This window comes from Stomoxys calcitrans, chromosome 4, assembly GCF_963082655.1.
Source record: "Stomoxys calcitrans chromosome 4, idStoCalc2.1, whole genome shotgun sequence".
Classification (NCBI taxonomy): domain Eukaryota; kingdom Metazoa; phylum Arthropoda; class Insecta; order Diptera; family Muscidae; genus Stomoxys; species Stomoxys calcitrans.
This window is the reverse complement of record NC_081555.1, coordinates 105269093-105341181: the sequence shown is the minus strand read 5'-3', so window position 1 is coordinate 105341181 and position 72089 is coordinate 105269093. Positions and strand designations below refer to the sequence as shown.

Genomic DNA, 72089 nt, shown 5'->3' with positions numbered 1-72089 from the left:
AAAGCGTTTAAAGCATTATTTTTTATCAGCTTTATCGATAACGTGTATTGACCATCTGTAAAAAGGGGAAACACTATTCCCCAGTGATAAGACGACAGCTTAGCATTGGGCATATTGAAAAGTACAAAAAAAATTATTAAATGCGAAATTTATCCATTACCCTTAGAATTGGGTCTGGGTGTATATATTGGGTGTATATATAGGCCCTCCGTCGTTACGCACTGAAGAGTAAGTAGTAGCCATTACTGGCTGACAAGCTTGAAGTTGCTTGTTGAAGCCGCTTTTGCAGGGAAAAAGATTCTCATTGTAGTATGTGATACTAATGCACATCACCAGACATGGGGAAGTTCAGATATCAACGAAATAATATAGGCTTATCGAATATATACGAGGGCTGCCTTTTATATTTCAGGATTAGAGAACACAAAAACAAGTATTAATCATCGATAATCGCTTTAATGTTTTTCAAATTATTCCCCATTAAGATCTATACACTTTTGCATGCGTTTGAACCAATTGTCGAAGCACTTTTGCCACTCTGATTGAGTTATCTCCAAAACATGCAATCTGAACGCATCAACCGCATCTTCTGGTATCGAAAATCGTTTAACTTTCATTTTATTTTTTACGTACGGGAATAAAAAGAAGTCATTTGGTGCCATATCAGGACTATAGAGTGAATGACTCTTCAAAAAGATGTTTTGAGTGTTAAACAAGTAAGAGCGTGCTAAGTTCGGCTGGGTCGAATCTTATATACCCTCCACCAAGGATCGCATTTGTCGAGTTCTTTGCGCGGTGTCACTTTTTAGGCAAACAAAGCATAATAGATATGAATTTTTATGCTATTTATCATGGCATAGTCTGATTCGGGCCATTAATGAGTTGAATGTTAAAGACTGTAGTAGAAGTCATTGGGTAATATTTCAGTCCATTCGTATAAGAATTGCGCCTTGTAGGGACTCAAGAAGCATAATCGGTTTATATGGGAGCTGTATCAAGCTATAGATCGATTCAGACCATATTGGACATGTATTTGGAAGGTCATGGGAGAAGCCGTTGTACAAAATTTCTGCCAAATCAGATAAGAATTGCGCCCTCTAGAGGCTCAAGAAGTCAAAATACCAGATCGGTTTATATGGCAGCTATATCAGGTTATGTACCGATTTGCATCATACTCAGCACAGTTATTGGAAGTCATAACATCTCATGCAAAATTTCAGTCAAAACGGATGAGAATTGCTCCCTCCAGAGGCTCAAGAAGTCAAGATCGAAGATCGGTTTATATGGCAGCTATACCAGGTTAATCATCAGGTCTGAATCATACTTAGCATAGTTGATGGAAATGATACCAAAACACCACGTGAAAAATTACAGCCAAATCGGATAAGAATTGCGCCCTCTAAAAGCTGAAGAAGTCAAGATCCCAGATCGGTTTATATGGCAGCTATATCAGATTATGAACCGATTTAAACCATACTTAGCACAGTTGTTGGAAGTAATACCAAAATACCAGGTGCAAAATTTCGCCCTCTAGAGGCTGAAGAAGTCAAGATCGAAGATCGGTTTATATGGCAGCTATATCAAAACATGGACCGATTTTGACCATTTACAATCCCAACCTACCTACACTAATGAAAGGTATTTGTGCCAAATTTCAAGCGCCTAGCTTTACTCCTTCGAAAGTGAGCGAGCTTCAACAGACTGCCGGACGGACATGGCTAGATCGACTTAAAATGTCATGACGATCAATAATATATACTTTATGGGGTCTTAGACGCTTATTTCGAAGTGTTACAAGCAGAATGACGAAATTAGTGTACCCCGGTGGGTGCACTAATTTCGTTGGTGAGTGCCGAACTTAGCACGCTTTTACTTGTTTAGCGCATGCTTTGATTCATAAAAATAACTGATGATTTCCTAACATCTGCGAGTCTGCCTTGCTCTAGCTAATCCATTTCATTAAGTTTTTCCACTTCGTCTTTGTTGGAATGTGGATAAATTGTTTGGGACCACTGTCTCTAAATGACTTTGACCATGCTCGTATGTCCTTATGGGTTATTGGCCCTCTTGATCAATGTTTGCCTTTTGTTGGATTGAACAAATCCAATATCAAGATAACCAATATTTTGGCTGTTAATCAGGCAGATTTAAATGAGTCCCAATTATTGATAAGGAACAAAAAAGTTATTTCTCTTCTTCTAGAATATTTGACTCATATCTATTGCTTTTGTTTATAGATTAGAAACTTGAACTCTTTCACAAGCCCATTGTTTGGCTATCATAATTAAATTAATTTTACAGTTTCCTGATAGACTTTTATTGAAATATAGTCTAACTTACATGTTCATTCATAAATTACCTACCGTATATTTGACGTAGTAATGCGTCAAAGGCCTGGTTTTTTTCAGCATTGTTGATAACGGCTAAATGCATTTCTTGTCTAACACATTCGGTGTGGGCCTGCAACCAATTGTACTGTGTGGGAAAGATAAAAAACAATTTAAAAGGCATTAAGTTCGTTGGGGTCTACTTTGGATACCCACCACCTCGGATATATACACTAACCACCTTCCGTTACAATACGGTGAAAAATGGATAACTTAAGCACCCAAATTCTGCACCGACATTGAGTGCTCTAATATATGTGTCACTATTCAATTTTGTAGAACAAAATATTAGTCTTTTTGGCAGATATATCCAATTATAAACCGATCTGAATTATATTTAGGTCGGATATCGTGAGGCTCAGAAAAACTCACTGTATAAAATTTCAGCGAAATCGGGTAATAAAAAAAGCTTTGATGGGCTTCAGTCCCCTTATCGGCAGATCGGTCTATGTGGCAGCTATATCTACAATATATATAGTCCGATCATAACCATATTAAGGTCGGATGTTGGGAGGTCTCAACCTACTCACTGTTTCAAATTTCAGCGAAATCGGGTAATAAATAAAGCTTTCATTGTCTTCAGACTCCTTATCGGCAGATCGGTCTATAAGGTAGCTGTATCTAAATAAATATAGTCTGATCTAAACCATATTTAGGTCGAATGTCATTAGACTAAAAATAACTCGCTGTGTCAAATTTCAGCGAAATCGGTTAAAAAATAAGGCTTTTATTGGCTTCAGACCCTTTATGGGGAGATCGGTCTACATGACAGCTATAACCGATATAGTCCGATCTGTACCATATTTAGGTCGGATGTTAGGAGGCTCAAAACTGAGCTCTATTCCAAATTTCAGAGAAAGCGGATAAAAAATAACGCTATTATGGGCTTCAGACCCTTTATGGGGAGATCGTCTAAATGACAGCTATATCTGTATATAGTCCGATGTGCACCATAGTTAGATCAGATGTCAGCAGACTTAAAATAACCTACGGTTTAAAATTTCAACGAAATCGTCCTTCATGTCCTTTTTATGTCCTTCAGACCCTTCATCGGGAGATCGGTCTATATGAGAGCTTTATCCATATATAGTCCCATCTGAACCATATTTACGTCGGATGTCGGGAGGCTTAAAATAACCTACTCTTTTAAATTTCAGCGAAATCAGGTAATTAATAAAGCTTTTATGGCCTTCAGACCCTTTATCGGGAGATCGGTCTATATGGCAGCTTTATATAAATATGAATCGATCTAATCCATAATTAGGTCAGATGTCGGGAAGCTTAAAATAACCCACTGTTGCAAATTTCAGTGAAATCGGGTAATAAATAAAGCTTTTATGCGCTTCAGACCCTTTATCGGGAGATCGGTCTATTGTTCCAAGAAAATCAGGAGATTGGTATATATGGCAGCTATATCAAAATATAGCCCGATCTTGATCACAAGTTTTCACCTTTCATGGGTCTTAAACCTTAAATCGGGAGATCGGAATATAACTTTTACTTTAATTGGCTATGACAAAACATTTGTTCTATTAGTCGAACGTAGAATAGCGTTCCAAGCGCCTCAATCTTCTGCGCTTCTTCTAAGGGATGTTTTTTCAGCTATTACCTTTTTGGCAGCACTGGTTTAAACAGCTGACGCACGTTAAGTGGTTTGTTTCCCTGTCAAACATCCTCAGTTTGGTCTATAATTTAATCATGAATCGAATTTCGTTATCAAAATGCTTGCTCTGTTAAGAAAGTTCATCGCGTAAAAACTGTGTTCAGCGACAAAGCTCATTTTTGGCTCAGTGGGTACGTAAATATGCAAGATTGTCGATTTTGGAGTGAAGATTAGCCAGAAGCATTGCAAGTGCTACCAATACGTCCAGAAAAAGTTACAGTTTGTTGCGGTTTATGGGCTGGTGGCATCTTTGGATCGTACTTCTTCAAAGATGATGCGAATCGTAACGTAACTGTGAATGGTGAATGCTGTCGTGAGATGATATTCAACTTTTTTTTTGCCCAAAATCTAAGAGCTTGACTTGCATGACATGTGGTTTCAACAATACTGTGCCACATGCGACACAGCACGCGTAGATCACCATTAGACTGTTTTTTGTGGGGCTATGTTAAAGCTCATATCTATACAGACAATCCCGGTTCAATTGACGCATTAGAAGACAACATTGAAGAATTTATTCGTGAGATATCGGCCGAAAGGTTGGAAAGAGTATGCCAAAATTAACCTAAGCGGATGGACCAAAATTAACCAAATTGCGCAGACAAGCTGATGCATACACCTTATCTGCGTATCGCCTCCTGTTTTGAATAGTTCAGTGGGCATCCCGTCGGCTCCTGCTGTCTTGTTGTTCTTCAGTCGGGTCACTGCTACTTGGAAATCCTTTTAACTAGGAGATCGGTATATATCACCATCAGGGATTAGTTCTGGCATTAGATATTCTTTTCGCCGCCATCGTAGGACACTAGCAGCTGTGTAAAATGTTATATCCATATTCTCAGCATACTATCTGTATTAGTAACCAGATTTCGTTCTTTGTCTCTGCAGGAGGATGTGCCTGTACCAACACCATCGATTTGATGGTTAATTCTGCGGAAGAATTTCCGGACTTCATTCTGACTCTTGTATATCTCAATTCGATCACACTCACGTCTTTCTATGTCTTTCTTCTTTCTGCGGAATAGATGTTTCTCCTCTCTTCCGATACCTATCGTTCATCTGGCGCGTATTCTTGGCTTTAATAGCATCTTGACACTCTTGGTCGTACCATGGGTTTCGTGGTGGAGGCTTCCGGTACTCAAGTACGAATTTTGCGGCATTTGCCATAGAGTCGGCAATGAATAACGACTGCTCCGTTATATCTACAGCCAAATTTATGCCTCGTGTTATGGCAGCTGTAGTATAGTTCTTCACGGTTTGGTGTTGTTGTGACGCCATTCCCGGTCCATTGCACTTCCTGTAAGGTGGTAATGTCTGCCATGTACTTCTCCAATACATCCGCTAGCGCGTATACTGCACCTTCTCTAGTCCGGACATTCCTGTTGCTGAATCGAAAATCATGGTCCTATTTTCGTTTGTGGGGGTTGACAACGTTAGGGGAGTCCATTCTTTCTTTTCTTTTGTTTCTAGCCCAGCGCCCCAACCTCATGGGTTTTGTGGGATCGCACGTGTATCTCTCGATGTCGCGAGTTCGATATATAGGTCAGCTATATCCATATCTGAACCGATCTAGGCCGTATTAAACAGGTATGTCGAGGAGTCTTACACAACTCGTTATACCAAATTTCTGCGTGATCGGACAATATATAAACCTATTATAGGCCCAAGACTTTAAATCGGGAGATCCGTCTATATGGCAGCTATATCTAAATCAGGACCGTTTCGGGCATCGAGACGCCTTACACAACTTGCTGTCCCAAATTTCAGCAAAATCGCATAATAAATGTGACTTTTATGAGTTGAAGACCTTAAATCGGCATATCGGTCTATATGGGGTCTATATCAAAATATTGTCCGATATAGCCCATCTTCAAACCTAACCTGTTTATTGAGAAACACAGAATTTGTGCAAAGTTTCAGCTCAATATATCTGCTTTTAAAGATTGTAACGTGATTTCAACAGACAGGCAGACGGACAGACAGAAAGAAAGACGGACAGGCAGACAGATGGACAGACATGGCTAGATCGTCTTAGATTCTTACGACGATCAAGAATGTATACACATTGTAGAGTCGGATATGGATGATGTCGGATTCGATGTATTGTAAACGGAATGACAAAATGAATATACCACCATCCTTCGGTGGTGGGTATAACAAGTGTTGTTTAGATATCGGCAGTAATCACTTAAGTGGCGTCTAGTTAAGGGTGCTTCACTTTTAAAAGTAAATCCTACCACTGATACTTACAACTGCTTCTGGTTCTACTACATACACCGTGCCATCACCAGCAGTGTAGGATTGGGGAACAGCAGTCACACGCATGGATATGGCTGCAAGTAAGCAGGCCAAAATCCAAGAAATATTTCGCACTAACATTTTCATTTGGGCTGAGTCTAACGAAAACTGACGACATAATTAGCACTTCCACGCAAATATATTCACTTTTGTGGGTCATAAAAATTGACACATTTTCAGCGACATGCTTTACCAAATGATGATCTTTTGCATTTGATAAGAATATTATTGTAGATAAGTGGGTATTTATGGGTTCTTGAAGGTAAGTGATCAAATACTCCCACATGTGACATTGATGTTTATGGTGGAAAACAGTATCAAAAAAAAAAACAAAAAATAAATAAAAATTAAGCATCGCATATTTTAAAACTATGGGTAGCGCATGGCCAAAGTAAGCACAAGTTAAAACTCATAAAGTTTGGCTGCTACCGAATCGTATATGCCCTCCACAGTGAGCCCATATTAAGTTATGTTCTGATTTGGACCATTCTTGGCATAGGCCTGTAATGTCAAAATAGAAGTGCTCAGTTAGTCAAATCGGGAGATCGATCTTAAAAGGATCAGCCCATACATACACGTGGCAAGGCTTGAAAAGGATCTAGAAGTGAAAATCGGGCTATATATATACGAGGGCTGCTGTATAAGTTTCTGACCTAGGCCACAATAAGTATTGCCAGGTCCAATTTGACATTTGACATTTTCTAGCATAATCGTACTTAGAACGTTTTGAAGTACGACCATCATTGTGTTGTTTTCAGTAACTTGAAGAAAAAAAATTTTAACAAAAACAAGTAAAAGCGTACTAAGTTCGTCCGGTCCGAATCTTATATACCCTCCACCATGAATCGCATTTGTCGAATTCTTTTCCCTGTATCTCTTTTTAGCTACACAAAGGATAAAAGAGAAGAATTGCGGTTAGCTTTACGAGTTCGGCCGCTGTCGTGATTTCGACAGACGGACGGACATGGCTAGATACAGACATAATGTCGAAAATATCCAGAATACATATGCTTTATGAGCTCGCATATTATTATTTCGAGGTGTTACAAACGGTATGACTAAATTAGTATACCCCAAAAAATTAGTATACCCCAAAACACCAAAAAGATCTCGAGATTGAATTTAAAAAACAGTAACATTGAATACAACAGTCTACTATTGTATAAATGGCAACATTTTATTTTTATACCCACCACCATAGGACAGGGGGTATATTCATTTAGTCATTCCGTTTGCAATACATCCAAATATTAATTTCCGACCCTATAAGGTATATAAATTTCAGAACGTTGTTAAATTCTAAGACGATTTAACGATGTCCGTGTGTCTGTCCGTCCGTCCGTCAGTTGTTATCACTCCACAGCTTTCAAACATTGGGACATTGAGCTGGAATTCGGCACAGATACCTCTATTTCCTGCTCACAGGTTAAGTTCTTAAACGGGCCAAATCAGACCATATTTGGATATAGTTGCTATATAAACCGATCTGCCGATGAAGGGTCTGAAGCCCATAAAAGCTTTATTTTTTACGCGATTGCGCTGAAAGCTGAAACGGTGTGTAATTTTAAGCCTCCCGACACCCGACATAAATATGGCTGAGATCGGACTATATTTGGATATAGCTGCCCTATAGACTGATCTTCTGACCATAGACCATAGACCTTAAAAGCTTTAGTTATTATCCGATTTTGCTAAAATTTGAAACAGTGAGTTATTCTAGCCTTCTGGCATCTGACTTAAATATGGTTCAGATCGGACTATATTTGGATACAGCTGCCAAATGGACCTGATAAAGGGTCTGAAGTCCATATAAGCTTTATTTTTTATGCAATTGCGCTGAAAGTTGAAACGGTGAGTAGTTTTAGGCCTCCCGATATCTGACATAAATATGGTTACGATCAGACTATATTCAGATATAGCTGCCATATAGACCGATTTGAGGATTGAGGGTCTTAAGCCCATGAAAGGTGCAATTATTATACGATTTCGCTAAAATTTTAAATAGTGAGTTGTTTTAAGCCTCCCAACATTCAACTCAAATATGGTTCAGATCGGACCATATTTCATATGGTCCGATATAGACCGATCTGCTGATTTAGGGACTTTGTACCATAATAGCCGCAAGACCTCGCTGAAATTTGAAACAGTAAGATTTCCTAATCCTCCCGGCATCCGACCTAAATATGGTTCAGATCGGTCTATATTTGGACATAGCTGCCTTATAGACCGAACTCCCGATAAATGGACTGAAGCCCATAAAAGCTTTTTTTTTATCCGATTGCGCTGAAATTTGAAAAAATGAGCTATCTTTAGCCTCCCGATATTCGACATAAATATGGCTCAGATCAGGCTATATTCATATGCAGCTGCCATATAGACCGATTTGCCGATTGAGAGTATTGAGCCCATAAAAGCCGCAATTATTATCCAACCTCGCTGAAATTTGAAACAGTGAGTTGAACTACGTGCTTGGATACTCAAACCAAATATGGCCTATATAGGAACATATTTACATATAGCTGTCATATAGACCGATTTGCCCGTTTAGGGTCTTAAGTCCGTAACAGGCACTTTTAAAATCCGACTTCGATGAAATTTGAAGCTGTGAGTTGATTAAAGTCTCCTAATATCCAACACAAATATGGTTTAGATCGAACTATATCCAGATATTGATGTCATATAGATGGAGGCCACCATAGCGCAGGGGTAAGCATGTCCGCCTATGACGCTGAACGCCTGGGTTCGAATCTTGGTGAGACCATCAGAAAACATTTTCAGCGGTGGCTTTTCCCTCCTAATGATGGGTTCGAATCCTGGCGAGACCATTGGAAAACAATTTCAGCGGTGGCTTTCCCCTCCTAATGCTGGCAACATTTGTGAGGTAATATGCCATGTTAAACTTCTCTCACAAGTGGTGTCGCACTGCGGCACGCCGTTCGGACTCGGCTATAAAAAGGAGGCTCCTTATCATTGAGCTTAAACTTGAATCGGACTGCACTCATTGATAGGTGAGAAGTTTGCCCCTGTTCCTTAGTGGAATTATTATGGGCAAAATTTGCAATCTTTGAGTTGATTAAAGCCTCCGTTTATCCGACTCAAATATGGTTTAGATCGAACCATAATCAGATATAGCTGTCATATATATCGATCTGCTGATTTGGGGTTTTAAGTCCATAAAAGCCGCAATTATCATCCGATTTCGCTGACATTTGAAACAGTGAGTTGTGCTGGGAGCTTCGATACTCAAATCGAATATGGCCAATATGGGCCCATATTTACATATAGCTGCAATATATGTTGATATGCCCATTTAGGGTCTTCCGGATATCCGACTCAAATATGGTTCAGATCGGTATTTATTCAGTTATGGCTGTCATATAAGGCGGTCTAACGATTTGCGCTCTTGAGCCCATAAAAGCTGCATTTATTACCCGATTTTGCTGAAACTTGAAGCAGTGAGTTGTTTTAAGCCTTCCGTCATCACATTTAAATATGGTTCACTTTGGACGATATATAGATATAGCTGTCATATGACCGATCTGCTGATTTAGGGTCTTAAGTCCATAAAAGCCGTAACTAATATTCGATTTTGCAAAAAATTTGAAATAGTGATTTGATTAAAGCCTCCTGATATCCGACTCAAGTATGGTTTAGATAGGTCTTTATTCAGATATGGCTGCCATATGAACCGATTAAGGGTCTTAAGGCCAAAAAAGCTGCATTTATTACCCGATTTTGCTGGAATTTGACACAGTGATTAGTAAAAAGCTTCCCATCATCCGACCAGCATATGGTCCAGATACGACCATATTTAGATAAAGCTACCATATAGACCGATCTTCCAAGTTAGGGTCTTACTGCCATAAAAAGCCAATTTGTTGCCTGATTTCACTGAAACTGTGACTTGTATAAGAGTTCTCGGCACCTGAATCAAATATGATCCAGACCAGCCCCAATTTGCATTAACTATGGATATGGTAGTGGAGTTGTTATATAAGAGGATTAATAATTTATCCATTGCGGTGGGTATAAAAAGTTCGGCACGGTCGAACTAAACACGTTTTTACTTGTTTCCCTTCTTCTAGAATATTTGACTCATATCTAATGTTTTTGCTTATAGATTACAACCTTGAACTCTTCACAAGCCTATTGTTTGGTCACCATAATTAAATCAACTTTACAGTTTCCTGATAGACTTTTATTGAAATATAGCCTAAATTTTAATTTCATTTATAAACTACCTGCCGAATATTTGACGTAGTAATACGTCAAAGGCCTGGTTTTTCAGCATTGTTGATAACAGCTAAATGCAATTCTCGTCTAACACAGACGGTGTGGGCCTGCATCCTATTGTACTGTGTGGCAAGAGATAAAAAAAAAACAGGTGTTGTTAACATAAACGCAGTAATCACTTAAATGGCTTCTAGTTAAGGGTACTTCAAATCCTACCACTGATACTTACAAATTGGTCATGTTCTACCAACACCATGCCATCATTGACTGTGTACGATTGAGGAACAGCAGTCACCCGCTTGAACATGGCTGCTAGTAGGTAGGCCAAAATCCCTGAAATATTTCTTATTGAGATATGCATTTGGTCTGAGTCTAATGAGAACTGATGGATTTATTACCAGTTCCATGCAAATATATTCACTATTGTGGGCCATAAAATTGGCACATTATAAGCAATATGGATTGCCAAATTAAGAACTTTATATATGTTAGCTGCATTTGATAACGATATCACTGTTGATTGTTTGTGAATGATGGGTTCTCAATGTTCCATAAAGTGGTCACATACTCTCGTAGGTGACTTTAATGTTTATGGGTAAAAATATTATCAATTAAGAGTAATAAACAACTTGAAATGAAAGCTTCGCATATTTCACAACTATGGCTAACGCGTGGCCGAAGTAAGAACAAGCTCAAAAGGTGTAAATTTTGGCTGCTTACGAGTCGTATATGCCCCCCCCCCACAGTAAACCCATATCAGATATATTAATGACTTTCAAAGTAAAAGTTGGGTCCAAGTAGCTGGGGGGCCGCCCCAGCCCCATAACTCCTTAAAAAAAGGTTTAATTGACGATCATGACAATATGGGACTCAAATGAAAGGTATTCGGGAGTAGATTAAGAATATGGTCAGGAAGTAGGAATAGGCTTTATAATTTATTGATAACGGAAGGGGGCGGACCCTCCACTGTTACCCCAAAAACACCACCCAAAATCAAAAGTGGACCGGTAAGGACAATATGGGTATCAAATCAAAAGTATGCGAGAGTAGATAACGAATCTGGCATACAAATTTATGTCGAAGTTTAGGTGGTCACTCCACCCCCACAAAAAAGCCCAAAATGGAACTCGGCTTGTTTGTTCCGTATAGACTGAAAACTGCAGAACCGATTTTTTTCGAAATTATCGTATATTGTGTAGGTCGGTCTGGATGGAGACATAGGTTATAAAATTTTTTGGTATCGGAAGGGGGACGGACCCTCCCCCTTATGCGAAAAACACAACCCAAAATCAAAAGTGGACCGATCGGGAAAATATAGGTATAAAATGAAAGGTATTGGAGAGTAGAATACGAATATGGTATTAAACTTTGAGTCTAAGTACCCATTGGGACGCCCCAACCCTAAAACTCCCCCCAACAGACATATTGGACGTTCATTTCAATATGGGGCTCAAATGAAAGGTATTCGGGAGTAAATTTTGGCATAAATCTGGCATACAAACTCATCGAAGTATAGGGGGTCACGCCAACCCTCAAAAACCCCATTAGACCCGTTATGACTACATGATATTTGGATAAACCGATTTTCCTGAAATTTTCATAGATTGTGTACGTTTGTATGGAAGGAAACATTGGCTATATAATTTTTATACCCACCACCGAAGGATGGGGGTATATTCATTTTGTCATTTCGTTTGCAACACATCGGAATATCCGTTTAAGACCATTTCCAAATTATATATATTCTTGATCAGCGTAAAAATCTAAGACGATCTAGAGATGTCCGTCCGTCTGTCCGCCTGTCTGTTGAAATCACGCTACAGTCTTTAAAAATAGAGATATTGAGCTGAAACTTTGCACAGATTCTTTTTTTGTCCATAAGCAGGTTAAGTTCGAAGATGGGCTATATCAGACTATATCTTGATATAGCCCATATATATACCGATCCGCCGATTTAGGGTCTTAGACCTATAAAAGCCACATTTATTATCCGATTTTGCTGAAATTTGGGACATTCAGTTGCGTTAGGTCCTTCGACATCCTTCGTCAATTTGGTGCAGATCGGTCCAGATTTGGATATAGCTGCCATATAGACCGATTCTCCGATTTAGGGTCTTAAGCCCATATAAGCCACGTTTATTATCCCAATTCGCTGAAATTTGGGACAGTGAGTTGTCCTTGGCCCTTCAACATCTTTCTTCAATTTGGCTCTGATCGGTTCAGATTTGGATATAGCTGCCATATAGACCGATCTCTCGACTTAAGGTTTTGGGCCCATAAAAGGCGCATTTATTGTCCGATGTCGCCGAAATTTGGGAGAGTGAGTTAAGTTAAGCCCCTTGACATACTTCTGCAATATGACACAGATCGGTTTAGATTTAGATATAGCTGCCATATAGACCGATCTCTCTGTTTTTGGTTTTGGGGCCATAAAAGGCGTATTTATTGTCCGATGTCGCTGAAATTTGAGACAGTGAGTTGTGTTAGGCTATTCGACGTCCTTCTTCAATTTGGCCCAGATCGGTCCAGATTTGAATATAGCTGCCATATAGACTGATCTCTCGATAAAAGGTTTTGGGCCCATAAAAGGAGCATTTATTTTCCGATTTCGCCGAAATTTGGGATAGTGTGTTGTGTTAGGCTCTTCGACATTTTTCTGCAACTTGGCCCAAATCGGTCCAGGTTTGGATATAGCTGCCATGTAGACCGATATCTCGATTTAAATTCTTGGCCCCATAAAATGCGCATTAATAATCCGATTTCACTGAAATTTGGCACAGTGACTTATGTTAGGCTTTACGACATCCGTATCGTATATGGATCAGATCGGTTTATTTTTAAATATATTGTAGCTACTAAAAATACCAATATTTTTTTAAATACAATTGAACAATGACTTGTACTTATTAGTATTTGGTCCAAATTGGAACATATTTCGATAGATGTGCTATGGGACATAAGGTATGCATTTTTCACCGGATTTTGATGAAAGGTGGTTTACATATATACCCGAGGGAGATTCGTTTATATAGGAGCTGTATCCAAATCTGAACCGATAAAGCCCATTTGCTATCCCCATTGACCTACATCAACAGTAAATATCTGTGCAAAGTTTTAAGCTGTCAGCTTTACGCTTTCGACAGCTCTCGTGATTTTGATAGACTGACGGACGAACATGGCTAGAACTCAGAATGTTTAGACCATCAATATGTACTTGGATATATTTACTTGTGGGGTCTTAGATCAAAATTTCGAGGTGTTTTAAGGTGTTTCAAGGTGTATGACTCCATTCTTTGATGGTGGATAAAAAAAATCCTCCCCCCGAGCTTTTTGAACAATAGGTATCAAATAAAAATATTTAAAGGAAAATTGTCCATATATTGTAAAAGAAGGCGCAGCGGAGCGGGCCTGGTTCAGTTAGTAATCATTAAAATACGTTTGGAAAATGCTGGTAGACTTTTTATAATATTTTTTATAGACTTATCAGTCTATGATTTTTGGAAAAATTAATATAAATCAAATTTTATTGCATTCACATCAATACCTTATCTACTACATATTGTTTGAGTTGCTTTGTTGGACAAGCAAGTCATCGATAGTCTTTGCATTTTCTTCCAATTTTTGCTGAAATTGTTCAGAACCCTGCATAATGGATTTTTGTGTATGCTCACTATGTCCATCGATTGTTTGTTGAGCTTCTTTGGTTAACATTGATATGTCATTATGAGCTTCACGGATTATTTGCTTAATTGTTGGGCCCACATCGGCAATAACCGCCTGAAGGTAGGGCTTCCTGGCAAAAAGTTCATTTATGGATCTTTGTGATTCATTTAAAGTGTGCATTGAGGACTTTTGCCATTCCTGTAAAACACTGTGAGTTTTCAAACGATTATCAGTTAGCGTGTCATGCACTTCATTGCTATGATTTTCATGATCCTTGGCAAGCACTTGATTTAACTCGTTTATGGCTGTTCGAGTTTCTTCCAAATCACAACTAACATTTGAGACTTCTGGAGGTTGCTCACAAACATAACCACATTTCGATTCACACTTATCATCATTCCACTGAAAGTCAGAGCCCAAACGTATTTGGGCACAGTGTTCAGCCTTTTGATGGTTGTTCGGTTCACCTTTCATCCAACTGCTAAATTTTATTTCAGATCCATTTACAATTGAGTAGAATGAACGATTGGTAGTTTCTGCAGTATTTAGATTGTCGTGGTGGCCAATCCATAGATTTGGTGCTGTAACTGAAATTTATTCAAGAGTCAGAATTTTTTAAAGATCGTAGAAGCTAATGTGTGGAAAAGGTTTAAGTCGAGCTTGAGTCGACTTGGGTCCTACCGAATAGTTGTCGCAGCAATTCATCAAAGCCTTGATTTTTTGCAGCACTGTCGATAACGGCAAGTTGCGAATTATGACTGGCACACTTGGAGTGAGCCTCGAACCAATTATACTGCAACAAGAGATACAAATTAAGATTTATCTGCATAAAGACACAAATCACCTGAGTGGCATGTAGAAAAGGGTATTTTTTCTAATAGCAAGCCCCGCCCCCACTCATACTTACACTCGACTCATTTTCTACTATATACGAAGTGCCATCACTGGCGATATGCCATTGAGGAATAGCAGTCACACTCGTATATATGCCTGCCAGCAGACAGGCAAACATCCAAGAAATATTTTCCAGTGAGATATTCATTTGCGCGAAATCTAATGAGAACTGATTAATTAATTAATAATTCTGCTCGAATATATACCCTTTTGTGGGTCATAAAAATGGTCATTGTATTAACGTTTGTTTAAGCAGATACAAAGGTACAAAGGTAGATCTTTATATTTCTTAACAATTAAATTTGATAACAATATGAATTGTGCGATTTTTGGTTTTGGATTAAGTCTAATAGCCCTCAAACCACCTACAAAAATATATTAATATCAATAATGTTGTTATCAAAGTTAACCTCATTACCCCCAGAGGTGTGATAAAAATCAAAACATGTAATTAGTCAGCAACGTAAAAACCCCATTTGAAATCAATTAGATGGAATGAATAGTTAAACGCCAACAGTAAGTGGTACAAAGTTCTTATAAGGAGTATGGAATGACAAACAAGTGGAAGCGTTCGGCCGGGCCAAATCTTGGGAACCCACCATCATGGATCCTGCTAAAAATTTATACAAAATAAATTTTGTTCAAGGCTAAGCTTCTAGAAAGCGAAAAAGGATGATCGAGAGACCGGTTTACATGAGAGCTATATCAGGTTATAGAAATTAGTCTAAAACGTATTTGCCACAGTTGTTGGAAGTCGTAACAGAACAAATCGGACAAAAATTGCGGCTTGTAAGGACTCAAGAAGTCAAATCCGGAGATCGTTTATACGGGAGCTATATCAGGTTATAGACCGATTCGGACAGTACTTAAAACAGTCGTTGAAAATCGTAAAGAAAATCTCATGCTAAATTTCTGCCAATTCGGGCAAAAAATGTGGCTTGTAGAGGCTCAAGAAGTCAAATCGCGAGATCGGTTTATATGGGAGCCATTTGAAGTTATAGACCGATTTGAACCATACCTAACACAGTTGTTGGAAGCCAAATCGGACAAAAATTGCCGCTTCCAAGGGTTCAAGAAGTCAAATCGGGAGATCGGTTTATATGGGAGCTATATCAGGTTATAGGCCGATTTGGACCGTACTTGGCACAGTCGTTGACAGTGTCATGAACCCCCCATAGGAGGTCGCTTTACCTTTTCTCTGGAGTGGCAATTGATGCTGGCGGGCGCAGGCTGCTGGCGGTTGAGCTCCGGCTGTGGCTCAGTGAATGGGGCGCGGTTCTTTGCCAACACCTATTGCGAAAAAGGAGGGACAAAAACACTAAACTCAACCAGCTTGTGGATGGAAAAAAATACAGCGGGTACGTAAACACTTGGAAATTAAACACAGAGGATAATGTCTTTATCGGTTCGCTGGCAAGCCGGTCTTCCATGGCAAGTTATAAAAAAGGAGGGAAAACCCTGTAAAGAAAATGAAACATTTATTAAAGAAGAAAACCCTGAAAAGGAATAGAAAAAAAAAACAAAACAAATAACGAAAATTTTAAAACTAAAAACTTAAGTCTAAAGAATTAAAGCCAAGAATCCTCCACCTTCACTGCCATATAAAAAACTTTAGCAGCTGCAATTGTCACATTCACAACCCCTGTCGCTACTCCACCGAGGGACCTAGACGCTGTCGCATACCCCAGTGTCCATAAGGTATTTCAAAACGTTTCTCCGACCATAACCCGACAGGCATACAGACGGTTGACTCTTGACAGATTTATTTTGTTTAAAAAGTTTTTTTTCTTTTGTGAAAAAAAGAGTTAAATAAAGAAAGTTACGGTGCTGAGAAAGCAGCACATAAGAAAACCCCTGGAAAATAAAGAATGGAAGACCATGGAAGATCGGCATGCCAGCGAACTGATAAAGACATTTTCCTGTGTGTTTAATTTCCAAGGTTTTACGTACCCGCTGTATTTGTCCATCCACAAGCTGGTGGAGTTTAGTGTTTTCGTCCCTCCTGTTTGGCAATAGGTGTTGGCAAAGAACCATCCACTGAGCCACAGCCGAAGCTCAACCGCCAGCAGCCAGCGCCCGCCAGAATCAATTGCCACTCCAGAGAAAAGATAGAGCGACCTCCTATAGGGGGTTCGTGATAAGAATGGCGCCCAGCGTAGGGCCTGAGAGATCAGGTTTACCACGTCATTATAGTTTCAATCGTTCCATATTTGTTTCATGTTTTCCGTCCATGTAATCCCCGCAGATGGGTTAATGGTAGCTGAAGTCTTATTTTACTTACTTTAATTGGTTATGACAGAATATTTGTTCCACTAGCTGTATGACGACGATAGCATAGTTACACGCATCAAAATACAACGGCTGCGTAGGCAAGGTCATGTTGTCAGAATGGATGAAGAAGCTGCAGCAAAGAAGTCTTTTGAAGGCCAACACGGTGGTACACGCAAACCGGGAAGACCAAAAGCTCGATTGAAAGATCAAGTTGTGGGAGACACCTCAAAACTTGGTGTCTGAGATTTTAGAATTAGCGCAGAAACCGTGAGTCTCATGGAGGAATTCATGAACCTTAGATGGATACGATTGCAGCATTGTATTTTTCTAATTCATGAAGGAGGCGTAAGTCACGGCTTAATGGGATCCAAGTTTCGATGGTCTTTAATAGCCCAAATGGTAATTTGCTTACCTGTCCGTCCGTTATCCTTCTTGTTATGTTAAACAAATGCCAAACCAAGAGAGGCCTGCATGGTATCTTTATTGATGTCCTTCAGTGTCCTTGGTTTCTCGTTAAGGGGGCAAATTCAATCACATTATTACCTTTTGTTTTATTAATGTCGGCGGGAATGTAACCTTGGAAAGAAAAGAGAGGAAATTAAGTTATTTTGGAGGACATTAAATTTCTACTTTATTTGTCTTTATCGGTTCGCTGGCATGCCGGTCTTCCATGGCATGCCTCGGCCTAACCCTCCCCGAACCATGGTACTCCGGTGGCCCACTTAATCGGAGTACCCCAAAAGCTTACTCACCTGTTCATTACACCATTCCTTCCTCTTTCTTTAGTTTCTTATCCCTTCATGGGAAATGAAAAAACCTAAAAATATTTTATTCTATCATTTTTACAAAATTCGACATTGTTTTATTCGTAGGTCCCCGGGTATTGTGGTTTTGGTGGCAGCCTCTGCTGCCAATAGGGTCCTTTTTAGATTCTCGTCTGTCCGTCCGTCCGTCTAGTCTTTGGTAAGTATTGTCGTGTTTATGTGGATCTGTCACAGTCAGTTCTTGTCTAAAAAGGTTTTTTATTTTCCAGAGGTTTTTGATGTGCTGCTTTCTCAGTACCGTAAGGTCAACATTGGCTGATGGGCAAGAAAATATCCTCTATTATCCACTACCTAACCTAACTATGAGCTCATGTTTAGGTCACTGTATAGAACCCAACCAAAGGGAAAGTAGTAAAAAAAAGCTCGAATGTTGTCCCTACCTAACTTTCTTTTTTATCTCTTTTTTCACAAAAAAAAAAACTTTTTAAACAAAATAAATCTCTCAAGAGTCAACCGTCTGTATGCCTGTCGGTTTATGGTCCGAGAAACGTTTTGGACTACCTTATGGACACTGGGGTATGGGCCAGCGTCTAGGTCCTTCGGTGAAGTAGCGACAGGGGTTGTGAATGTGCAGCTGCTGAAGTCTTTTATATGGCAGTGCAGGTGAAGGAGTCTTGTCTTTAATTCTTTAGACTTAAGTTTTTAGTTTTAAAATTTTCGTTATTTGCTTTGTTTTTTTTTCTATTCCTTTTCAGGGTTTTCTTCTTTAATAAATATTTCTTTTTCTTTACAGGTTTTTCTTTCCTTTTTTATACCCTTCACCATAGGATTGGGGTATACTATTGTCATTTCGTCATTCTTTTTGTAACTACTCGAAATATTCGTCTGAGACCCCATAAAGTATATATATTCATGATCGTCGTGACATTTTATGTCGATCTATCCATGTCCGTCCGTCCGACCGTCCGTCTGTCGAAAGCACGCTAACTTTCGAAGGAGTAAAGCTAGCCGCTTTAATTTTTGCACAAATACTTTTTATAAGTGTGGGTCGGTTGGGATTGTAAATGGGCCAAATCGGTCCATGATTTGATATAGCCGCCATATAAACCGATCTTGGGTCTTGATTTCTTGAGCCTCTAGAGTGCGCAATTCTCGTCCGATTTGACTGAAATTTTGCACATAGTGCAAAAACTGTGTTAAGTATGGTTGAAATCGGTCCACAACCTTACATAGCTGCCATATAAGCCCATCTTGGGTCTTGACTTCTTGAGCTTCTAGAGAGCGCAATTCTCATCCGATTTGGCAGAAATTTTGTACATCGGCTCCTCTCACGACAATATACGTGTGCAATATGGTCAGAATCGATCTATAGCTTTATACAGCTCTCATATAAACCGATCTCCCGATTTCGCTTCTTGAGCCCCGAATCGGACTATAACTTGATTATGCTGCTCCTCCGTCCTTATTCATTATACTTTGTTTGCCTAAAAACAGATACTGCGCAAAGAACTCGACAGATGCAACCATGGTGGAGGGTATGTAAGATTCGGTCGGCCGAACTTTGCACGCCACCATAGGATGGGGGTATACTAATTTCGTCATTCTGTTTGTAACTACTCGAAATATTCGTCTGAGACCCCATAAAGTATATATATTCTTGATCGTCGTGACATTTTATGTCGATCTAGCCATGTCCATCCGTCTGTCCGTCTGTCCGTCCGTCCGTCCGTCCGTCTGTCTGTCCAAAGCACTCTAACTTTCGAAGGAGTATGTTTTTCATGTTTTGATATAGCTGCCATATAAACCGATCTTGGGTCTTGACTACTTGAGCCTCTAGAGTGCGCAATTCTAATCCGATTGGAATGAAGTTTTGCACGACGTGTTTTGTTATGATGTACAACAACTGTAATAAGTGCGTTTCAAATCGGTCAATAACCTGATATAGCTGCCATATAAACCGATCTTGGGTCTTGACTACTTGAGCCTCTAGAGTGCGCAATTCTTATCCGATTGGAATGAAATTTTTGCACTACGTGTTTTGTAATGATCTACAACAACTGTATCAAATAAGGTTTAAAACGGTTGATAGCCTGATATAGCTGTCATATAAACCGATCTGGGATCTTGACTTCTTGAGCCTCTAGAGGTCGCATTATTATCCGATTTGCCTGAAATTTTGTACGACGGTACGTGTTTATTATGGTCTGAATCGGTCTATAGCCTGATACAGCTCCCATCAAAATCGATCTCTCTATTTTACTTCTTGAGACCTATGCACCACGGTGGCTCCACGGTGGTACTCTGTTACCTAAATTCTACTGTTAGAAATTATTAAACACAAGAGTCGAAAAAGTATTTATTTAATTTTATTTACTTTTGGATAGTTCATGCAGATCGTTTGTGTGCAGGAGTTACTCCGAACCTAACACAAGTATACGATCCACAGCATGTAAATTTTCATCCAACCTTTCTTGGAATTCTTCATTCTTTTGTACGATTGTTGTTTCCATTTCCACATTATTGCTGTTAATAGTCTCTTCAACAATGCTGGAGTTCTGGAAAATGTCTTTCATTGCTTCGGTAATGATTTCCTTCATTGGTTTGCCCACATCATTGTAGACAGCCTCCAAATATGGTTTCATCACGAAAATATCATCAATAGCTTGTTTCGATTTCTCCAATATTTCTTTTGTAGATTGTTTCCATTGCGTCAAAACCTTTTCAGCTTCATTGGTATTATTTGCTAGCAGTTCTTTAATTTCTTTGCTTTCCTGCTCATGACTTGCAGAAAGTTCTTTATTCAAACTGTAGACTGATTTGCGAATTTCTATCAAATCACATTTGGAATTCGATAGAGTTTCAGATTTCTCACAAACGTAGCCATAGCTGTTGCTACATATCTTATCATTCCACTGGAAATCAGATTCGTGGAATACTTGTACACAATGTTCCTGATATTGAAGGTTGTTGGGCTCACCCAAATGCCAGTTGCTAAAATTTAATTTGTCTCCAGTTGCCATAGAAAAGAAAGGACGATTGAATCGCCCAGTAGTGTTAAAGTCATCATGATGACCCAGCCATAGATTTGGTGAGCGGTCTGCAAGAAAATTTAAGAAAAAAAGGCAATTGAACAGGACTTGAGAATTCAAAATAAATTTCAATGTTGTATCTTTCTTGGGAGTCTTGTAGTATGTGGTCATAAATCAGTGATGGGCAAATACACACATACTGTTGTACATTATTGTGTACGTGTAAAAGAACATAAGCCCATGAGCTTGAAAGTAATGGATTTATGTGTCAGAGGGCCACCGTAGAGCAGAGATTAGCATATCCGCCTATGACGCTGAACGCCTGGGTTCGAATCCTGGCGAGACCATTAGAAAAAATTTTCATCGGTGGTTTTCCCCATCCTAATACTGGCAACATTTGTAAGCAACTATGCCATGTAAAACTTCTCTCCAAAGAGATGTCGCACTGCTGCACACCGTACGGACTCGGCTATAAAAAGGAGGCCCCTTATCATTGGGCTTAAATTTGAATCGGAGTGTACTCATTGATATGTGAGAAGTTTGCCCCTTTTCCTTAGTGGAATGTTCATGGGCAAAATTTGCAATTTCCAATTTCTAACCACCACTGTCATAAATCATAATCAAAGTTAAATATACATCTTTGTGTCAGTATAGACAACTTTGAATTTAAATTCGTAACTTACAAAAAAGTTTCCTTAATAAACTATCAAAGGCTTTGTTTTTCTCAGCACTATCGATAACGACCAATTGCGTATCTCGACGAACACACTCCCTATGGGCCTGTAACCAAGTGAACTATAAGAAACAAAGTTTAAGTTATTGCTAAGGAAATATGATTGAACTATTTCACTTACTAGGGAGTCCCTTTCGATTAAATATTCCCGTCCATCATCTGCCGTATGCCATTCGGGAACAGCAACCGCAGGATGTAAAACTGCCACCAAAAACGGCAATAACAAAATGATATTTCTTATAGAGATATCCATTTGGGCAAGCGTCTAACAACTAAAGTAATATCACGCCATTCTATTCAAATATATTGATTCTCTATGGTCATATCAGTGGTCATTTTATCAGGGATTTATTTGGTACTTGAGTGTAAGCACATAGTTGCTTGTAAAAATACACAAAGTAACAAAAAAGACGTCATATAGTTTGCCCGGGCCTAGCTTTTAGATATCCACCAACATGATAGTATTCACGTCAAATCAGGGGGTTGACTTGTATGCCAGCTATACTAAAATGCATTATGGATATTGGACCAGCGCTTAAAATTTCATTGGAAATAAAATAGAAAAAAGTAAAAAGGCGTTAAGTTCATACCTCATACCTTATGCCCCATAGCAGTTATATCGAAATATGTTCCGATTTGGACCAAATACAAGTCATTGTTCAATTGTGTTTAACAAAATTAAAATCATTACCGACTTACTAACGAGCAACGCTTGCAAATCATTGAATTTTATTACCAAAATCAGTGTTCGGTTCGAAATGTGTTCATTCACCGTAACGTTGCGTCCAACAGCATCTTTGAAAAAATACGGTCCAATGATTCCACCAGCGTACAAACCACACCAAACAGTGCATTTTTCGGGATGCATGGGCAGTTCTTGAACGGCTTCTGGTTGCTCTTCACTCCAAATGCGGCAATTTTGCTTATTTACGTAGCCATTCAACCAGAAATGAGCCTCATCGCTGAACAAAATTTGTCGATAAAAAAGCGGATTTTCTGCCAACTTTTCTAGGGCCCATTCACTGAAAATGATTTGCAAGCGTTGCTCGTTAGTAAGTCTATTCATGATGAAATGTCAAAGCATACTGAGCATCTTTCTCTTTGACACCATGTCTGAAATCCCACGTGATCTGTCAAATACTAATGCATGAAAATCCTAACCTCAAAAAAATCACCCTTTATAATACAACAACGACTTACATCAGACGTCTCGTACGCGCAGCCCGCTTTTTGTTCGGATTTATTAAGAATTAGAGCTTGCTGCATTGCGAAAGTCTATCTGCCGAAGAATATGTTAACAGATCTACACTAGGAGGTAGCGGTGAGCGAAATTCTTTAATTCATTGCAATAATAAAACTAAAATTATTCAAAAAAAAATACTGGAAACCATCGAACACACATCAAATTGAACCAGAATGAAATATAGCAGCTGACGCACTCTTTCAAACATATGTGACGTGAGTTACGATAAAATCGTCGAAGATTATTCATAAATAGAATATAATAACTAAAGGAGTTGTCAGCTGGAAAAATTAAATGACAATGCTAAAACCATACGATTAATTGTACGATCCAAAATGGTATACAGTAGAACCTCAATAATATACAAAACAATTTAGAAAAGGCAAATCCATTGAAACAGCCCTTCACGACCTAGTCGGCTACAAAGAGAGTTCTCTCGCTGTTAAAGAATATACAATGGTAGCATTTCTTGACATTGAAGATGCCTTCAATAATGTAAAATCGACGTCAATTATGAAAGAGTTGAAGTTTCTAGGCATCAACTCTACCATAAAAGTTTATTAACAACTTACTTACCAAACGATGCATTACGGCAGACCTTGGAACTGTGTTTCTAAAAAGATGGGTCAGCAGAGAAACTCCTTAAGGAGGTGTACTGTCTTCTTTGGAATATAGCCATTAACAATATATTATTGTCTCTGAAAGCTCTACGGGCAACAGCAAAGTGGGCTACCGAAAGTGGTCTAGGTATAAATCCGTGCAAGACAGAAGTAGTTCTTTTCAGCTGGAGACATAAGTTGCCTACAGTGAAACCTGTCTCCTTGTTCCATTTACAGAAAGCGGAAAATATCTGGGTGCTTTGCTGGACAGGAAATTGAACTTCAAATCGACAACTCTTGCCCTATACAGCTGCAAGAGAGCCATTGGCAAAATTTGGGGGTTTAGACCGCATGTCATGCATTGGGTATATACTGCAGTCTTCAGACCTATTATGCAATATGGTGGTGTGGTCTGTTGGACGGCACTTCGAAAGTCCATCTACTGCTCAATAGTCAACCGGATCCAAAGGATTGCTTGTTTGTGCATCGCAGCCGCACTGAGGACGACACCATCTGATGCACTGAATTTGTCTCTGGATATTGTGGTTAGACAATTCGCAGCCACCACTGCCGTGAGGTTAAGGAAGATTTCTCATTGGTCATGTGGCGACTACGAACACTGTGTTATCCTTGATACAATAGCCGATGTTCCAGACAGTGTGGATTACACCCTACCTGAGTCGCTTGTTGATAAAAAGTATTGTATCACTATTTCTGATAGAACCGATTGGAACTATGATATCCCTGGTAATAGAAGTTACATAGACTTCTACACGGAAAGTTCCAAACTAGACTACCAGGTGGGCTTTGGGGTGAACTCTTAAGAGCTAGAAGTGGGCATATCGAAAAGGTTACCCGACCGATGCAGAGTGTATAAAGCGGAGATTCTTGCCTTTAAGGAAGTGGTGGCTTGGCTAAGATATAATGTCATTACGACGATTGGTATAAATATTTTCTCACACAGCCAGGCAGCCATTAAATCCCGAACTCAAATACCGCCCTCGGCTGTCACAGATCTCTCAACGAGATGGCTGAACAGTTCAAATTTCATCTGTTCTGGGTGCCGGGCCACATAGAAATTCCAGGGAATTGTAAATCGAACGAGCTTGCGAGATTAGGAACTACCTTACACATTCCAGTGGAACTTAAATCTTTGAATATGCCTCTAGCGACATGTAAGCAAAATTTCAGTATTAGGCCCGAAGGGCAACAAATGGTACATGGTCACAAAGCCTAATCTAGACTTGAAGAGGTCTACCCCTTTTTTGTCACTGGCTAAAATAGTCATCCCAGTCATTGTGTCCGTCATGGCAGGTCACTGGCTTATCGGAAAACATGCCGACAGACCGAAGGTTGCCAGTAATGACTTTTGCCGAAGCTGTGAGGACGTCGATGGAGAAGAGACAATAGAATATCTGCTGTGTATGTTTCCCAAACTGGGAGTCAGAAGGAGTTCCACTTTAGATTCTCAGTTCTTTTATAACATGCCTGATTAAGCGGATGTGAACTTTTTCAAGATGTTGGACTTTTTAAGGGGATCTGGATGGTTCAATGGTAGCAGCTAGATAGTATCTCCCTTCTCCTGATCTTCTGAACGATATATTATAAATAAATTTTGTAGAAAATGGACGTTTAGCAAACCGATTGACATAATGAATATACCACCCATCTTATAGTGGTGGGTATAAAAACAATCCTCTATGCTCCTTGAAGAATGATTCTGGAAAAAAATTCTTATTAAATATGCCTATATTCCACTCAAAAAGGTTAATCCATTTATTTTTCTCTAATCAAACAAATTATCAACATCCACGGTATTGCTCTCCAAATCTTGAGCAAAATTATCAGATGCACTGTTTACCTCAGCAACAGTTCTCACATGATTCACTTGTATTGATTGCCAAGCCTCGGTGGATACAGTGCTCATTCCATCCAAGGCATTGTTGAGAATTGCCAAAAATTCATCTCCTACATCGGCAAGAACAGCTTGCAAATAGGGTTTGCGTAGCAGCACTGCATCTATGGATTTCTGAGATTCGACAATTATAGCTTTTTTTGCCGCCACCAAATCCTCGACTATTTGATTGTTCTCGTTGTTATTGTTTTCCAAGATATCGGTTACATCTCTGCGGTGATTTGCAAATTCAGCGGACACGGCCTCATTCAAGGCCTTAACTTCTTTGCGTATATCTTTCATGTCATCTTGACAGTTAGTGCTTGATTCATCTTTTTCACAAATATAGCCATATTTGCTATTATCACATGAAGCATCGGCCCATTTGTATTCGCTGTTGCCACCCACATAGGCACAGTGCTCTTTTTTCTTTATATTTTTAGGTTCCCCCTTAAACCAATTGGTGAATGTTAGAGGTTGGCCGGTGGAAATGGAAAAGAAATGACGAGGTCCTTTAGCCAAATTGAATTCGTCATGATAACCAAGCCAAAGAGGAGAAGGTTTTGCTGAAAAATAAGGGGAGAAAGAGAGAATGTTAGAGTTAGGCAAATTATCGATAAAGTAGGATAGCAAATTGGGATCTTCCACATGAATTAAATATTTGTGTCATATGTCTGTTCTGTTTGCCCATATGTTGACTTTTATGTAAGTAAAAATGGAAATTGCAAATTTTGCCCATGAACATTCCACTAAGGAACAGGGGCAAACTTCTCACATAACAATGAGTGCAGTCCGATTTAATTTTAAGCTCAATGATAAGGGGCCTACTTTTTATAGCCGAGCCCGAACGGCGTGTCGCAGTGCGATACCTCTTTAGAGAGAAGTTTTACATGGCATAGTACCTCACAAATGTTGCCAGCATTAGGAAGGGAAAACCAGCTCTGAAATTTTTTTCTGATGGTCTTGCCAGGATTCGAAAGCTAGCGTTTAGCGTCATATGCGGACATGCTAACCTCTGCGCAATGGTTGACTTATATAAGTACATAAGTCAACTTAGCTCTCTATCCGACTTGATTTCTCCATTGACGCTTCCACTGTTTCTTAGTACATATTTTTAGTAAGTTTAAGCAAGTTGTGGTTATCAAATGCTCTGTAATTATACCCCTTGTCGTTAAAGGTATGAAAAGCTCTTTTTTTCTTAAAAATTGCCCATTTTTACTTACCAAATTTCTCTCGTAATAAAGCAGTGAATGCAACATTTTTCTCTTCACCTTCAATGACAACCAAATTCAAATCGCGACGAGCACACTCATCATAGGCCTGTAGCCAATTGTACTAAAACACAAAAAAAAAATTCAATAATTCCCTTAAAACCCCACAATTAAATCTATTTTCGATATTCTTAACTCACTTTCAATTCCTTTTCAATTAAATACTCCTTGCCATCACTGGCGGTATGCCATTCGGGAACTGCCACCGCATTATGCCATATTATGGCAATTAAGAGAAAACTTTGCAACAGTTGTCTCATGGAGGTATTCATTTTGGTTGCCTTCCAAGCACTGCAATATTTCCTGAATCTCATAACGATTATATTAAAATTTCTCGCTAGAAAAGAATTTTCGTTATTTGATATTTATTCAGTGATATCTTTGTTCTGCTTAACAATGAAAGAAAACGTCTATTTGCCCTAGATGTTGTAAAAAATGTGTAAAGAATATAAATTTGCTTTTACAATTTAATCAGAATTTGTTTTTCTTAATACTATGTGCAACGAGTAAATATTAATGGGGTAAACCGCCTTAGATTACTATTCTTGGAGAGTATATGTGATAGACCAAAATGTTGAAAAATTAGAATAAACACAAGTAAGGTGAGGCAAAAGTTTAACGGTGCCTCCACTATAATCTAATTTAAGTGTAAATTAAGAGATTTTTAATACGGCCACTTTGTCTTAATCTAAACCAATTTGGTGATAAAATGTAATTTTCCGCCAAACCCGTTCAAAGTTTTAAATCAGAGTAGAAGTCATATATGGATCCATTAGTGGGCTCAGATGGACTCCAAAGACCCAACAGCTGCGTTGGTTATATCACACCGTGGCATGTTGTCCGCCCCTCCTACAGGTGTGAGCGATTTGCCACCTGTAGTCAAGCTCACAACCAATCGTCAGACTAACAAATGAGGAAGAAACCGATAACCCAGACGGATGCGTAATTCATTCCAAGCCTCTAACTAAATTTGGTGTTTCTGATTCAGACTCAGACAGCCACAGTGCCTATGAAACAGTCATTGCAGCTGAATCGAGAGATGAGGTCAGCGTGATGACGGCAGCAGTGAGAGGGATTTTGATAAGCTCACAAGAAGACCGAGAAAGCAATCCGGGGAACGACGAAGAAGACTGAGGGCATATAGCTGCTAAAACGCTGAAATAGAACAAGTAAAAGCGTGCTAAGTTCGGCCGGGCCGAATCTTATATACCCTCCACCATGGATCGCATTTGTCGAGTTCTTTTCCCGGTGTCTCTTTTTAGGCAAACAAAGGAAAGGAAAAGATATAAGAAAAACGAATTGATATGCTATTGGAGCTATATCAAGTTATGGTCCGATTCGGACCATAATGGAATGTATTGGAATATATTGGAGACCACAGAAAATCTCATTGTGTAAAATTTCAGCCAAATCGAATAAGGATTTCGCCCTTAAGGGCTCAAAAAGTAAAATAGGTAGATCGTTTTATAGGGGAGCTGTATTATATTATAGACCGATTCAGACCATATTTGACACGCATATTGAAGGGAGAAGCCGTTGTATAAAATCTCACCCAATCAGATAATAATTGCGCGCTATAGAGGCTCAGGAAGTCAATACCTAGAACGGTTCATATGGCAGCTATATCAAGCTATGGACCGATTCGAATCATACTTTTCACAATTGTTAAAAGTCATAACGAAACACCTCATGCAAAATTTCAGCCAAATCGGATAAGAATTACGCCCTCTAGTGGCTCAAGAAGTTAAGATTCAAAATCGGTTTATATGGCAGCTATATCAGGTTATGAAACGATTGGAACCATACTTGGTACAATTGTTGGAAGTCATGACAAAATACGTCGTGCAAAATTTCAGCCAAATCGGATAGGAATTGCGCCCTGTAGTGGCTTAAGAAGTCAAGACCCCAGATCGGTTTATATGGCAGCTATATCAGGTTATAGACCAATTGGAACCATACTTGGTACAATTGTTGGAAGTCATGACAAAATACGTCGTGCAAAATTTCAGCCAAATCGGATAGGAATTGCGCCCTGTAGTGGCTTAAGAAGTCAAGACCCCAGATCGGTTTATATGGCAGCTATATCAGGTTATAGACCGATTCAGATCATAATAAGCACAGTTGTTAGAAGTCATAACGAAACAACTCATGCAAAATTTCAGCCAAATCGGATAAGAATTGCGTCCTCTAGTGGCTCAAGAAGTCAAGATTCAAGGTCGGTTTATATGGCAGCTATATCAGGTTATAAACCGACTAGAACCATACTTAGTACGGTTGTTGGAAGTCATGACACATGACACAAAATTGCGGCTAGCTTTACTTCTTCGAAAGTTAGCGTGCCTTCGACAGACAGACGGACGGACGGACGAACGAACGGACATGGCTTGATCGACATAAAATGTCATGACGATCAAGAATATATATACTTTACCGGCTCTGAGACGAATATTTCGATGAGTTATAAACAGAATGACGAAATTTGTATACCCCCATCTTATGGTGGAGGATATAAAAAGAGCTCCCCGTTTTCAAGTACTTTTACCAAGCCAGCCCTTGGAACAGGAACGAAGGAAGTGCGCACGGCCCCTGAGCCTTCACAGAGCACTGTGACCTCCAAAAGGACGTCTGGTGGCTGAAAAAGGTAAGATGCCGCTCTCTTACGCCAAAGGGGCCAGGAAGCACAACAGAGACGAGCTGACATATGCATTCATCGCTATCAGCTATGCATCCGGTAGGATTTCACCAGATCATCAGTCCCAAGTAAAGGATCTGGTTAACAAGCGGGTTTTGCAGCATGTGTTGAACTCTTAAGAGGGTCCACCGATACAAATAATGAAATGCGAGTATAGGGGGGGACATCTTGATGCTGCCATTTGCGTTAGCAGAATGTATTGATACCGTCAAAACACTCGTTGGAAGTATTGAAACTCCCTGGCAGGGTGCCCCGGCACACAAAGCGATGGTCTTTAGCAAAGGATAAGTATCAAATTCATGACAGAGAGCATTTTGAAAGTCTTAAGCAAGCAAAACAAAGGTTTGTTCTCGGAGAAATGGGTGGCGTTCACCAGGGAGAGAATTACCATTACAAGTTTGGCTAAGAATAAAGGCATAACGTTCTACGCGTCCAAGGCTGCCTTTTTCAAGATTGGGAAGACTAGAATCGGTAAAGATTCTCATAAAGAGACATCAATCACTGCAGTGACAGGAGACTCAATACCTTCCAACTTTCTCAACATTGCAAAGACTGGACAAGCAAAAATTCTTATAAAGGGTGGTTTTTTAGCTTTATCTCTTTGACAACGCAGCTCACGCACGTTTCGGGATTTGTTTCACTGTCACACATCTTCAGTTTGGTCGATACTTTAACCATTAATCGTCTTACAAACTAACAACGCTTGCAAATTATTGAATTTTATTATCAAAGTGCTAGCTCTGTTAAGAAAGCTAATCGCACGCTTCTTGTGATCAGCGACGAAGCTCATTTTTGGTTCAATGGGTACGTAGATAAGCTGAACTGTCGATTTCGGAAAAGTCACAGTTTGGTGCGGTTCATGGACTGGTGGCATCAGTGGACCGTACTTCTTCAAAGATGATACGAATCGTAACGTTACTGTGAATGGTGAGCGCTATCGTGAGATGATATCCAATTTTTTTTTTGCCCTAAATGCAATAGCTTGACTTGCATGACATGTGGTTTCAACAAGCCGGTGCAACATGCCACACAGAACGCCTAACAATGGTCTTATTGAGAGAGAGTCCGGTGAACATTTTATTCCACGTTCGGGACCAGTCAATTGGTCGCCTAGATCGTGCGATTTAACGCCTGTAGACTTTTTTCGTGGGCCTATAGTTGACCTCTTCGGGAAAGGAAATCAGCCCAAGAAAAACCCTGAACGGCCAGGGAGATTCGCAATTTCAACATTAAAATTAAGGAATACATTAAAATTGCCATAGTGGCAAAACGTGCCTCCTGGAAGCTTTTCTGCGAACAGGTCGATAGCGGTAATGACGCCGCCAAGATGAAATAGTTTCACTCAAAAACCCAACGGCAGCGCAAACTGTCCAACTGAAAGGATAGTAGACGACATGGGAGTGAGAGCAGAGACACCGGAGGACATGTTGAGGCTTTTGATGAAAACTAATTTTGGAATAATGATGTTGATCGAAGGCTTATCATTACAGAATTTAAGGTGAAGGAATCTTTGAGGAGCTTCAAACCATTTAAGTCACCCGGACCTGATGAAATATTTCCGGCGTTACTATAGTAGGAGGCCGACTATCTGACGCCCCACCTGGTCAATATTTTCACAGTGAGCCTAGGGCGCGCATATACTCCGAAAGCCTGGCAGGAAGTAAGGGTGGTATTTATACCCAAGCCCGGCAAGGCAAGTTATGCTACACCAAAGACCTATAAGCCTCAGGTCCTTTCTACTCTAAACCGTGGAACGTATTGTGAACATCATGTTAAGGGTAGGACATCCAGCGAACTACTCAAATTCTAACAACATAACTATATCAGGGGAAGGTCGGTGGAGACTGCTTTGCATATTGGCGGTATTCATTGACATCGAGGGAGTTTTAAGCAATGTGCGGGCCAACACACTGATCCAATCCTTAGATCCATATCGGTGGGACACGGTTCCAAGAGATTGGAAGAACCTTATGCTAAGGAACTGGTGGATAAATTGCGGATCCCATGACACAAATATAAGGGAGAAAGTGGCACAGGGCACGCCACAGGGGGGAATTTTATCGCCATCCCTATGGGTGATCACCATAAATAACCTATTACGGATGCTGACTGAGGAGGGATTTGAACCCATCTGCTATGCAGACAATATTATAATACTTCTCTCACCGTCTCGGCGACACCGTCTGGAGGCCACCGTAGTGCAGAGGTTAGCATGTCCGCCTATGACGCTGAACGCCTGGGTTCGAATTGTGGGGAGACCAAAAAAAAAAACAAGTAAAAAGGCGTTAAGTTCGGCCGGGCCGAACTTTGGATACCCACCACCTCGGGTATATATGTAAACCACCTTTCATCAAAATTCGGTGAAAATTTCATACCTTATGACCCATATCAGTTATATCAAAACATGTTCCGATTTGGAACAAATACTAATAAGTACAGTAGCTATATCTAAAAATTAACCGATCTGAACCATATACGACACGGATGTTGAAAAGCCTAACATAAGTTACTATGTAAAATTTCAGTAAAATTGGATTATAAATGCGCTTTTTATGGGGCAAAGACTTTAAATCGAGAGATCGGTCTACATGGCAGCTATATTCAAATCTGGATCGATCTGGGCAAAATTGAAAAAGGACGTCGAAGAGCCTAACTAAACTCACTGTCTCAAATTTCAGCGACATCGGACAATAAATGCGTCTTTATGGCCCCAAAACCTAAAACCTAGATATCGGTCTATATGGCAGCTATATCTAAATTTGGACCGATCTGTGCGATATTGCAGATGTATGTCAAGGAGCTTAACTTAACTCACTGTCCCAAATTTCGGCGACATGGACAATAAATGAGCATTTTATGGGCCCAAAACCTTAAATCAAGAAATCGGTCTATATAGCAGCTATATCCAAATCTGAACCGATCTGGGCCAAATTGAAGAAAGATGTCGAGGGGCCTAACGCAACTCACTGTCCCAAATTTCAGCAAAATCGGGTAATAAATGTGGCTTTTATGGGCCTAACACCATAAATCGGAGGATCGGTCTATATGGCAGCTATATCCAAATCTGAACCGATCTGGGCCAAATTGACAAAGGATGTCGAGGGGCCTAACACAACTCACTCTCCCGAATTTCAGTGGAATCGGATAAAAGATGTGGCTTTTATGGCCCTTAGACCCTAAATCGGAGGGTCGGTCTATATGGCAGCTATATCCAAATCTGAACCGATCTGAGCCAAATTGACGAAGGATATCGAAGGGCCTAACAAAACTCACTGTCCCAAATTTCAGCAAAATCGGGTAATAAATGTGGCTTTTATGGGCCTTAGACCATAAATCGGAGGATCGGTCTATATGGCAGCTATATCCAAATCTGAACCGATCTGGGCCAAATTGACAAAGGATGTCGAAGGGGCTAACACAACTTACTGTCCCGAATTTCAGTGGAATCGGATAAAAGATGTGGCTTTTATGGCCCTTAGACCCTAAATCGGAGGGTCGGTCTATATGGCAGCTATATCCAAATCTGGACCGATCTGAGCCAAATTGACGAAGGATGTCGAGGGGCCTAACAAAACTCACTGTCCCGAATTTCAGCAAAATCGGATAATAAATGTGGCTTTTATTGGCCTAAGACCCTAAATCGGCGGATCGGTCTATATGGGGGCTATATGAAGATATAGTCCGATATAGCCCATCTTCGAACTTAACCTGCTTATGGACAAAAAAAGAATCTGTGCAAAATTTCAGCTCAATATCTCAATTTTTAAAGACTGTAGCGTGATTTCAACAGACAGACGGACAGACGGACGGACATGCCTAGATCGTCTTAGATTTTTACGCTGATCAAGAATATATATACTTTATAGGGTCGGAAATGGATATTTCGATGTGTTGCAAACGGAATGACAAAATGAATATACCCCCATCCTTCGGTGGTGGGTATAAAAATTACAGTGGTTGTTTTCCCTTCCTAATGCTGGCGTGTCATGACATTTGTGAGGTACTATGCCATGTAAAACGCCGTTCGGACTCGGCTATAAAAAAGAGGCCCCTTTACATTGCGCTTAAACTTGAATCGCGCTCATTGATATGCACTCATTGAAATGTGAAAAGTTCCTTAGTGGAATGTTCATGGGTAAAATTTGAAATTTTGTCTCGGCGACAATACTGGTTCGTGGCATCTTCATTGCCCAAGCAAACACTCTATTCCCCAGACAGCTAAGTGCCGCATCTATGACAGAAGAGCCCACGTCGTTAAAAGGCCCTCAAAATCCAAAAACTCCGCAAGACCTTAAGAGCCTTAATCTGCAGATCGGTCTATATGACGGCAATATCTAAATATGATCCAGATTGGCAAGCTCGGGAACCTAACCTGCGTATCGGAAAAATACGGATCTGTTTAAAACGGGCGGATGGACCTTCCTATGGCAGTGGATGTATAAAGTATACACCCTCCATTAACCAAAATGCTTGCATTTGTCAAAGGAAAATTGATGATGTGAAAGCTGTGCCCAAGTTGGTTCTCTATGCAATATTGGGTTGCCCAAAAAGTAATTGCGGATTTTTTAAAGGAAAGTAAATGCATTTTTAATAAAACTTAGAATGAACTTTAATCAAATATACTTTTTTTACACTTTTTTCCTAAAGCAAACTAAAAGTAACAGCTGATAACTGACAGAAGAAAGAATGCAATTACAGAGTCACAAGCTGTGAAAAAATTTGTCAACGCCGACTATATGAAAAATCCGCAATTACTTTTTGCGCAACCCAATTTCCAATTTCACAGTATTGTTGTGCGTATTTTGCTGGAATGGCTTGTTTAAGAACCACCCTCCAAATATGCAAATGTAAGTTGGCGGCTACTCAACAAAACACCTTAATTGGACCACAATTACGTTGGGTGTTATGTTCCACAAAAGCTACCTATAAAAAAATTTATGCCAATTATATTTATTGATGTGGGGAGCCATGTACGCGTTAGTATACCTTACTTGTATGTAAATATGTTTTTATGCATCTAGTGCATAAAAGCCCCTAGTACTTAGACAGAAAAAATGGAAATTCCGTGGGTTGTCTAAGAGCTTCTTTACAACTTGCCATTCATGGCTGCTTTTTTGCTTGCAATCAAAGAAGAAGCGGCAGCAACCAACACAAAAACTCAGTTCTTAATTTCCCCATATGCGCCTTGAAGTATGCTAAAGTACAAAGAATAAGGTGTATCTATGAAAATGTGAACGCCACGCATACTTCTTTAGGAGTAAATAGTTTTAAAAGCTTATTGTGAAGCTATTTTATAGTCACACCTTTGCACACAGCATGAGAGTGAGTCGTTACGAGTGGAGTGTGTGCGGGAGTACTTGTAAAAAGTTGTTGCTCTACTCGCGCTCTTGTGCAAAGAACAAACGCACATACACACTCATGCACACTCATACACACTTTTAAACCCTTGTGCTGATACAGAAACAGCGAATTGTTAAGAAAAAGTGTCAAGTGTTGGTGCAACTAGTTTTAATGGTAGCGGTAGTAGCTGTTAGTAAAACTACTGCAGCTAAAAAATATTCAACATTGCGCGAAAGGAGAAGAGGCAACAACACAAAAGCATCCTTAGAAATCGACAGTAGATAGAAAATAAACGCATTTTGAAGTTCGCTGTATACAGCATCTCCATTTTTTTGGTGTAAAAAACATTAGCTTCTGTTGGAAGATTTTATATTGTCTGTGGCAAGAAGAATAACATGGAACAGTGGAATGGATTAGTTTTTTTTTTTTTCAAATTGCTGCCTGCCAATAGAGGGATATCCAAGGATTTTTCAAAAAGAGATGTTATTTTAAATCACCGTTCGGATGCTTAACCCTTAGAAGTATTATAACATCGTTTGAGTAGCAGACGGGTTCAAATCCCTCCTCAGTCAGCATCCATAATAGGTCATTTATGGTGGTCACCCATAGTAGTGGCGACAAAATGTGGAAAATGGGTTTTCATCAAAAGCCTCAACATCTCCTCCGTTGTCTCTGCTCTCACTCCCATATCGTCTACTAAAGTTTCAGCTTGGAGAGAAACTTTTTTATCTTGGCGGCGTCATTAACGCTATCGACCTGTTCGCAGAAAAGCTTCCAGGAGGCTCGTTTTGCCGCTCTGGTAATCTTATTGTACTCCTTGAGCCGTGTGTAATACACATTCCAATAAACTTCCGCTATTTCACTAAGCGTACAAATTCTAATCTGACAAGATGTAGGTTCTATTTATTAAAAGTAGTTGGTAGTCTCGGTGGTGTAGGGTACTGTATAGTCGGCTGCGTCCGGCTTTAGCCTTTCCTCACTGGTTTTTTATATGGTTGTATAAACAAGAAAAACAAAAGCTTCCATTAATCTTGAACCATTTGCTGCACCCCTGGTATTTTGTCCTTATTATGGCGCATGCCTGTGTAACACATGATTTGATTATCCTATTTGCTGAAAAAAATCACCGTGGCATATGTCAATTAACAGCCATGTCACTGAGGAACTGATGGGCCAATTTTTTCACTGAAACTGATGGTGTCTACGACATTATAGCCACGTGTTAACAAGCACAACATAAATTAAAGCAATTTATTTTCGACTTTTTTGTATTCGAATTTTATGTAATGAGAACATAAAGCTGTGATATTAATCGGTAATGTACCATGGGCATGTCCGGTCAATGTTATGTTGTGTCAGTGAAGTTAGCAAGCTGCTGTGGATACAAGTGAATATCAGGCAAAGATACATGGGCAGAAACTGTGTCGATGGAAAAGAGGTAGACTGCTCTTAAGGCACACATAATTTGTTATAGAAATATGGTGGAATTCTGAATTTGATGATCAAAATACCATTCGCATATCTCAAAAAATAGATCGCGACCTAGAGCTATAGCTATAAACTCGATACAAAGGAAATAAAATGTTTGCATTTACAAGTACATGCAGATTTGCCTATATTTGATATATATTTATCATCAGGCTCTTACTCAAGGCGCAATAGGCCCAACTTAATATACATTCAGCCGCTTTGGAAAATTTGTTGCATACACAATTCCATTTTCGCTTGGCCAACTATGACCACTGTTCCTACTTTTTTACTATGCATGAAAAAAAAGGTTATTTTTTGCACTATTTTAATATTTAGTTTTAGTGCGTAAAACCAGATGCTACTCTGCTTTCGTCATTGCTCCAACTCATATCCTGCGTATGTCTTTTATGCTCCCTCAAAGACAAGAAGGAAAAAAACCTTAAAACAATTGCAAAAAGGAGCTATGGCAGCATAAGTGCTGTATGGGAACCCCTGCACCGCAGAATTTAATAACAAACAATGTTCAGCTCATGCTGGTAATATGGGTAAGAATGCCGCTGCAATCTTTTCCGTTGGTGTCTCTTCGTATGAGGAAAGATTCAGACAGGAACCACATAAAGAAAACTTAAGCGTATCGTAATGATCTACTTCTTGCTGCACTAGCAACAAAGGCTACGGTACGAAGTAAAACAAATGCAAACGACAACTCCACATCTAGAACTTCTTTTGTGATAAAGACGATGCTTTAGGATATTCCATAACCCATCTTGAAGGCGTAATACTTATCCGATTTGGCTAACATTTTACACAATGGCTTCTACTATGGTTTCCAAAATCCAAAAATTCGACCCGGACGAACTTTTTTATATATATTCAGTTTGTCATTCAGTTTGCAACACATCGATATATCCTTTTCTATCCCTATAAAGCATGTATTTTCTTCATCGATGGAAAAGTCAAAGACAATCTTTCCCTGTCCGATATCTGTCTGTTGTAATCATACAAAAGGTCTGATGTTCGGGTTAAGGGTCTTAGGCTCATAAAAGCCACATTTTTAGCCCGATTTCGCTGACATATGGAACAATGAGTTGGGCTTTCGATATTCGTACCGAATGTTTTCTAGATCGGACTAAGTTTATATAAGCTCGATCATTTTCCGATTTAAAGCTCTAGGCCCGTAGGAGCCCCATTTTTTTTGTTCAATTTCGTTGAGATTTAGCACAATGGTCTGTATGCCTTTGGTGTCACATAACTTTCCTTGGCGGGCTAGAGTGGTATTTATACCCAAGCAAGTTTATAATTATGGAATTTATGGTGAAGGAATCCTTGAGGAACTTCTAACCAATTAAGTCACCCGGACCGGATGGAATATTTCCGGCTTTACTACAGAAAGAGGCAGACTATCTGGCGCCACGTCTGGCCAAAATTTTCACAGCGTGCCTAGGACTTGCATATATTCCGAAAGCCTGGCAGGAAGCAAGGCTTGTGTTAATACCCAATCCCGGCTCGGCAAGTTTTGCGACACCAAAGTCCTACAGACCTATAAGACTTATATTCTTTCTTCTCAAAACCATGGAATATATGGTGGATACCATGATAAAGAGTAGAACCTCCAGCGAATTGCTCAAATACAAACAGCATGCTTATGTCAAGCGAAGGTCGGTGGAGACTGCCCTGCACGAGGATGTACATAAAATAGAAGAATCCTTCGATGCCAAGACGTACACATTGGCGGTTTTCATTGACATCGAGGATGCGTTTAACAATGTGCGGACCGACACATTGATACAATCCTTAGACCAGTAAAGGGTGGACCTAGTCCTTAGAAACTGGATAACCATATGCTCAGGAACAGATGGGAAAATTCTGTGTACCATGACATAAATATAAGGTAGAAAGTGGCACAAGTCACGCCACACAGGGGCATTTTATCGTTACTCCTAAGGGTGATCACCATAAATGACCTATTATGGATGCTGACTGAGGAGGGATTTGAACCAGTCTGTTATGCAGCCGTTGTTGAAATACTTGTTAGGGGTAAGGATCCGAACCAGCTATTCAGAAGGGCCGAAAGGCTCTTGCATATGGCATATGTTTGGGCTACACACAGAGGTCTCAACGTAAACCCAGAGAAGCCTGATATATGCCCGTTCACGAGGAAGACGAAGTTGGGTACGCTTTGAAGCACCGCGTTTCCTCAATAAAACGATTTCCATATCTGACAAGGTCAAATATTTAGGATGTATCCTGGATAGGAAACTGAATTGGAAGTGTCACATTCAGAAGCGTACCGAAATGGGCCCTGAATACGATGATAGCCCTCTGGCTCTACAAAAGCGTGATTAGACCGATACTTACGATACTTACCTCAGTAGTTTGGTGGACTGCTATGGAGAAAAAGTGCTACATTAGGACCTTAAAACATGTTGTCTTGGCATAGGCGGAGCGATGAAAACCTCGCCCCTAGGGCACTGGAGACTCTTCTAAATATCAGATCCTTTGACATACAGATTAAGTATGAGACAGCCACTGAGGCTATGATACTTAAGGCGATGGGAGAATGGATTGAAGATGGGAGCTAGTCATACCATCGCGGTATAATCGAGGCGGTCATAGGAAACCTGGAAGAAGTTTCTGATCGGATACCTGAGACTATACTTGAGGTCGAGTGCGAGGCACTGTTGCCAGCGTCACAATCTAGGACTGACTGAACCGTTGTATTGCCATCTGGAAGATCGTATTAGATGGATGGATCAAAGCTTAAGGACAGATGGCACATGGAGGGTCTATATTGAGAACCCAGGGACTGAGATCTGTTTTAGACTGCCTGACCAAAATACTCTCTTGCAGGCGGAGATTCGGGCGATCACAGAATGCGTGAGGTGATGTAGTGCTAACGTGAGAATGTTGAGTGTGAACGTCTTTACGGACAGTAAACTGGTCCAAAGCCAATAACAACCAGGACGGTAAGATCACGAACAGTCTTGCAGTGAAAGAAGGAGACTAACGCCTTCTCTGAGGATGAAACATTCCGCATCATTTGGGTGCCATAACGGAGCAATCGAAAATGAAAGGGCAGACGAGTTGACAGTGAAGGCTAGAGGATTGCTGTTAATAACCCACAGCCTTTCGGGTTGACGGAATCCGAGTTAAGGGCGTGGGCGACGAACGCGCATAGAACCCTATGAAATAGTCGGTAGGACGGCAAAAATCCTATGGGGTAATCCGGATCATGAGAGAACGAGGCTATTACTAGTTTTTAATATCATAACGTGACACATAGGACTAGGAGCTTACTCAAGCAAAATCAGTGCTGCAAGTGATGTGTATGGCATGTGGGGAAGATGATGAGACATAGGACTAGGAGCTTATTCAAGCAAAATCAGTGCTGCAAGTGATATCATATGTAGGGCATGTGGGAAAGATGATGAGACGTTGGAATATTTACCATATAATTGCCGGCTTTTGCGGCTGAAAGACACCAGTACTTAGGTGAGGACACAATACCAGACATGAACCAACTTAGAGGAGTGGTATGGAAAACAATTAAGGATTTTGTAAGTAGCAGGGAATTCCAAATTTAGAATTTTCTTTTTAACCTCAGAACAGATCGTTTTTTCATATAGCTACTTTGAAATCATATATGAAGCCTATTTCGCCAGATTTTGACGAAATGTTGTTTATATAAATACTGGTTGATGGTGGGTATCCAAAGTTCGACCTGGCCGAACTTAATGCCTTTTTACTTATTTAGTTCATCATATCCACCACCATAGGATAGGGGTATACTAATCTAGTCATTCAGTTTGTAACAACTCGAAATATTCGTCTAAAATCATAATCCCATAAAGTATATAAATATATTCTTGATCGTCTCGACGTTCCGAGTCGGACATGGCTAGCCGTCCGTCTGTCGATTATAAATATCGGTTCAGATTAAGATATAGCTCTCATATAAACCGATCTCCCGATTTGATTTCTTAAGCCCTTACAAGTCGCAAATTTCGTCCGATTTAGCTGAAATTTTGCATGTGGTATTCCGTTATGACTTCTAACAACTGAACTAAATACGGACTAAATCAGTCTATAACCTGATATTGCTCCCATGTTAACCGGTCTCTTGATAATCCTTGTTCAGTTCCTAGAAGCTCTAATTTTTAGCTGGTTTGACAGAAGTTTAAGTAAATGTATTTTGTATACATTTTTAGTGAATCCTTAGTGGGGGGGGTTCCCAAGATTCGGCCCGTCCGAACTTAGCACGTTTTTTTCTTGTTTTTTATTAATGTACGTAAACAGTGCAGATTTGGTCTTTTGATTTTTACTACCATATATGGGTTTTAGGTGTCCAAAACAATATAGCCCCATTATTTATATGGACATATTTTACTAGCAGAAATATTTGACTTTTAGGCTTCATTTTTAGTTCGCCTTGTCCAAGAGGATATTTGGGCACACCAGTAGGCCATAGTTTGAAATTTGTCCATAGTTTTGCTTGTTTACCTATTCATTGTAATTATAGCTGAATTCATGAATGCGTGGAAATTACAAATATATTTAAATATAATATTAAACTTAATTCAATTGTAAAAGTAATTCATAGGTCTATGAATTAGGCATAATTTATATGTATAAGAACCAAAATAATATTTTAAATATAAACCAAAACAATAAAATGTTCAGATTTTGTTCATTTTAATGGCAACCAAAGAGCTCGCCAAAAACATAAAATTAAAATTGCATTCTAAGCCTAATTTTACATAGGGATTTATTTGCTGAGCATGCATCAAAGCAAAATTAGATATTGTAAGTTCTGAGATGTTCAGTTCAAATTTGGAGCATTCAAAAGGAATTAAGATTTTGTAAAGATTTTTTTTATCAAATTGAACTACTAAAGCTCAAATTAATAATGACTCCCCAGATGAATTAACCGCTTCTTAAGCCAACTTAAAGTAGGACCTAAAAAGAATCCAGTTTTTTAGTCTAAAAATATATTTACTTTAAAAGGATTTTGGACAATTCAAAAGAGCAGTTACTCCTGTGACGAATTATCGTATTTCCAACCCTCCTTTAAGTAGGCTTCATACATAATTTTGGTAATAATAAAAATCTATTTAAACCATCATGATAGGAAATGTTTTACTAACACAAGACCCATATTTGTAAGATATGGGGATATGCGATGTGATGCCTTTCGACGTCCCTGGAAAAATATTCGCAATCGATTTCCAATACAGCTTCGAATGCTTCTGTAAATACAGTATTCACTTTGTTCATATTTGTTTCGGAGGATGTGGCGTATGAGTAACATATGAGCGATTGGATATCATACGCACCAATGTACTCAACCAACTACAAGAATACATATATTGAATCGTTTAGCTAACCGAAGGTCGACATTAAGGGGAATTAAGGATAGTGCCACGGTGCCGCAAAGGTTAGCTTGCCCGCCTATGAAACCAAGCTCCCAGGTTCAAATCCCGGCGCGAACATCAGTAAAACTTTTAGCGGTTGTTATCCCCTTACTAATGCTGGCTACATTTGTGAGGAATCCTGCCATGTTAAAACTTCGCTAGCAAGTGGTAACGCAAACGGCACGCCTTTCGGACTCGATATAAAAAAGAAGGCCCCTTATCATTGAGCTGAAATATTGATCGGACTGCACTCAATGATACGAGAGAAGTATCCCAGTTCCTTAATGGAATGTTCATGGGAAATTAAGTTTAGTTTTACCATTTCGAAAGACATCCGAGAATCTTTGTTAATTGATTTTCAGTTAAGTTTTGAAACTTGCAATAAATAATATAATTGCTGTTCCGAAGGATATGTCATATAAACAACACATAAGCGATGGTGTATTATGCGCACAAATTTACTCAGACAGTAATATTCTTCTTATGGTGATCAATAAACTAAAGATAACAAGTAAAATCGGGCTAAGTTCGGCCGGGCCCCATCTTTTATACCCTCCACTATGGATAGGATTTGTCAATTTTTTGAATGGTATGTCTTCAGAGTTAAACAAAGGATAATGAATAAGAATTGCTATGCTATTGATCGAACGGTCAGGTTATGGAAGGATTCGGGTCATAATTGGTTTGGATCATGGAGAACATAGTAGAAGTCATTGTGCAAAATTTCAAGAAGTAAAATCGGAAGATCGGTTATATGGGGACAGTATCAGGTTATGCACCGAAACAAATTTTTACATATTTGGCATGTATATTGAAGATCATAGGAGAAGCCATTGTCCATAATTGCCGCCAAATCGGATAAGAATTTCGTCCTTCAGTGACTCAAGAAGTATAATCGAAAGATTTTTTTATATGGGAGCTTTATCAGGTTCTTGATCGATTCAGGCCTTTCTTGGCACGTTTATTAAAGGCCAAGGTAGAAGTCATGGGGAAATGGAGTATAGGTATAGGTATAGGTAGAATGAGGGATAGGTTGAAGTTAAATAGTGGCGGAGATATTACCCCGCCTTGCGCAACTCTCTGTTTCACTCTACAGTGGTTTGATTTCTAATCCCTTAATTCCACAAATGACTGGAGACACACATACAAATAATTCCAGATTCGTCAGTATTAGTGTAGAGATTCCATCGGGACCCAACGCCTTGGATGACTTGGCGCCACGGATTATATTCCTAACTTTTCCACGGTAAATTGTGATGGCTGTCCTTCGGCTCGAAGACCACTGATACGACGAATGGCTCTCCTCCTAGCCCTGTTGCTCTTGGGATGCACAATAAATTGACGGTTGAACAGCCTGGCGATCATCCAGTCGAGAATGACTTAACAGTAGACCACAGCTTGCCTAACACATAATCAGACGACGAGGATGCAGAAGGCGACAACGTAGACACTTGTGACCCACTGCTGTCTATGTTCACACAGCACCTTGCCACAATATTCATTGCGACTATACTCCTGTAATGATGCGTCATGACGTAAGGCCAGAGCAAAATCGGAAATGGACCCACTTCTGGCACAGGTTTCACCTCACCCGCACCGACCGACGATGGAGGCAAATCCAGGGTCCGGCGTTCTTTTCAATCTCGGCACGGACCAGAAGCGTGCGGAGAAGGCACTCTGAATTGTGCCTCTCCCATGGCGAAAAAAAGGCGAACACGTACACTGAGGTGGCAGCCCTTGCCGATAAAGGATTCCATCGCTTCAATCCGGTGCATACAACCGACTGTCATGGCAGATCGGTTTACATGGGAGCTATATTAGGGCTTCAAACGATTCGGACCATACTTGACACGTACTTTGGAGTTCATACGAAAAGCCATCGCGCAATATTTCAGCAAAATCGGATAAGAATTGCACCCTCTACAGCTCAAGAGGTATAATCAGGAAATATGTTTACATGGTTATATCAGGGTTTGGACTGATCCGAACCACACTTAGCACATATGTAGTTTGTCACAGTATTAGATTTCAACCTAATTGGTCTATATTTGCACCTTCTGGAGGCTCTAGAAACAAAATCGGGAGATCGCATTATATGGCAACTATATCAACACATGGTCCGATGTGGCCCATTAACAATCCATACCGACCTACACTATTAAGAAGTATTTGTACAAAATTTCAAGCAGCTACTTTACTCTTTCGAAAGTTAGCGTGCTTTCGACAGATAGTCAGACGGACGGACATGGGTAAGTGGACTTAGAATTTCAAGACGAACGGTAATATACGTACTTTGTTGGATCTCAAATTATTATTTCGATGAAATACAAACGACAAAATTTCCGACAAAATTTTGTGAAAAGACGTAATAAAAAAATTTAAACAAAACTTTATTCCGCCATAAATTTCACTCTTCACTTTTGTTGGAAGTCGTAACAGAACACTACCTGCAAAATCTCAGCCAAATTTGTTAACACTTGCAGCTTCCAGAGGCTCAAGATGTAAAATCGGAAGAAGGGTTTATAAGGGATCTTATACAACGATTTGGTAAATTTTTCACAAATTGTTTGAGGTCATAAGAAAACACTCGGTGCAAAATTTAGGCTATTTCGGGCAACAATTTCAGGGGCTCAAGAAGTGAATTCAGTTGACAATTTATATGAAAGCTAAATTCAAAACTTAACCGAAATCGCTCGTTGGGAATCATCAATGACCTACATCAATAAGAAGTATCAGTATCAAAAGATCAAGTGGATATCTTTATGCGTTTGACCGCTGTAGTGTGTTTTACAAACGAATAGACGGACGAACGGAACGTCAAGACCATGCAGACATGATAATAGAGGATGGCGTGCTGCCTACTATGCTGCAAAGGGTAGTAGCGATTGTTATATACGTGGATGGCTACATCGAGGGGTATTTGGGTGTGGGCGAGTTTACTTTGGCGGGCATCTTGGACATAAGAGGGGCTTTTAATAAAGTGAAGTTGGAGTCCATACATGGCGCTCTGGTGGACATGAAGATTCCCCCTATTTCGGTAAATTGGGTTGATACGATGCTGAAAAGCCAGAGTCAGAGGGCTCGATAAGGAAGGTTGTGACCGCAAGAACTACGCGATCAATGGGTTTCTGAGGTCTTTCGTGAGGGAGAGGGTGAAGGTCGTCGCCTTTGCGTACGACATCGTCATCATGGGAGTGGCCGTTTCCTCTCTACTATTACGAACCTCGTTCATTGAGCTTTGAGGAATCTATCTGGATCGGAGGGAGTCAACGGGCTTGTCATAAATCCCTGAAAAACTGAACTGATCCTTTTCACCCGCAGGAGCAAGCTGGGTGTTTTTAAGGGACCTGTCCTGGATGGGGTGAAGTTACCACTCTCTTTGGAGGTCAAGTACTTGGGCGTGATTCTTGACTAAAAACTAAGTTGGAGAAGTAACGTCGAAGAAAGTATCAAAAGAAGACTAAATGCGCTGTACTTTTGTCGCTACTCGATAGGAAGGAGTTTGGCGTAAAGGCCGGGGACGGTGCACTGGATGTTTACGGCGTTCGTTCGGCCGACTCTCACCTAAAGTTGATTGGTGTGGCACAAAGCACTGGACAAATGTGCCTGCTGCAGCATTTATGAGGAGGAGGTGGAGACGGTCAATCACCTGTTGTGTCACAACCTCGCAATCGCAAGGAGAAGACACAGGATAACTAGTGAAGACCACTTTCTGAGTCAATGTTTTTGAAACATTGACATTAAAACATTTAAAACAGTATCAAATCAGGAGATCGGTTTATGGGGAAGCTAGAAAGAGAAAATTTAATTGAAATTTTTTACTTCTAAAAATTTTTATTTAGAAGCCACCGTAGCGCAGAGGTTAGCACGTCCGCCTATGACGCTGAACGCCTGGGTTCGAATCCTAGCGAGACCATCAGGAAAAATTTTCAGCCGTGGTGTTCCCCTCCTAATGCTGGCAACATTTGTGAGGTCCTATGCCATGTAAAACCTCTTTCCAAAGAGGTGTCGCACTGCGGCACGCCGTTCGGCTATAAAAGGTGGCCCCCTATCATTGAGCTTAAACTTGAATCGGACTGCACTCATTGATATGTGAGAAGTTTGCTTCTGTTCCTTAGTGGAATGTTCATGGGCAAAATTTGCATTTTATCTGTCTATATAGCGGCTATATGTAACAAAATTCCGATTTTATGTAATCTGAAGGTCAGTTTTATATACAAAGAATACGAAATCACCAAAAATTGTTTGCAAAATGTTTCCATAACCAAGATATCTGCAAAATCATAAATAAGCAGCATTTGGATATACTCGGGTATTTACCCAATTTACCGGGTAAATACCTATCAAGTATTTACCCATCGCCCATCTCTACCAATGAATATTGCATTTAGGAACAGGCGCAGACTTTTCACTTATCAATGCGTTCAATCCGTTCTATCCGATTCAAGTTTAAGCTAAATGATAAGCCTTTTTATATTTTATAGAGTCCGAACAGCGTTCCGTAGAGCGACACCTTTTTGTGGAGAATTTTTACATGGCATAGTACCTCATAAATGCCCCCGCCTTAGAAGCAGGGGATGACCACCGCTGAAAAGTTTTATATTGGATGTTCTCGCCATAGAGGAATATGTTAAACATGTTAAACTTTGAGCACGTCCAAAAAGATACGGTGACTGTACAAAAAGATTTCTATAGGAAATTTCTTAAAATGTTGTTTTCTTAGCTTGTATTTTTACAATCGCATGTGAGTTTCATAGAAATTGTCTACAAAATAAAGCTTTTTGATAAAATACCTTTTTCATTAACTCAGAGCACTTCAGGAATGCTATCCCTGCCTTTAAATACAATTTCCAATGTACACATGTACATGTACATGTATTGGTAAGTGTCAGGTATGTTGGGTTTTGTGTGAACATAAACAAAATCCGCTAACAAACAAATTAACAAAACTAACAAATAAAACTTGTTACACAATGACACCACAAACAGCAGCGGCTGTCACAAAAACAACAACCAAAATTAAATAAAACAACAAAGGCAGAAGCACCAGCCACCACCACCACCTGGGCGACAATACAAACAAAACAACTACGGTCGCCTTCAACCACAATGGTAACACCAACAAATACAGCCAAGCGAAGGCCATCGCACTTAGCTAACCCACAGCCAACAAACAAACCATCGAACCATGACAAATACCAAATACCAAATTCGCAAAATGACCCATATTTATGGAAGGTTGGTTTTTAGAAGTGTTTCGGATGTTGCTGTTTTTTGTTGCACTAGGACTAGTGTTTTGTAACAGTGGCTTTCAAGTTCCGGATTTTGTTGTTGTCATTGCATTGCAATTATTATTGTTGTATTTATTTGTTAATTTATATCATTTAAATAGTGGTGGAAATGCGTTCCGTTACATAAATGGGTGAATTGCGTGAGTTAGGAACTGGGTGAGTGTGAGTGTGTGTATGATTACTATGGCCACTATAAGTTTATGATTGTTGTGTGGTCTACCTTTAATGAGTTTGTACGACACGATTGCTTTAGAATAAAGCACTGATATAATCATTAAAATAAATGTACGCATCTCTTTTGTATGTATGAGCAATACATAGCCGATGCAGTTGCGTACGAAATAATAGCAGCATTTCATTTTTAATTTGTTTGCCTGGCAGCAGACCATGAGATTTCTTAGGAGTGGGTGCTAAGAAATCCATCAAATGGAGGACCAATGATTGAGGTTATCCAGATAAACCTCCATCGGAGCGGAGGCCAAGGCCTGGCAAAATTCTTGAATACTGACGATCTAATAACACTTAATATTGGTAACACAGCTACCTTGTTAATAGGATCAGTAAGGAGGTTTTAGATGTGACAATATGTTCGGAAAATCTAATCGATGAGGTTCAGGATTGGAGGGTCTCCATGGAGCATTCTTTTTCAGACCATTGCTACATTTGGTTTAGAATAGCACGGTTAGCACCAAATCCGAAAAACTTTCGGAATAAGTTGAAAACCAACTGGCCAACATTCGGAAGAATACTCAGTAGAAGACTTGGGCAAGATCCTTTGGATTGTCCAAGCAAAGAAGACATTAACGACAATGTCAACAGGATTACGACTGAACTAGTGTAGTCTTTCGAAGATAGTTGTCCTCTTCGGGAAAGCAAATCATCCCAAGATAAATCCTGGATGACCGGGGAGATTCGCAACATTGGGAAGGAGGTCTGCGGACTTTTTAACAGAGCTCGTCGTAAAAAAGCGGAAGATAACTGGGATATGTACTACACACGGCTCAGGAAATACAATAAAATTTCGAGAGCGAACAAACGTGCCCTCTGGAAGCTTTTCTGCGAACATGACGATAGCGTTAATGAAGCCACCAAAATGACAAAGTTTCTCTCAAAAACCCATGTCCAATCTGAAACATTATTAGACCTCATGGGAGCGAGAGCAGAAACAACGAAGGACATATTGAGACTTTTGACGAAAACTCATTTTCTACAGGATGTGACAGGACCCACGGAGATGCCGGAATCTTGGAATAATGAGGTTGATCGAATGTATATCATAATGGCATTTATGCTCAAGGAAGCCTTGAAGGAAGTCAACCAGATCTGATGGATTTTTTCCGGCATTACTACAAAAGGATGCCGACTATCTGGCTCTTCATCTGGCCACTATTTTCACAGCGTGCCTAGGATTTGCATATACTCCGAAAGCCTAGCTTGAGGCAAGGGTGGTAGTTTACCCAAGCCAGACAAGGCAAGTTATGCGACACCAAAGGCCTACAGGCCTATAAATCTTACGCCCATTCTACTTAAAACCATGGATACCATGATAAAGAGTAGGACATCCAGCGAACTGCTTCAAAACAAACAGCATGGCTATGTTAAGGTGAGGTGGTGGCTAAAAAAAAGGATCCTTCGACGCCAAGACGTACACATTGACGGTTTGCATTGACATCGAGGGGGCTTTTAACAATGTGTGGACCGACACATTGATGCAATCGGTAGACCAATACTGGGTGGCCCGGGTTGGTAGAGACTGGATAAACCATATGATTAGGAACAGTTGACAAATTGTGGATACAACGACATAAATATAAGGGAGAAAGTGGCACATGGCACGCCTCAGAGGGGCATTTATAGCCACTCCTTTGGGTGACCACCATAAATAACCTATTACGGATGCTGACTTAGGAGGAATTTGAACCCGACTGCTATGCGGGTTCAAATTCCTCCTAAGGTTATTTATGGTGGTCACCCAAAGGAGTGGCTATAAATGCCCCTTGTAGCGTGCCCGATGTTATAATACTTCTTAGGGCATATGACTGGGTTAGACTTAAGGATCTCAATGTTAACCCAGAGAGGACTGAAATATGCCTGTTCACGAGGAAGACGAAAGTGGAGCAATTTGGCGCACCACGTTTCCTCAGCAAAACGAGTTCGATATCTGGCAAGGTAAAATACTAAGGAGTGATCTTGGATAGGAAACTTTTTTGGAAGTGTCACATTCAGGAAAGTACTGATAAGGCTCACAGGTGTTGGGCACTATGTAGACGGGCCGTAGGCTCGAAATGGGGCCTGAATCCGAGGATAGTCCCTGGTACTACAGAAGCATGATTAGACCAACACTTACTTACGCCTCAGTAGTTTGGTGGATTGCTATCGAGAAAAAGTGCAACACAAGGACCATACAACAGGTTCAAAAAACATGTTGTCTTATCATGGGCGGAGCGATGAGGACCACGCCCACTAGGGCACTGGAGACTACTGTAGATGTCCGACCCATGCACATACAGATTATGTGTGAGGCAGCCATTACGGCTATGAGACTTAAGTCGATGGGAAAATGGATTGAGGATGGGAGTAGCTCACACCATCGCGGTATAAACGAGGCTATGATAGGAAACCTGGAAGGAAGGGAAGAGACTTCCGATCGGATACCTGAGACGAGGCTTGAGGTCGAGTGCGAGGCACTGCTACCAGCGGTAAAGTCTTAGACCGACGAAATCATAGTCTTCTCATCTGGAAAATCAAGTTACACGGATGGATCTAAGCCAGAGAATCTGTTTTAGACTGCTTGACGATAATACGGTCCTGCAGGCATTGATCCAGGCCATCATGGAATGAGTGAGGTGGTGTGGTGCTAATGCGAGGATTTCGAGATTGAACATCTTTAGGGGACAGCCATAAGGGCAATAACAACCAGGACGGTAAGATCACGAACAATATTGGAATGTAAGAAGGGGATTAAAGTCCTCTCTGAGGATGGCACAATCTTCATCACTTAGGAGCAGAGCGATAACGAAGTAAGGGGGAATGAAAGGCCGGATGATTTGGCACTGAAGGCCAAAGAAGTGTCTTCAATAAACTTGGTTAATCAGAAGTCTTTCGGGTCGACGCGGTCCGAGTTAAGGGAATGGGCAGCGAATGCGCATGTAACACTTTGGAACGGAGAAACAGTCGGTAGGATGGCGAAAATCCTATGGGGTGATCCGGATAGTGAAAAGACGAGGCTATTACTAAAAGGAAGTAAGAAGGAGGTCATTATAGCTTTTGGTATCATAACGGTACACATAGGACTAAGAGCTCAGTTATGCAAAATCGGTGCAGCAAGTGATACCATGTGTAAGGCATGTTAGAAGATGATAAGACGTTGAAGCATTTGCTATGTCATTGCCCGGCTTTCGAAGCCGGACCAGTACTTAGGTAGGGACACAATAATAGGAGAGAGGTATGGAAAACATAATTCCTAACCGAACAAGGGGTATACTTCTCTAGTCATTCCGTTTGTAACATCTCGCAATACGGATCTGCGATCCTATAAAATATAAATATTCTTGATGTTCTTGACATTCTGTATACTTTACAAATTACTCCAACTTTTTTAAAGTGATGTTCGTGCCGGGATATTGGCGAGATTTGTATATATCTCCCATAAAGAGTAGTCCTTCAATTTCACATTTTGAGCCCCTGGAAACCAGCACAATTCGGTTGTGTAAATTTTGTTATCACACTACAGTATTTAAAAAATTGGAAATAAAGCTGGAATTTGATACAGACTCGCACTTATTGCATGGTAAAGTTCTTGAATGTCCAAATCGGACTATATTTGGATAAAGCTGCAATATAGAACGATGTGCCGATTAAGGGTCTTAAGCCTGTAACAGATGTAGACCCTAAATCGGCAGCTGCCATATAGACCGATCGGCTTATTTAGGATCTCAAGTCCATAACAAACGAATTTATTACCCGATTTTGTTGAATTTTGCTACAGTGAATCTAATTAGGATAGACGATATACCAACCAAATATGGTCCAGAACGGAACCTTTTTGAATATAGCTGCCAAATAGGTCGATCTGCTGATTTTGGGTCTAGGGTCGTGACAGGCGCAAATATTTGTTCTGATTCCCCTGAAATATGGAACAGTTATTTATATTAAGACTCCCGATATCGGTCCCGAATATGGTTCTGATCTTGCCATTTTTAGATAGTCCGATCTTGCCCATAGTCCGATCTTCCGCTTTAAGGTCTAAAGAAGATAAAAGGCACATTTCTCCTTACATCCTACCCAAATATGTTTCAAATCGGACCATATTTAGTTATAGCTGCCATATAATTCGATCGGCCGGCTTAGGTAAGGTTTAAGTGCCATTCTGCCATTAAACTCACTTAGACACTATCGTCCATTGTGATACCACAGAAACAGGAGAAAGAGGATGCCTTATAGTTCCAATCGTTAAACCATCCAGATCAACAACTTGCACATCCGCTAAATCAGACAGGTTCTCAATGAAATGAGAACCCAAAGTGGAACTCCTTCTGACTGCTAGTGCGGGAAACACACAGAAGGTGTTCTATAATCTCTTATTCCTCGATGTCCTCATAGCTTCTGCAAAAGTCGTTATTTGCAAGTTTCAGTCTGTCAGCACTTTCTTTTTTCGAATAGTGACCTGTCATGGCGGACACAATGACTGAGATGTCTGTTCTAACCAACGATAGCACCTCTTCAGGTATATATTAGGCCATATAGTTTTGGAACGCTCACAGCCCCCTCTTTGTGACCATCTATCATTCGTTGCTTCAGTCTGACAGCATGATCTCCCAGCAGACAGTGACCTGTCATGACGGACACAATGACAGAGACGTCTGTTCTAGCCAACTATAGCACCTCCTCAAGTATAGATTAGGCCACATAGTTTTTGAATGCTTACAGCCCCCTCCGGGTGACCATCTATCATTCGTTGTACTTCGGGCCTGGTCCTAAAAACTTGATTTACATGTCGTTAGGGGAATACCCACAGATTCCAGTGTCCCTGGAATGTGTAGGGTAGTTCCTAGTCTCGCAAGCTCATCCGCTTTACAATTCCCTGGTATATCTCTGTGGCCCTGCACACAGAACGGGTGAATTTTGAACTGTTCAGCCATCACGTTGAGAGATCTGCGACAGTCGAGGGCAGTTTTTTTGTTCAGAAATACTTTCTCCAGGGATTTAATGGCTGCCTAGCTATCTGAGATGATATTTATGCCAATCGTCGTTGTGACATTATATCTTAACCATTCCACTACTTCCTTAACTGCAAGGATCTCCGCTTGATACACACTGCAGTGTTCGAGTAACTTTTTCGATATGACCAGTTCTAGACATTTAGAGTTCACCCCAAAGCCCACCTGGTCGTTTAGTTTGGAACCATCCGTATAGAAGTCTATGTAACTTCTGTTACAAGGCATATGGTAGTTCCAATCGGTTCTATCAGGAATAGTGTTACAGTACAGTACAGTACTGTTTATCAAAACACCCATTAAATACAAAATACAATTTCATTCGATACGAAAGTGCACTCGATCGCGTATGCGGTAATTCGGCCCCAGGACTAAAGCTACACTGATAGGGCCCCATTATTTCGTTGCTTTTAGACTTTAATCGTTGACACACATACCTTCTTATCTTCTTTGTTGTATACGAGACATAGTGTGATGAAGTTCCAATCATCGGATATGCGTTCTTCTAGCCAAATTGCGAAGACGAGCTGATGCATACGCCTTGTCAGTGTGTCGCCTCCGGTCTTAATCAATTCAGCCGGCAACCCATCGGCCCCTGCTGCCTTTATGTTTTCCAGCCGGGTTACTACCACGTGGACCTGCTTCTGACTTGGTGTAACAGATTCTATACCATTTTTACGGATTCTGTAGTAGAGAATAGAAACTTTGTCTTCAAGGAAAATTTTATATATAGAAAAAATTATATTAATATGTTTATTGCAAAAATGCTGCTATTATTTTTTACATTAATGTTCATTTAATTGGCTTGTGAATTAGCCTATTATACATTTAACATACTCTCTAATTAGTATTAAAATTTTCGTTTGTTATCGAAAAAGTTGTGTAATAGAAAAATATTATTTATAAATTTATACAGAATTTTCCAAATTTAAATGAGCATTGTTAACTTTTGTTTTATAAAATCACTGAATTGGAATTGGTTTTTGAAATGTGAATTTACCAATTATAACATTAGCTGGGGGAAATTTATCTTTAGTCTGTAGATTGTTGGGACATGCAAGAAAAGACGAAAATTTTAAGGCCTACTGAGATTGGAGTTAATTAAAATATTAGTATTAAAAAAAAAAATGATTTTGTTATTATTCTCAAAAACGAGAAAATGTGTTACAAATTGCAAGATAGGCCTGTAATATTCTTAAACTATTTATACCCTACACCACTACTGTGGTACAGGGTATTATAACTTAGTGAATTAGTTTGTAACATCCAAAAGGAAGAGAGATAGACCCACTGACAAGTATACCGATCGACCTTAGAATCACTTTCTGATTCGATTTAGCTATGTCCGTCTGTCTGTCTCTCTGTACGTCATGTTAATTTGTGTACAAACTTCAGGTCGCAATTTTCATCCGATCATCTTCAAAATTGGTATGGGTGTGTTTTTCGGCCTAGAGACGAAGCCTGTTGAAATTGGAAAAAATTGGTTCAGATTCGGATATAGCTCCCATATATATGTTTGTCCGATTTGCAGTAATACTGCAATAACATGGTCAATTTTTAACCAATTTTCTCAAAATTTGGCAGGAAGGATTTTCTAATGACTCTTAACATTACAGGGGAATTTCATTCAAATCGGTTCAGATGTGGATATAGCTCCCATATATATGTTTGTCCGATTTGCAGTAATACTGCAATAAAATGGTCATTTGTTACCCGTTTCTCTCGAAACTTGGTCGGAAGGATTTTCTAATGACTCTCGACGTTACAGGTGAATTTCATTGAAATCGGTTCAGTTTTAGATATAGCTCCCATATATATATTTATATATATCGCCTGATTTTCACCCCAAAAGCCACTGCAAGCGCATTATTTGACCAATCTTGCAAACATTTTGCACAACGCTTTCCTCGACGACTACCACATTATCTAAGAAGTTTGCTCGAAATCGGTTCAGCATTAGATATAGCTCCCTTATATATGTTGGCCAGATTTTGGGTAATTTGGCATAATGTTTTCATTTGTCAACCGTAATTATTACAGTTTGAACATATTTGTTCGCCGAGGTCCATCAAAATTGGTTCAGAATTGGATATAGCTCCCACATTGTACTTATAGGGTAGGTGTAGAATACTATAGAGTCGGCACCGCCCGACTTTTGCCCCTCCTTACTGGTTTTATGTATAAAATACCATAATTTGTTGCAATATTTATCAGAGATGTTCATTTTGTGAGATTACTTGCCCCTTTTTATACCCACCATAGAACGGGGGTATACTAATTTCGTCATTCCGTTTGTAACACCCCGAAATATGCTTCTCAGACCCATAAAGTATATATATTCTTGATCGTCATGTCATTTTAAGTCGATCTAGCCATGTCCGTCCGTCTGTCCATCCGACCGTCCGTCTGTCCGTCCGTCCGTTTGTCTGTCGAAAGCACGCTTAATCTCGAAGGATTAAAACTAGCCGATTGAAATTTTGCACAAATACTTTTTATTAGTGTAGGTCGGTTGGGATTGTAAATGGGCCAAATCGGTAAAATGTTTGATATAGCTGCCATATAAACCGATCTTGGGTTTTGACTTCTTGAGCCTCTATAGGACGCAATTATTATCCAATTTGGCTGAAATTTTGCATGAGGTGTTTTGTTATGACTTTCAACAACTGTGCTAAGAATAGTTCAAATCGGACCATAACCTGATATAGCTGCCATATAAACCGATCTGGGGTCTTGACTTCTTGAGCCACTAGAGGGCGCAATTGTTATCCGATTTAGCTGAAATTTTGCATGAAGTGTTTTATTATGACTTCCAATAACTGTGCTAAGAATAGTTCAAATCGGCCCATAACCTGATATAGCTGCCATATAAACCGATCTGCCGTCTTGACTTCTAGAGCCACAAGAGGGCGCAATTATTATCCGATTTGGCTGAAATTTTGCATGAGGTGTTTAGTTATGACTTTCAACAACTGTGCTAAGAATAGTTCAAATCGGTCCATGCAGCTGCCATATAAACCAATATGGGATCTTGACTTCTTGAGCCTCTAAAGGGCGCAAGTATTACCCGATTTTGCTGAAATTTTGTACAACGGCTTCTCTCATGACCTTTAACATACGTGTCGAATATGCGCATGAATCGGTTTATAGCCTAATACAGCTTCCCTATAAACCGATCTCCGTATTTTACTTCTTCAGCCCCAAAGGGCGCAATTCTTACTAGATTTGGCTGAAATTTTACACAACGACTTCTACTATGGTCTCCAATATTCATTTCAATTATGGTCCGAAATGAACCATAACTTAATATTGTTCCAATAACATAGCAAGAGCTCGACATATGCGATCCATGGTGGAGGGTATATAAGATTCGGCCCGGCCGAACTTAGCACGCTCTTACTTGTTAGCGTTATTTACGATTCTAAGTTTCGTATCACAGCTATCTCCTATCACTGCTATCTCCTATCCATAGCATACCCATATCTCTGTTTATTTGTTATTAGTGTTTTGTTTTTGTTGTGAATATTTCCGTTTATATAACCGCTTAATAAATATTGCACTATTTTCGTTGCACATGAAAGAATTTTATTTTGTAATATTTACAAAAAGCATTTTACTTGGATGACTGCACTGGGCAGTTTCCAGCATTTGAGCTGGTAGGGCATAACAGTGTAGTGCTATGGGTGAGGAATTTGTTTCGCTGGTATTTGTTATGTGCTTTTATCGGTTTATAACATTTGTTCAAGTACTTAAATGGGCAAACACATGCGTTCGCTTGCGAATTGCTTTTATCAGAATGTTAAACAATATCCGCGAGTTGTTTATTCATCCGAACAAACGCCACTTGATGTCGCTGCTGCTAAAAAAAAACTCTGTTGTTTATTATTGTTGTGGTTAATTGCAAAATATTTCTATTTTTGTGGTATTTAAAGTATTTATGTGTAAGAGCTTTGGAGGGGTGCGTGCAACTGTTTTTGAGCCACAAAAATCTGTTGAAATGGAATAAGTTAAATCTTGCTTCATTCGGTCGGGCCGAGTCTTGGGTATCCACCACTATGGATTCTACTAAAAATGTACCTTTATTAACTCAGTTTGTATTTGAATTATTTTGAATGGGGCTTGTAGTACAAGCATTGTCTCAAGAAGTCATATAGGGATATGGGTTTTGAAGGGGGCCTGTATCTACTTATGAAACTATCAGCTTAAGATTCGTTGGACTACATGAATGAACTTTACTTACCAAATTTCACTCAAATCGCTGAAAAAGGATTCTCGGAGCTCAAGAAGTCAAATTCGGATATCAGTTTATATGGGGCTAGATATACTTAGGAGCCTATTTGGGTGGGATTTAGGGTAAGTGTTGTAGGGGATAAGTCTGCTTCACTTACCAGTTTTCAGCCAAATTGGATGGAAATTGAGGTCAAATCCAAGGATCGGTTCATATGGGGTCTATACCAGTTTAAACACAGATTTGGATCACACTTCGCACTAATCATAGGAAAATTGCTATCTCTAAGGGTTCAAGAAGTCAAAACCGGGGATCGGTTTGTATGGGAGCTACATTAAGTTATTGACCGATTTAAGGGATTCGTCTGAAGTTCCAATCATCGGGTATGCGTTCTTCTAACTAGATTGCTCAGATAAGCTGTTGCATATGCCTTATCAGCGTATCGCCTCCGGTCTTAAATAGTTCAGAGGGAAACCCGTCGGCTCCTGATGCATTGTTGTTCTTTAGTCGAGTCACTGCTACTTGGACCTCATTCTGACCAGGAGGTCAACATTCTATCCCATAACAAGGGATTGGTTCTACGGTATCTTCTTCGCCTTCATCGTCGGACACTAGCAGATGGGTAAAATATTCTTTCCGTATCCTCAGCATGCTATCTGTGTCGGGTACCAGATTTTTTTTTGTCTCTATAGGAGGATTTGCCTGCACCAAAGCCACCGGTTTGATGTTTAATTTTTTGGTAGAATTTTCAGACTTTATTCTGACTCCTGTATACCTCAATTTGCTCACACCCACGTCTTTCTACAATACTTCTGTTTTCTTTCTGTGGAATAGACGTTTCTCCTCTCTTCTTATCCCCCGATACCTCTCATTCATCTGGCGCGTTACTACTGATTTCGGGGTTGATCTACAATATATGCCGCATTCTTGTCTTCAGTAGCATCTCGACACTCTCGGTCGTACCATGAGTTTCTAGGGGGAGGCCTCCGGTACCCAAGTCGAATTTCGCGACATTTTCCATGGGGTAGGCAATGGTTTGCCACTTCATCTTTACATCATCGGAACAAGGAATGCATTAATCAAGCAATTGGGTCAGCCGAGTGCAGTATGCCATTGACATCTGTTGTGTTTGCAGCTTTTCAATGTCCAGCTTCCATTCAGTGTCAGATCGTACTTTCTCGCCATTTTCAAACAGGTTAAAACCTTTGTTGTAACAAGGTAATGGTCCGAATCCTTGTTCGCTCTACGGATCGATCGTACATCTAACACGCTGGATGAATGTCTTCCATCTATCACAACGTGATCAATTTTGGTTACTTGTGTTTTGATCGGGTGACAGCCACGTGGCTTTGTGAATATTTTTATGTTGAAATTTGGTGCTGCTAAATAGCATGTTTTTTGCCGCCGCGAAATCTATTAGCCTCGACCCATTATCGGACGTTATGTCGTGAAAGCTAAACTTTCCGACTGTTGGACCAAAGATGTATTCCTATTCTATTTTCGCATTAAAATCTCCAAGAACGATGTTAATATCATGGGCGGGGCAGCGGCCATATTCTCTCTCGAGGCGCTCCTAGAAAATATCATCCTTGTCTTCCGTAGGGGCATGGGCGCAGATAAGCCTGATGTTGAAGAATTGGGCCTTTATGCGGATTGTGGCTAGCCTCTCATCCACCGGATTAAAGCTTGAGACAAGGTGTTTCAGTCTCCGACTTACCACAAATCCAAAGACAAAATTAATGTCTCGTGTTATGGCAGCTTTAGTATAGTTTGTCACCGTTTGGTGTTGTTGTGACCCCATTCCCAGTCCATCGCACTTCCAGTAAGGTGGTTAAATCTGCTTGATACTTCTCTAATACATTCGGCGGCATTTATACAGCACCTTCTCAATATAAAGAGTGCTGACATTCCAAGTGCATATCCGCAAATCATGGTTCTTTCTCCTTTGCGTGGGTCGTCATTGCCAGGGGGGTCCGTTTTTATACCCACCACCATAGGATGTGGGTGTACTAATCTAGTCCTTCCGTTTGTAACACCTCGATATATTCGTCTAATAACCCCTAGGTATATATAATCTTGGTCGTCTCGTTGTTCTGAATCGATTTAGCCATGTCCATCCTTCCGTTTGTCTTTCGAAATCACGATAGAGGTCGAACGCGTAAAGCTAGCTGCTTGAAAGTTTGCACAGATACTTAATATCAATGTAGGTCGTTGGATATTACAAATGGGCCATATCGGTGTAGATTTAGATATAGCTTCCTTATGAACCAATCCCCCGATTCCATATGAACCGATCCCCCGATTTGACTTTGATTGAAATTTTACATGTGATGTTCTGTTATGATTTTCAACAACTATGCCAAGTACGGTTTAAATCGGTCCATAACCTGATATACCTTCTATATAAGCCGATCTCCCGATTTGACTTCTTGAACCCTTACAAGCCGCAATTTTTGTCCGATTTGGCTGAAATTTTGCACATAGTTTTCTCTTATGTCTTTCGTCCAAGACGAGTTATTCGACGTCCATGGCGAGTTTGCTCTAAATCGGACCATATTGCGATATAGCTGCTATGGGTTCATAATGAGACATTTTTCACCGGATTAGGACCAAATCTGGTTAATGCCTGTATACAAATTTCGACATTCCGTTTGTAATACATCGAAATATTTATGTGAGATTCAACAAAGAATATATATTCTTGATCGTCTTGACATTCTAAGCCGGTTAAGACCTGTCCTTAAGTTTGTCCGTCCGTCTATCTGTCCATCTGTCGAAAGCACGCCAACTTTCGAAGGAATAAAGCCTTTAAATTTTGTATGAATACTTCCTAATAGTGTAGGTCGGTTGGGATTGTAAATGAGCCATATCGGTCTATGTTTTGATATAGCTGGCGTATAAACCGATCCTTAATTACTTGCAACAATTGTGACAAGTATGGTCCAAATCGATTAAAGACCTGCTATAGCTACCACATAAACCGATCTCGGATTTTGACCTATAGAGCCGCTAGAGGGCGCATTTAATATCCGATTTGGCTGAAGTGTTATGTTATAACTTTCAACAACTGAGCCAAGTATGGTCTAAATAGGTTCATAACCTGATATACCTCCCGATTATTCTTCTGGTATATATAATACTTTCCAACTCAGAACATTGTCAACTTATACTTTTGATCATTGGTTTTGTTTATTACTTCTTATTTATCGTGTGATTGTTCTAATCTTTATTTCGCTCATTTAATACCCTTAGAATAAGTCATAGGCCATGTTCTTCCATTGAAATAACTGAATAGTCAGTTTTGCAGTAACCAACAACATGTGCGTTTCTCATTCAAGCAAATACATATTAGCTTCTTCAGCCTCTAGATGGCGCAAATATTATCCGATTTGGCTGTAATTTTGCACAATGACTTACCATTGTGGAGGTTATATAAAATTCGACCCGGCCGAACTTTGCACGTTTTTACTACATTTGACCCATTTTTGTTTTGCTTGACCCTTAGGAATTTCAATTAAAGAACCTCCACCCATCATAAATTCACTCATTTAGTATTTATCAGCGTATTGTTGTGGTCCTTAAAAGACTCATACAAAAGTTTTATAGAAATTTTATGTGTGAGAAAGTAAAAAAACACAATCTGGTGTGTATGTACATAGTGCTTGTCCGCATGTAGGAGTGTTTACTTTTTTATAGTTTCCTTAATGGATTTTGCACCATTTTATGTCTGAGCGTAAGCGTGAGATGCGAAGGATGCACAACGAAAGTGTCGAGCTGCTACTTGTATATGATGGAGTACGTTTATAAATCACTCACGTAATGTTGCGTACTTATGATTATCATTATTGCAATACTTATGATTTTTAACGTTCTCCACATGTAGGAGGTGGGAAGTGCTTTCACATATTTGTGTCATGTATTGTATGAGAGAAAGAAGAAAGAGAGTAGATACGTTTATAAGGGTGTTGTGAAAATTATTATCTATCCCTTGCGAAAATTATTATCTATCCCTTGGTATTCAATAGAATGTATTTAAGATACCTGTCACTCAATTGGGAACTTTTAATTAGTAAAGTCAGAGTATGGAGACAGTTGGAAGAGATAGTTCATTGTGGGACTAGATGATTAGTTGATAATGCGGCGAAGGCACCCAGTCTACCATTTTCTAAGAAATTCACCAATAAACAGAACAGACGCAGGAGTAACGTTTTTTTTTTCTAATTTCGTGCCTATTGGTTATCGAAATCACTAAATTATTCCAGTATCGGTCAAATTTGAGCAAAAATGTGCATATATATAAATCTAAACCGATTGCGTTGAAAATCCGCACATATTGTGGCAGTCGTAGAAGAAAGAGGTATGCAAAGACAAAAAAATTGTGTCAAATTTTGTGAGGACTTAATAAATGTACAATATTTGGAGGCCACCGTAGCGCAGAGGTTAGCATGTCCGCCTGGGTTTGAATCTCGGTGAGACCCTCAGAAAAAAATTGTAGCGGTGGTTTTCCCCTCCTAATGTTGGCAACATTTATGAGGTACTATGCCATGTAAAACTTCTCTCCAAATAGGTGTTGCACTGCGGCATGCCGTTCGGACTCGGCTATAAAAAGGAGGCCCCCTTATCATTGAGCTTAAATTTTGAATCGGACTGCACTCATTGATATGTGAGAAGTTTGCCCCTGTTCCTTAGTGGAATGTTCATGGGCAAAATTTGTTGTAGGCGGAGATCCGGGCGATTAAGGAATGCGTGAAGTGGTGTGGTGCTAAGGCGAGGACGAGGACCTTTACTGACAGTAAAATTGCCATAAGGGCAATAAGAGCCAGGATGGTAAGGTCACGAACAGTCTTGCAGTGTAAGAAGGAGATTAACGCCTTCTCTGAGGATGGCAAAATCCGCATCGTTTGGGGCTATAACGGAGTCAGGGGAAATCAAAGGGCAGACGATTTGGCGGTGAAGGCCAGAGGACTGCCGTCAATAAACTTGGTTAACCCGAAGCCTTTCGGGTCGTCTCAGTTCGAGTTAAGGGAGTGGGCGACGAATGCGCATGCAACATTGAGGAACAGCGAAACGGTCGGTAGGACGGCGAAAATCCTATGGGGGGATCCATATCGCGAGAAGACAAGGCTATTTCTGAAAGGAAGCGAGAAGGACGTCAGTATAGTTATTGGTTCAATAACGGGACAAATAGGACTACGAGCTCACTTTTGTAAAATCGATGCAAGTGATAGCAAGGGTAGGGCATGCGGGGAAGATGATGAGACATTGGAGCATTTCCTTTGCCATTGCCCGGCTTTCACGTCAAACACATACCGCCACTTAGGTGGAAACACAATATCAGAAGTAAAGACGTAGGGGAGTGATATTAAGAACAATTAGGGATTTTGTAAGTAGCACGGAATTCCTAACTTAAAATTTTCTTCTTAGAGGTTACTTTTTTAGTTCTTAAAGCACACAAAAAGCCGATTACTGGCTTAGGTGTATGTCCATTGTGGCATGGGGCGGATTAATATCTGCACCCTCTTTTCAACCTAACCTTACCTAACCTAGTGTGCTTTCGACAAACAGGCGGATGGGCGGACGGACAGACATGGCTAGATCGACTCAAAATGTCACGATAATCAAGAATATATATACTCAACCCATTTCCCATCCTTAATCCGAAAATGGAGTACAACTCACATGTATGGGCTGGAGCTTTAAAATCATCCCTGGAGCTACTAAACCGTATACAGATGAGAGCGATGGCGTTGAGACAGTAGGATATCCAACTCTATTGCCTCCCTTGAATGTGGTCGCAATGTGGGTTTTTTGTCGCTGTTTTATCGGCACCTTCGTGGTGTGTTCGTCTGATGTTCTTCTTCTTATTCCGGATGTAAGGATGTTTGTCAGGGATAATAGATACTCAAGGACGTCACACCCGTTTGTAATTGATCAGCCAGCGGACCGCACTATGCATTATAGAGAGTATTCTTATTTTGCCCAAACCGTTCATATGTGGAATCGACTTTCGGCAAATGTTTTTCCCACCCACTTTGACATTCAGAGATTTAAGACAAATGGCAATAAACACTATATCCTTTTCCCCCCTCCAATTCCTAATTTCCTTTCGCCAATGCAATGCGCCGGATTCATAGAGGACACAAACTGCGTGTTGGTTGAAATAAAAAAATAGACTTTCTCTGATTTTAGCTTTCCTTTTTCAAACTTTCTCTACATACGTTATCTCTAAAACTTTTCCAAAATTTTCTTTTTAAATGAAACGAATCACCCAGTTTTATTTGACAATACAAAATCATTTTTCCTAATTTCTTTTTTTTTTTGCTAAAGTTAAATCAAAAAATTTTCTGTTAAATATCAAAAAATATGTGTTTATAGTAAATTTTAAATAAAAAGAAATATTCGAATCTCAGTAACAAACTAAATCACCTTCTTAATCGCCAAAAAATTAATCAATAAGCTTAGAAATGCAATCAAATACTTCCACACATCGAAATGTCAACAAAATGACCAAAGATATGGATGAGCGCACCATACCCATTCCATGTCGCTTATCTCAACTCAATTTTAATGATCCTGGTCATATCGTTATCAAAATGTCCATAAGGAAAGGAGACGAAGCAAATGTAATACCCCTCTGGAGCCGTCGAAAGGACAACAAATACAATGAGGTAAAGGAAAAATCTAAATACAATAAACATAAGTTCTACGACATTGTAATACCTGAACGTTTATTTGCCTTGTGGGCTAAGGGAGATATGCAAAAAATCAAATCCGGCAAGTTTTCATCATGCATTTTGAACATTTTGATATTTTGCGAATCACTGAGGTTCAGAATAGATAAATGGTCATCATCAACCTTAGACTTAATAGAGGAACGAGGTGAGAAGATATTGTCACAAATATGGCAAAATTTTAAAATAAATGAACAGCAATTGGAACTCAAGCACTTCAATACCTCATTACAATGGCAAGGAAATGACTATTTACTAGAAATTCAGGAAGTTTCTAAAGATTTGCAATATAAACTCCGTTTAATGCAGCAAATAGATTTGGCACAAGCCTTGTCTTTGTTCTTGGAAACTTATCAATTTGGAATATTGGAGTACCAGAATCGTTTTTTGGCCTTTGGTTTTGCAGTTGATGTCAAACATGGGTATTTTCTTTACGATTGCCAAAGTCGGGGGCCACCTTTGTTTGAGGATAACGCAAGTAATTCATATATTTTGAGAACAAAATATCTACAGATTTTATATTACTGTATAGAAGTTGCCTTAAATATGACTTCTGATAATGTGACATTTTGTCTTTATAATGTGGATATAAGAGTAAAGGAGCCGATTCGTTCTATGGAAAAATTTTTAACCAAAAAATCCATTAAAAGTCCAACAAGCAATAAAACTTCGAAAGTAAAAATTAACACTTCCACCACCTCGAAAGGCATAAAGCGCCTTTCAGGGGGTCAAGATTCCACTGAAGATAGGAGTCATGTTAAGAAACCAACATTTTGCTTTAAAATTTCCAAACTACTTGCTGATACTAGAATGAAATTAAAAACAAGAAAACCAACATCTAACGAAGGTTTGGATGAAAACCTGCCAACATCAGGCGGAAAATTACAAAAGCAAGCATACTTATTGTCAAAGGGTTTCAAAAGTATCTCGAATAATAAAGAGAAACATAATCAAAACACTAACAACACGAAAAAGGGTAACTCACCGAAAAACCCCGCCGCCGATTGGAAACAAAAACCTAGATTGAAGACGAATAATGAAACTAATGAGGATTTTTATATGAAATATAAGGACTCCTCAAGCAAAACAAATACAGAAGTTGACTTGAAGTTGTCTACTTCAAAATCAAAATCTATGCATATGGCACTAAGCCGGGCTAATTTAAGGGTTTTATATAAGCGCCATACCCATAAAACCTCAACTGATGCGTCAACATGTGCATCACGTAACATAAAGAGAAGTATCCTGAAACCCAGTATTGCGTTACGGCCAAATACCCTAAAAGTAAATTCATTTCAACAACCAATTATAAAAAGAAATAGCATGGCATTACCCATATCTGCACGAACTCTAGGAACGAAGTCCAGCAAATCAGATTCGTTATACATTTTAAATGTTACCAAACCGAATATTTATGGATTAAAATTCTATTTGGTTCGAAAAGGCGGATTTGAAGATATTCAACACAAGAGATGATCAGCTGTAAGAAAATCTGTAGATTAAAAAAGCTAAATATTTAACTAAAATTAAACAAAAAAAAAAACAAATATCTGATCATTTAACTTTTAATTAAACGACCCAAAAAATGCGCAACATCACGATAACATTAGGTTAGGTTGAAAAGAGGGTGCATATATTTATCCACCTCATGACACTATGGACATACACCTAAGCCAGAAGTCGGCTTGTTGTGCGCTCTAAAAACTATAAAGTAAGCTATAACCTATATAAGTTAGGAATTCCGTGCTACTTACAAAATCCTTAATTGTTTTCAATACCACTCCCCTAAGTTGGTTCATGTCTGGTATTGTGTCTCCACCTAAGTGGCTGTATGTGTTTGACGCGAAAGCCGGGCAATGACAAAGGAAATGCTCCAACGTCTCATCATCTTCCCCGCATGCCCAACACTTGCAATCACTTGCTGCACCGATTTTACATAAGTGAGCTCGTAGTCCTTTGTGTCCCGTTATGCAACCAATAGCTATACTGACCTCTTTTTTGCTTCCTTTCAGTAATAGCCTCGTCCTCTCACGATCTGTAGCCCCCCATAGAATTTTCGACGTCCTACCCACCGTTTCGCTGTTCCACAATGTTGCATGCGCGTTCGTTGCCCACTCCCTTAACTCGAACTGCGTCGACCCGAAAGGCTTCAAGTTAACCAAGTTTATTGACGGCAGTCCTCTGGCCTTCGCCGCCAAATCGTCTGCCCTCTCATTTTCCTTACTCCCTTATGGCCCGGCACCCAAACGATGCGAATTTTGCCATCCTCAGAGAAGGCGTTAAGTGAGCTCGTAGTCCTTTGTGTCCCGTTATGATACTAATAGCTATACTGACCTCCTTCTTGCTTCCTTTCAGTAATAGCCTCGTCTTCTCACGATCTGGATCCCCCCATAGGATTTTCGCCGTCCTATCGACCGTTTCGCTGTTCCACAGTGTTGCATACGCATTCGTCGCCCGCTCCCTTAACTTGGACTGCGTCGACCCGCAAGGCTTCGAGTTAACCAAGTTTATTGACGCCAGTCCTCTGGCCTTCGCCGCCAAATCGTCTGCCCTCTCATTTTCCTTACTCCGTTATGGCTCGGCACCCAAACGATGCATATTTTGCCATACTCAGAGAAGGCGTTAATCTCCTTCTTATACTGCAAGACTTTTAGTGACCTTATCGTCCTGGTTGTTATTGCCCTTATGGCAATTTTACTGTCAGTAAAGATGTTCACAATCGATGTCCTCGCACCACACCACACCACTTTACGCATTCCGTGATCGGCTGGATCTCCGCCTGCAGGACCGTATTATGGTCACGCAGTCTAAAACAGATCTCAGTCACTGGGTTCTCCATGTAAACCCCCAGGCCCACGCTGTCCTCTAGCTTTGGTCCATCCGTGTAACATGATCTTCCAGATGGCAATACTAGGAATCCGTCAATCCAAGACTGTGCCGATGGCAGCAGTGCCTCGCACTTGACTTCAGGGTTCATCTCAGGTATCCGATCGGAAACCTCTTCCCTTCCTCCCAGGCTTCCTATCATAGCTTCGATTATACCGCGATGGTATGAGCTGCTCCCATCCTCAATCCATTCTCCCATCGCTTTAAGTATCATAGCCGCAGTGGCAGCCTCACACTTAATCTGTATGTCTATGGGTCGGATATCTAGAATAGTCTCCAGTGCCCTAGTGGGCTTGGTCCTCATCGCTCCGCCTATGCCAAGACAACATGTTCTCGGAACCTGTTGTATGGTCCTTATATAGCACTTTTTCTCTATAGCAGTCCACCAAACTACTGAGGCATAAGTAAGTATTGGTCTAATCATGCTCCTGTAGAGCCAGTGGATTATCCTAGGATTCAGGCGCCAACACCTGTAAGCCTTTTTAGTACACTCCTGAATGTGACACTTCCAATTCAGTTTCCTGTCCAAGATCACACATAAGTATTTGACCTTGTCAGGTATCGAAATCGTCTTATTGAGGAAACGTGGTGTGTTAAATTGGCCCACCTTTGTCTTCCTCGTGAACAGGCATATTTCAGTCTTCTCTGGATTATCATTGAGACCTCTGGGTCTAGCCCAGTCATATGCCATATGCAAGACCTTTTCGGCCCTTCTGCGTAGCTCGTTCGGATCCTTACCCCTTAGAAGTATTATAACATCGTCTGCGAAGCAGACGGGTTCAAATTCCTCCTTAGTCAGCATCCGTAATAGATCATTTATGGTGGTCATCCAGAGGAGTGGCGATGAAACAATAACATTCGCTATGTTTTTTTGGTGCTGTGATAGGGAATATTATTAGATGAGTTATGTCCGTTTGGCGTTTCCTATGTATGTCTGTCTGTCTTTCTCTCCATTTTAATTTTGGTGTACATATCTCAATTTTCATCCGTTCATCAATAAATTAATCACTGACAGGGGGCCGGCACAACCCTGCTTCTCTTATGATTCTTCACATCGGTGGTTTAGATTTCGATATAGCTCCCATTTGGGGAGATTTGGCACAGAGGATTCTTTCTTGTCTGTCTACATTGCTGTTGAATTTCACAGAAGTAGGTTCAGATTTGAATCCTAGCGAGAACATCAGAAACAAGTAAGAGCGTGCTAAGTTCGGCTGGGCCGAATCTTGCATACCCTCCACCATGGATCGCTTTTGTCGAGTTCGTGCGCGGTATCTCTTTTTAGGCAAACAAAGAATAATGAATAAGAGCTGTTATGCTATTGGAGCTATATCAAGTTGTAGTCCGATTCGGATTGAATGCTGAACATTGTAGAAGTCATTGTGTAATATTTCAGTCCATTCGGATAAGAATTGCGCCTAGTAGGGTCTCAAGAAGCAAAATCGGGAGATCGGTTTATATGGGAACTTTATCAAGCTAAAGATTGATTCAGACCATATTGAAAATGTATATTGAAGGTCATGGGAGAAGCCATGGTACAGAATTTCTGCCAAAACGGATGAGAATTGCGCCCTCTAGAGGCTCAAGAAGTCAAGATTCCAGACCGGTTTATATGGCAGCTATATCAGGTTATATACCGATTTGCACCATATTTAGCACAGTTGTTGGAAGTCTCAACAAAACACTTCATGCATGTTGCTACCTTTGGCCTTAATTTTCCATTTGCATCTTCGATCATTAAGCCCGCCTTAAAAGAGAAACAAACCATTGTAAAATTTAATGATCTCGCCCTAACAGGCAAAGAAACTTGAGAAAAAAAACACTTCATGCTAAATTTCAGCCAAGTCGGAAACGAATTTCTTCCTCAAGAAGTCAAGATCCAAGATTGGTTTATATGACAGCTATACCAGATTATGAACCGATTTGAATCACACATAGTACAGTTGTTGAAAGTGATACCAAAACATAACGTGCAAAATTTCAGTCAAATCGGATGATAATTGAGCCTTCCAGAGGCTCAAGATGTCAAGACCCCAGATCGGTTTATATGGCAGCTATATCAGGTTATATATCGATTTGCACCATACTTAGCACAGTTGTTGGAAGTCTCAACAAAACACTTCATGCATGTTGCTACCTTTGGCCTTAATTTTCCATTTGCATCTTCGATCATTAAGCTCGCCTTAAAAGAGAAACAAACCATTGTAAAATTTAATGATCTCGCCCTAACAGGCAAAGAAACTTGAGAAAAAAAAACACTTCATGCTAAATTTCAGCCAAGTCGGATACAAATTGCTTTCTCACGAAATCAAGATCCAAGATTGGTTTAAATGACAGCTATACCAAATTATGAACCGATTTGAATCACACATAGTACAGTTGTTGAAAGTGATACCAAAACACCACGTGCAAAGTTTCAGTCAAATCGGATGATAATTGAGCCTTCCAGAGGCTCAAGATGTCAAGACCCCAGATCGGTTTATATGGCAGGTATATCAGGTTATGAACCGATTTAGACCATACTCAACACAATTGTTGACAGTGATACCAACACACCACATGCAAAATTTCAGTCAAATCGGGCGATAATTGCGCCCTCTAGAGGCTCAAGAAGTCAAGATCCGAGATCGGTTTATATGGCAGCTATATCAAAACGTGGACCGTTATAGCCCATTTACAATCCCAACCGACCTACACTAATAAAAAGTATTTGTGCAAAATTTCAAGCGGCTAGCTTTACTTCTTCGAAAGTTAGCGTGCTTTCGAAAGGCAGACGGACGGGCGGACAGACGGACGGACATGCCTAGTTCGACTAAAAATGTCATTACGATCAAGAATATATACACTTTATGGAGTCTTAGACGTATCTTTCGAGGTGTTACAAAAAGAATGACGAAATTGCTATACCCCCATCCTATGGTGGAGGGTATAAAAGTTTTCAGCGGTGTTTGTCCCCTCCTAATTCTGGCGACATTTGTGAGGTACTATGTCATATATAGAAGCTGTGTGAAAACCTCTCCCCAAAAACGATGTCGCACTACAGCACGCTGTTCAGACTCGGCTATAAATCGGAGGCCCCTTATTATTGAGCTTAGACCTGAATCGGAGAGCACTCACTGGCATGTGAGAAGTTTGCCATGATCCCTAGTGGAATGTTCATAGGCAAATTTGGATTTGCTCTTCTTATTGGTGTAGGAGGCCACCGTAGCGCAAAGGTTAGCATGCCCGTCTATGGAGCTGAACGCCTGGGTTCGAATCCTGGCGAGACCATCAGAAAAAAATTTCAGCGGTTGTTTTCCCCTCCTAATGCTGGCAACATTTGTGAGGTACTATGCCATGTAAAACTTCTCTCCAAAGTTGTGTCGCACTGCGGGGCGCCGTTCGGACTCGGCCACAAAAAGGAGGTCCCTTATCATTAAGCTTAAAACTTGAATCGGACTGCACTCATTGATATATGAGAAGTTTGCCCCTGTTCCTTAGTGAAATGTTCATGGGCAAAATTTGCAATTTGTAATTGGTGTAGGACGTTTGGGATATAAATATTGGATATAGTTCCTAAACCAATACATCGATATGATTTCTTGTACCCCTAGAGGTCACAATTCTTATCCAATATGATTTTTTGCACAACGATTTTACCTATGGCCACGCAAGTATGGTGTAAATCGGTCCATAACTTGATATAGCTGCCATATGACCCAATCTCCCGATTTTTGTTATTGAACCTGTAGATTATCTACGATAATTGCTCTTTTGAGCTTTAATATCTACGATAAGTTTGTTTAAAATCGGTCCTTAACCGGGTATTGCTCTCATATAAACCAATCACCGCTTACAGTTTATGAGCCTCTAGAGTACGAAATTCTTACGCAATTTAGCTCAAGTTTCTTTATGCGGCTTTTTTTTTATCAGATATATCAATTTTGCTTTTCATCTAGAGCGTTTATTCTTGTAAAATGCCCTTTCGGAGAAATAATGCAAGGTCAGTTTTCGTTGGATTAGCTTAATGTCAATAAATGAACCACATTGCGTATGATGAATGTAAACAGAACAATAAATAAGTATACGCACACAAGCACCAGGTATTTTATTTGGTTGCCTTTTTATACCTTCCACCATAGAATGGGGGTATACTAATGTCGTTCATCTGTTTGTAACTCCTCGAAATATTTGTCCAGGACCCCAAATATCCTTGATCGTCATGACATTTTATGTCGATCTAACTATGCCCGTCCGTCCGTCTCACTGTCGAAAGTACGCTAACTCTCGAAGGAGTAAAGCTAGCCGCTTGAAATTTTGCACAAATACTTCTTATTAGTGTAGGTGAGTTGGTATTTTAAATGGGCAATATCGGTTCATGTTTTGATATAGCTACCATATACACCGATCTTGGACCTTGACTTTTTGAGCCACTAGAGGTCACAATTCTCATCCGGTTTGGCTGAAAATCATTCGGTAGGACGACGAAAATCCTATGGGCTGATCCAGATCGTGAGAGGACGAGGCTATTACTGAAAAGAAGTAAGGTGGAGGTCAGTATAGCTTTGGCATCATAACGGGACGCATAGGACTAGGGCATGCGGGGAAGATGATGAGACGTTGGGTCATTTACTTTGTCATTGCCCGGCTTTCGCGTCCAACAGATACCGGCACTTAGGTGGAGACACAATATCAGACATGAAACAACTTAGGGTAGTGGTATTGAAAACAATAAAGGATTTAGTAAGTAGCACGCAATTCCTAAATTAAAATTTTCTTTTTAGAGGTTACTTTATAGTTTTTTAGAGTGTACAACAAGTCGATTATTGGCTTGGGTGTATGTCCATAGTGGCATGGGTGGATTAATATCTGCACCCTCTTTTCAACCAAACTTAACCTAACTACACTCTTATCTGAAAACTGCAAAAAGAATTAGTAAAACATCTCTATTCGTTTTTTTTTTAATTTTTCTTGCTAACTCTTCTAACGATTCCAAATTTCAAAGAGATTACCCGTTCTAACGCGGCATATTTTTAACTAATTTTATTTGATTTTTTCTCCCACTGTGGGAGTGGTTGTTGTTGCTGCCATATTAGCATGTGGTGGTGGCGATCCTCGTCAAGCTCTTTTAGGTGAGCCAGCTCATTCCGGTCTATACGACCGGTCGCCGCGCCAATATCTTGCCTTGTCGTATCGAACATCATAAGCACTCTGTATTTAAGCAAGAGCCGATGCCACCGGCCTCTCACTGAGACTCTCCACTCGATACGACTGTAATACAGCTACTCCGTATGGAGCATTCCACCAACCGCAATCTGTGAACGTTACCGGTAGCTCCCAACTAAGTTTCTCGTGATAACGAAGTTTGGAGCTCAAAACTCTAGCCTGTGTGATGTCATGTGTGTGTCATAGTTATCCCGTGCTGGGCGTTGTGGGAGTTGATACCATCCATTTTTTCTTATCTCCATTAACAGCCAGACTCTCTTTCGTTGATTACATTTCAATACCTTAAAGGTTGCAATTGCTTCCTCCGATGACCGACTCATAACATCGATGTCGTTAGCATAGGCGAGTAGCATATATTCTCTTATGAGTAGTGTACCAATCCTATTCACTCCTACATATCGTTTAATCTCTCCAGCAGGATACCAAAGAGATCACTCGATAGGCTGTCTCCCTCTCTGAAACCACATTTGAATAAATATATGGTCTATGGTGGATTTTTAAGATTTAAAGCCGCATTGATACGGCCGAATTATTTTATTGACTTTAGATTTCAATTTTTCACACAGTACACTCGATAGTATCTTTTATGCGATGGGGAGCAGACCTATTGTTCTGTGGTTGGGACATTGTGTGTATGGCACAAAGTATGCTGAGTTTCCAACCATAGGATATTCGTTCTTCTAGCC

The 72089-nt window shown here is 40.0% G+C and overlaps 4 protein-coding genes across 4 annotated transcripts in view; all 4 read right to left on the bottom strand.

Annotated features, from left to right (window-relative positions):
* Nucleotides 1-6426, bottom strand: part of LOC106090716 (lectin subunit alpha) — a 14823-nt gene extending 8397 nt beyond the window's left edge. Inside the window, exons 1-2 of the mRNA XM_013256997.2 lie at nucleotides 6298-6426; nucleotides 2364-2475 (exon numbers count right to left, since the gene is read on the bottom strand). Of these exons, the coding sequence (XP_013112451.2) occupies nucleotides 2364-2475; nucleotides 6298-6426 (241 nt within the window). The remainder of the gene's footprint in view (nucleotides 1-2363; nucleotides 2476-6297) is intronic.
* Nucleotides 6427-14130: 7704 nt separating this feature from the next.
* Nucleotides 14131-15283, bottom strand: LOC106090717 (lectin subunit alpha). Its single transcript, XM_013256999.2, has 3 exons — nucleotides 15149-15283; nucleotides 14923-15034; nucleotides 14131-14828 (listed from the first exon to the last, which is right to left on the bottom strand). The coding sequence occupies exons 1-3, from the start codon at nucleotides 15281-15283 to the stop codon at nucleotides 14131-14133; spliced, it is 945 nt and encodes a 314-aa protein (XP_013112453.2).
* Nucleotides 15284-20522: 5239 nt separating this feature from the next.
* On the bottom strand, nucleotides 20523-22191 carry LOC106090727 (lectin subunit alpha). Its single transcript, XM_013257011.2, has 3 exons — nucleotides 22054-22191; nucleotides 21883-21994; nucleotides 20523-21267 (listed from the first exon to the last, which is right to left on the bottom strand). Exons 1-3 carry the CDS (start codon nucleotides 22183-22185, stop codon nucleotides 20582-20584), a joined length of 930 nt encoding a protein of 309 aa, XP_013112465.2. The 5' UTR covers nucleotides 22186-22191; the 3' UTR covers nucleotides 20523-20581.
* A 3325-nt stretch (nucleotides 22192-25516) lies between these two features.
* On the bottom strand, nucleotides 25517-27258 carry LOC106090726 (lectin subunit alpha). Its single transcript, XM_013257009.2, has 3 exons — nucleotides 27080-27258; nucleotides 26892-27003; nucleotides 25517-26234 (listed from the first exon to the last, which is right to left on the bottom strand). The coding sequence occupies exons 1-3, from the start codon at nucleotides 27251-27253 to the stop codon at nucleotides 25561-25563; spliced, it is 960 nt and encodes a 319-aa protein (XP_013112463.2). The 5' UTR covers nucleotides 27254-27258; the 3' UTR covers nucleotides 25517-25560.
* Nucleotides 27259-72089: the final 44831 nt, after the last annotated feature.

Coding starts and splice junctions, on each gene's coding strand:
- LOC106090717 (XM_013256999.2), bottom strand. CDS start 15,283: ATGAATATCTCACTGGAAAATATTTCTTGGATGTTTGCCTGTCTGCTG. Junction 15,035..15,148: donor TAGTAGAAAATGAGTCGAGT/GTAAGTATGAGT, acceptor CTCTTGTTGCAG/TATAATTGGTTCGAGGCTCA. Junction 14,829..14,922: donor ATTGCTGCGACAACTATTCG/GTAGGACCCAAG, acceptor AATAAATTTCAG/TTACAGCACCAAATCTATGG.
- LOC106090727 (XM_013257011.2), bottom strand. CDS start 22,185: ATGGATATCTCTATAAGAAATATCATTTTGTTATTGCCGTTTTTGGTG. Junction 21,995..22,053: donor TAATCGAAAGGGACTCCCTA/GTAAGTGAAATA, acceptor TGTTTCTTATAG/TTCACTTGGTTACAGGCCCA. Junction 21,268..21,882: donor TTTATTAAGGAAACTTTTTT/GTAAGTTACGAA, acceptor ATTTTCTTGCAG/ACCGCTCACCAAATCTATGG.
- LOC106090726 (XM_013257009.2), bottom strand. CDS start 27,253: ATGAGATTCAGGAAATATTGCAGTGCTTGGAAGGCAACCAAAATGAAT. Junction 27,004..27,079: donor TAATTGAAAAGGAATTGAAA/GTGAGTTAAGAA, acceptor TTTGTGTTTTAG/TACAATTGGCTACAGGCCTA. Junction 26,235..26,891: donor TTTATTACGAGAGAAATTTG/GTAAGTAAAAAT, acceptor CTTATTTTTCAG/CAAAACCTTCTCCTCTTTGG.